Source organism: Balaenoptera ricei, chromosome X (genome assembly GCF_028023285.1).
Source record: "Balaenoptera ricei isolate mBalRic1 chromosome X, mBalRic1.hap2, whole genome shotgun sequence".
Lineage (NCBI taxonomy): Eukaryota > Metazoa > Chordata > Mammalia > Artiodactyla > Balaenopteridae > Balaenoptera > Balaenoptera ricei.
Genome location: NC_082660.1, coordinates 47198753 through 47270841, shown reverse-complemented (window position 1 = coordinate 47270841; position 72089 = coordinate 47198753). Strand labels below are relative to the sequence as shown.

Genomic DNA, 72089 nt, shown 5'->3' with positions numbered 1-72089 from the left:
AGTTTTCTAACCCATGAATGAGGTGTATCTTTCCATTTATTTTGTTCTTTCAGCAATACAGGTGTACAGGTCTTTCTGTCAGATATATTCCTAATTCATATTTTTAGATGTTATTATAGCTGGAATTTTAAAAATTTCTATGTCCAATTGTTCATTGCTATATACAGTTGGTATATACAATTGTTTTGTGTATATTGATCTTGTATCTTGCAACTTGGGGAATTACTTATTAGTTCTAGTAGTTTGTTGTTGTTTGGTAGATTCAGCTGGATTTTCTACACAGTCATGTCATCTTCTATAAAAATATAGTTTTTTATAACTATAAAAAATATAGTTTTACTTCCTCCTTTCCCATCTGGATGGCTTGCCTTTTCTTTTCTTTTCTTGATGTCTTGCCTCTCCTTTTCTTGTCTGACTGCACTGGCAAGAACCTCCGGTACAATGCTGAACAGAAGTGGTGAAAGCAGACATCCCTGTGTTGTCTCTGATGTTGGGGGGGGGGGTGAAACTTTCAGTCTTTCACCACTAAATATAGTGTTAGCTGTGGGTTTTTTGTAAATGCCCTATATCAGGTCGAGAGGTTCCCTTACATTCCTAGTTTACCAAGAGGTTTTCTTTTTAAATCAGGAATGGATATTGGATTTTGTCAAATGTTTTTCTGCATTTATTGCAATAATCATATGGGGTTTGGAGGGGGCTTGTTAACATGGTGAACTGCATTGACTTATTTTCTAATGTTACTCCAACGCTGCATTCCTGAGATAAACTCCACTTGGTTGTGATATCTTTTTAAATATATTGTTGGATTTGATTTGATAAAATCTTGTTTAAAATTTTTGCATCTCTTGAACTTTCACTTTTGACACTTTCCTCAAATAGGCCTCCCCACCAAGCACTTATTTTCAGTATGACTCACTCCTCCTGTTCATATCCTCTAGATTGTGTCTGAGATAGTTACTGAGGCTGGGAATTTTCCCAAACTCAGAGAAGGTCCAGGAGAATTTAGAACAAAGACTGAAAGCATTTCTGATGTGGTCAGTCCTACCTCTGAGAGTGTGAATCAACTCCTGGGAGCAGACTTGCCCCTCAACAGAGTCATGTCCCCAGTCTGAAGAGCCATCACACCCTTTAAAGCCTCTCAGTACCTGACAGGTTAGTTCCAAAGAGAAAAGCATTATTAAATGCTTAGGAAATCCCTTACCCTAGATTAACCCTCACTGTCACTGCTCCCCCATTTGGTATTGTTCTACTCCAATGAGGAAATAGCCAATGTGGGTCACCTCTCAAGAGGGGCCTACCCTTAAACCCTGCTTCCCATTTTCCCACTGAAGAATCCTAACCCATTCTGACTACCTAATGAACTTGATATCCCACAGCCTAAAGTACCCAAATAACTCCTCTAAATTCCCGACTTTGTGTTTTTCGTGAATGGCTTTTATTTCTAAGACATTAGGGGAACACACAGGGCAAGATATACTCTGTGCTTTCCTCATTGCACCATAGAAGCTTTTCTTCTCCCTTCAATTCCCTCAGCACAAAAGTAATAATGGTAATAATAGCAAATGCGTATATATTGCTTACTATCTGCCAGACACTATTCTAAACATGTTTTAGATATATTTACTCATTTAATACCCTCAATAACTCTGTGAAGTAAGTACTATTATTATCCCCGTTTTTACAGAAGATGAAACTAAAGAATATAGAGGTGAAATGACTTGCCCAGGGCCCAGGTATGAAATGGCAGATCTAGGATTTGAACCCAGGCAGTCTGGCTCTAGAGTACCCTGCACTACCATGCTATCAAGCGACGACTGCGGCACTGACCCACGCTTGTACACTAATGGAGCCCCCCTCAATATCATACAAACTCTCTCTAGGGCTTCAGAATAGGTTATGTCTTTGGTATCTGTGATGCCTTTGGCCAAATCTGGTAGCCAGTGAGTGTTTCTCACTGCCACTGCCACCCAAATACACATATTTGGAAACAAAAACTATGCAAGGAAAAGAACACTTTTTTGAAAGACACTATTATTTAATGTCCTCAGAGTGACAAGAAAAAATATTGTATTCATGAAGCAAGATCAGGAAGCTATACAAAGGAATATTCAGAGAACAACAATGATAAAAAGCCCTTAGAATCAAGCAACAATCAAAGAAGGATCTTCAAAGCAGCCAGAGAAAAAGAACACCTGAAAAAAAAAAGACAATTAGACTGACAGCAGACTTTTCAACAGTAACAGTGGAAACCAGAAGACAGTGCCATAATATTTTATAAGTGTTAAGAGAAAAAAAAAGGCAATTCAGAACTGAGTACCTAGCAAACCCATCTTTCAAGAGGAATAAAGTGAAATAAAGGCATTTACAGATAAATACAGATTCAGACAGTTTCCTGTTAAGAAATCTGCCCTAAAGGATCTTCTAAAGTATATATTTCAAGAAAGAAAATTATCCCCAAAAAGGAGGTCTGAGGTTTAAGAAGGAAAGTGAACAAATAAAATAGTAAACAAGTATTTAAACACTGCACAAAATAATAATATTGTTCATGTCCATCTAGTGTATATGTTAATATCTTCCTTAGAAAAGAAAATTATAAAATCCTTGTATTGTTTGGGTGGGGGATTATGATAATGTTTAACTTTAGACTTTAGGTTGACTATGTATGGTAAATTTTCTAGACTAACCGCTAAAAAAATCTCTGGAGGGACTAATCAAGAAAAAAAGGAAAAAGGCACAAATAAATAATATGAACAATATAAAAGATATAGCAGAAATTATAAAATAAGAGGATACGATTAATTTGAAAACTTAGATGAACTGGACCAACTAATTTATTTACTGGATGAGCCCACTAATAACCTTGACCAGACAAACATGGTAGATGACCAAAGGTGCAAAAAATCCTAAACAATTTATTAGCAAACCAAATGAGTAAAAAAAGATTTAACATAAGATGAAAATGTTGGGTTTACTCCAGAAATCTCCCATAACGAGGTAGCCCTATGACACTGAGGGGCTAGCTCAGTCCTCTTTGTTAGCCTTAGAGAGAGGGGGAAGCTAAAGGTAGGTCCCCTGGGGATGGGGGGGGGTCTCTTGAGAGGGCAGGCAGGGGAGGGGTCTGGGGCCTGTGAAGGCTCCCACCTCGCATATATACCCTGCTACAAGAACACACATGATAACTCTGAGGTAGGTACAGTAACTTCATTTTACACATGTTCTAAGGCTAAAAAAGGTTAGGAAACTTGACCAAGGTCCCAATGCTAGTACGTAGTTGAGCTATAATCCAAAATCAGGTTGGTCTGGATCTTCAGCTCATGTTCTTAACCACTAGGCAGGCCACTGTCCCTTTAATATTGATAGTAGTAGGTGTTCAATAAATGGTAGCCAGGTGCCAGGTAACTCACATATGTTCTAACACCCACAACAACTGTCCAAGGTGGGTATTCAACTCATTTTACTGATGAGGAAACTGACACTTAGAGAGGACAGGTGACATGGCTAAGGTCACACAACCAAGACATGAGGGCTCCATACCTTGAAACTGGGCTTACCAGACTCCACAACCAACCTAGATTATTACAGGTATGAATGAATCCCAGAGGACGTGAACCCTAATGTCCGAGGACAAGACAGACAGGCCCTGCCCATTCCCTGAAAGATGAATAGTCTTTATGCCACAGCTGGTATCAGGAGTCAGAAAAACTCCTCTCCACAATGAGATCTCCACACAAGGAGCTGAGGGAGACTCCATAACCTCCAGGACAGTGGGAAATGACTCCAACCCCAGGGGAGGTACAAAGGAAGCAGGTAACATAAACACCATCATCTAGATAAGGAAGCCAGGAACACTGGAAGCTGGTATGAACAAGTTTGTGGACAGTTGTGTCCAACCAACTTTTCATTACCTTTCTGAAGAGTTAACAGATTAGCATGTCAAGGGAGGTCACAAACTCCTCATGTCAGAATTTTGGTATGTGCCAGAGTCTCCTAGAATGATCTCGTAGAAAGAAAGGTGAACAGTGAATGCAGTTAGGTTGGTGTACACCATGCTGCTTCCCATCTTTCGGCCTTTGCCCATGCTGTACCCGTTGCCTGGACTGCCCTCCTCTCCCTTGTTAGTCACCTAGAAGATTCCTACTCATCTTTTTAGAGTCAGTTCATATACCATCTCTTCCAAGAAAACTTCCTCGGTCCCCTGAGCTGGGTCGTGTGTTCCATAGGGGCTCTCACAGTCTCTCGTACCCATCACTATTACTGCATTGACCACACTGCCCTGAAATGATGGTTCTGTGTCTGAGAACACACTTTGTTCATCTCTTGTGTCCTCAGTGCGGAACCGGAGGCCTGATACATAGTAGGTGTTCAGTCAACTTTGCTCAAGTGAACTTATAACTAGCTGGCTGGTTAAACCCAGTGTGATAATGATTAATGAACTGATGTTGGCCCGGTGGGGGGGGGTGTCTCTAGGGGCGTGCCACAGGGACCTGTGTGTATTGATGGCATTCTGATGAAATTAGTGGGCTACAAAAAAACCAGGGGAGTAGGCCACACATTAAACAGAATTAGTATCCAAACAGTCATGGACAAACAGAAACACTGGAGCCATGCTGGCTCCCAAAGGGGTTAGGGAGAAAGTCAGGACTAAAACCTCACAATCTGTTGTAGCCTTTACAATGGAAAAAAGTTTTTCTGAGCTGAAACAACTTCGCTGAAGTGTCCACCATTATGATAGCACTTACTATGTACCAGGCTTTATACCAGCTCCTGTACAATTCCCCCCCAACCCAAGTACCACAGAAAAAGTCTAATGGGGGTGATCCGCTTGGCCTGGGGACCAAGAAACAGTTTCTCACAGGCAGGAGAAAGGAGGATCCTAGCTGGGACCAAAAGGCCTAATGAGAGCTGGGACTTTGGTTTTCACTAAGTAACAGGCAGGCATGACAACACAGCAGTTTGAGGGCTGTTTGAAAAAGAGGCAGGTCCACCTTTAGGAGCCCAGGATACAGAGCGAGTCATACATGGGGCTTTGTTACCACCCTACCAACTCTGAACTTGCTCCTCAAAAGAACCCAGGAGCTATCCTCACTGCTTCTTTACAGCCCTCACCCTTCTGAACAATGACACCCAAGCTCCTTTGCATGGCATGAAAGGCGTTCATGCCTAGCCTAGTTCTCAGTGCATTTCTCCCTCTATCCTCCACATTAATTCATTCATTAATTCATTCAGTTTATTCCACAAATATTTATTGAGTGTCTACTAAATATTACTATGCACTGTTCTTGGCACTAGAGATACAACAGTGAACAAAACAAGAGTCCTTGCTTTGTGGAGCTTACAGTCTATTGTGGAGAGACAAACACTAATCACAATAAATAAATATAGTATATCAGGTGGTGATCAGTGCTCTGTAGGAAAACACAACACATAAAGTAGGATAAGGGGATAGAAAGTGCTGGTGAATGGGGCTATTTTAGATATGTTTGTCAGGGAATGCTTCTCTAGGAAGGTGACATTTGAGCCTACTGGAAGTGGGTGGGCAAGTCATCAGATTATCTGGGAAGAAGAGTGTTCTAGACAGTGAGACTAGCAAGTACAAAGGCTCTGAAGAGGGGGGATACACGACATGTTTAAGGAACAGCAAGGAGGCCAGTGTGGCTGGAGAACAGTGAGTGATGGGGAAAGTGATAGGAGGCAAGGTCAGAGAGATGATGGGGACAAGACTGTGTAAAGACTTTTGGGCCACGGTGAGGGCTTTGGCTTTTATTCTGAGGGAGCTGGGAGCCATGGGAGAATTTTGAGCAAAGGAGTGACATGATCTGATATGGATTTTAAAAAGAATTTCAGAGACTTCCCTGTGGTTAAGACTCCACACTTCCAATGCAGGAGGCACATGTTCGATCCCTGGTTGGGGAACTAAGATCCCACATGCCATGTGGCGCAGCCAAAAAATTAAAAAATTAAAAAAAAAAGAATTTCAGAGAAGAACTAGTAATGGTATTAGAACACCAGGCAAAAGAAAAAAAAAAACCCAGACAATTACTAGGAAAACAAAAAGGTATACAACAGAGGATATGTAATCAGACTGTACTATGTTGTTTGGATGTGAACAATATTTACAATGCCATACTTAGACAAACAGTGATTACTGGCTGAACAAAAATTGTATAACATGTTTAAAGAAATAATAAATGCAACCACAAAGATGAGCAAGCAACAAGAGACTATTAGGGATGACTAGGAAGATTAGAAAGTGAAATATATGAAGTTTGTACAAATGAAAAATACAATTCTTGAAATAAAAAAACTCGGTGGACAGATTAAACAGTAGATCAGACAGAGCTGAAGAGAGAATCAATAAGCTGAAAGATATATCTGAAGAAATTGCCTAGAATGAAGTGCAGGAAGACAAGAAGATAGAAAATATCAATGAAATGTTACGAGATGTGGAAGACAGAATGAGGAGGTCCAAAATATGACCAACTGAATTCTGAGAAAGAAAATACAGAAAGAATGGAAGAAAGGCAATATTTGAGGAGATAATGGCTGAGAATTTTCCAGAAATTATGAAAAACATGAATCCGGAGGCATGAAGCACATTTCCAAAGTAGAATAATAAAAAAGAAATACATACCTAAACATTGATAGAATGAAACTGCAGAACCCCCTGAATATACCCCTCCCCTCCAAAAAAAAGGGAGAGAGAAAAGTAGCCAGAATATAAGAAAACAAAAACACCTACAAAAAACAGCAATTAGACTGATAGTGGACTTCTAATATTACCTATAACAATCTACCTTTTAAGAATGAGAATAAATACATTTACATATAACAAAGACTAGGAGAATTTAACACCAACAGATATGTACTAAAAGAGTATCTAAACATCGTAATCATAATGAAGGAAAATGATCCCAGAATGATGTTCTGAGATGCAAGAATGTATGTATGTAAATCCAAACACATACCACCTATATAAAATAATACTAATGATGATATATTAGTGAGGTCAGGGGAAAAAGGAACAAACTAACACACTCAAAAAAATAACATGTGGTCAAGATAGGAATGACTAGAGTTGAAGGTTTCTAAGGTTCCTGCATTCTTCAAGAGGGAGGTTAAAATACTGTTTAACTTTAAACCTTGTAAGTTAAACATGCATGGTAAAATTTCAAGGATAACCACAGAAAGAAAGGAAAAAGAATAGGTAAATTCCAAACAGTAGGGAGGAAAAAAAAATGATTAAGAAAGCAAACAAACAAATTTCAAAACTAAAAAGCAGGCAAAAAAAGAGAAAAATGAAGCATCGAAAAGGTGGTGGTAGGAAATAGAAATAAGAAAGTATGATGGTAGAAACAAGTCCAAATATATCACAATAAGTGTAAACAGACTAAACTTGACCATTAAAAGACAGAGATCATTATATTAGATGTTTTAAAAGGTGCAGCTATATGCCATTTCCAAGAGATATAATTAAAGCATAAAGGCATGAAAACGTTGAAAAGTAAAAGGATGGAAAATTATATACCACACAAATCCTAAGAAGAAGAAAAGTTTGTGTTGCTATATTAATGTAAGATAAAATAGACTTCAAGGAAAAAAATGCATTATCAGGAATAGAGAGGGTCATTACATGTTTACCAGGAATATGTAACAATTCTCATTTTGAATATTCCTAATAAAATACCCTCAAAATAAGTAAAAGGAAAAAAAAAGAACTACAAGGAGAAATAGACAAATCCACCATCATAATTGCATATTCACATACCTTATAATTATTGGTATATTACGACCAAAAAAATCAGTTTAGATATAGAAAATGTGAACAATACGATTAACAAATTTGATAACAGACTTATGTGGAACTCTGTATTCAACAGTTAGAGAACATACATTCTTATAAATCACATAGGAAACATTCAAAAATATTGATCACCTATTAAGCTATAAAACAAGTCTCAATAAATTTCAGAATTGTTATCACACAGATCACATCCTCTGACCATAATGCAATTAAAGCTAGAGTTCAATAACATAAAGATAAACTTTAAAATCTCCACACATTTAGAAACACACTTCCATATAACTCATAGGTCAAAGAAGTAACCATGATGGAAATGCTGAAATACTTGGAACTGAACAGTAACAAAATATGACATGTCTGAACTTGTAGAAAAGCAGTAGTTAGAGGGAAAGTTACGTCCTTAAATGTGCAAAGTAGAAAACAAGAAAGACTGAAAATTAATAAGGTTGGTGTCCAATTTAAGAAATTAGAAAAATAACAACAAAATAAATCCAAAAAATGTGGAAGGAAGGAGATCAAAAAAAATAAGAGCAGAAATTAAAGAAATAGAAAACAAAGACAAAATAGAGAGGAGCAACAAAGCCAAAAGTTGGTTCTTTGAAAAGACTAGTAAAATAGACAAACCTCTGGTGAGATTGATCAAGAAAAAAAGTGAGAAGGCACAAATAACCAATATCAGCAATGAAAAAGGAGACATAACTACAGATTGTATACAGCAGAGAATAAAAAAATAAGGAAACTTTATGCCAATAAACTTGAGAAAGCAGACAAAATGGACCAATTCCTAGAAAACTATAACTTACCAAAACTGACTCAAGAAGAAAAAGAAATGCTGACTAGTCCTCTAACTACTAAAGGAATTGAAGCAGTAGTTAAAACTCTTCCTACCAAAAAACAAACAAAAAAACAACAGGAGGGAGAATTTTCCAGTTGATATGTGGATGACAGGTAGGTGAAGAAATATTAATCCCCTTAGGCCTGGAAGTGTCCACGTAGGCCTTAAGGCAGTGGAGACCCTAGGCAGGCCACTTCTCTCTATGGGCAGCCTCCTGTGGAGATCCTTAGAGGGTGGCCCTTAGTGAAATGGGGTCTGACAAATCCCTCTGCAGTCCCTGCAGGTGGTGAGCACGAATGAGTAACATCCAGCACTCAGTTACTGCTCTGTGGTAAATGTGCTAAGCAGGGCCGAAGAGGAGCTCTAAGACTTGGACAGCCTCTTCAGTAGCCAGCTTCTGTAGTCTTCTGCTCACTGAGGACAAGGGGCCTGCGGAGCTGCTGGAGGAGTCTGCGTTCCAGTTGCCAAGAAACACCACACGACCCAAGTTGTGACTGGATGGGGTGGGGTTGGGTGCAGGGAGGCCAAGCAGGGGCTTTTGGAGAGTGTAGCTCCAGGCAGAAGCCCTGAAACTCTGTCTTCACGAATATCAGATACTTCTATCCATTTGCAGCTGATGAGCCCTTTCAATGGTGTCCAAGCTAGCTGCAGGGTGATGGTTCTAACAATGATGCATGTTCTGCAAATAAGAGCTTTATCATTATTTTGAAATAGTTAATATGAAAGAGTTCAATTGGATTTGAAATCTAATCATATTATCACAAGACATTTTTAACAATATATTTGTCAGTGAAACAAAAAGAAAAGCTGTTAGATATAATTTCACTTTTTAAACATTTTTAAACAATTTAAAAGTTGGTTTTAAATACTTTACCACCTAATTGTACAAAGAAAGATTTGTATTGATGGTGATCGTTAAGAATTTGAAGAATACATCATTAAAAAGTCTTGATCAGGATTTGTCTGTAGCCATTTTAAGCATAAAACCTGATATAAAATAAACATGTTATGGAAGCAGATTTCAAGTTTCTCATTCAAAATTTTGAAAATATTTTATTTAGAAGTTTAATATTCACTTAATATTAAAAAGAAAAGACCAAGGTGGTTTTACAGGAGAATTCTACCAAACAGATCATTCCAAAGTCATATAGTAGCATCTTCCAGAATATTGTAAATGAGGAAACACTGACTCATTCTATGATACCAGCAGAACTTGATGCCAAAGGCAAATAAGGATAGCATGAGAAAGGAAAATTAAAGACCAATTTATGGACACAGATACAGAAATCCTAAACAAAATATTAGCAAACTGAATCTAGTATTGTAGAAAAAGGAAAAGATCATGACCAAGTTATGTTTATACCAGAAATGCAAAGGTAGTCTAACATAAGGAAAACCTATAAGTGTCATTTACCACATCATCAGATTATTGGAGGGAAAAAACCATAATCATCCTATGAAACAGAAAATGTATCTGATAAAAAATTCAACACCCTTTCATGATTTAAAAACAATAACAAAAACTTCTTAGCATGGAGGAACAGGATGGAACTTGCTTAATCTGATAAAACCTGTAGAAATCTACAGCAAATATCGTTCTTACTAGAGAAAAGTTAGTGGTGTTTCCTCTAAAATATACAACAAGACAAGGATGCCCACTGCATCTTTTCTATTCATCACTGTACTGGAGGTCCTGGCCATCTCAGTAAGACAAGAAAAATAAATTAAAAGCATAAAGATTGGAAAGGAAAAAACAAAACCGTCATTATTAATAGCTGATATGGTTGTCAACATAGAAAACACAAAAGAATATATAGACAACTTAAAAGGAAGCAGGGTTCCTTGAGAAATGGTCGATTCTGGGGTTGGGACTGGGGCAGGAAGATAAAAGATGAGTAGGGAGTATCTTGTAGCACTGACAAGTAAGGAAGTACTTAAAAACAAAAGGATGGGGCCATGTCAACGGGACACAGAAGCCAACCTAAAAGAGCCCCCGGTGGCCAAAGCTGGAACAATTTGAGCCACAAGACAAATAACAGTATTGGATTTATATCTCAAATTATTAAACAAATACGGCATGAGTTCATACTGATATAAACAAGTAACTGAATAAATAAGTAAGTAAATAAAGGAGAAGAAACAAATCTTTTTTACAGAAGAATTCCAAATAATATATGTAATTACATCCCCTTCCAGAGGTGAAGCTTAATTCCTTCCCTTCTTGAGGGTGGGCTAGATTCTTTCAAAGAACAGAGAATGAAAAGGGAAAAAAAATACCAACTTTACAGTGGAGAAACCTGGCAAACACTACCTTAACTAAGTGGTGAAGGTCAACATCACCAGGGATGTGATAGGGATATCACATACCCCTGATATGATGTGATGAAAAGGGCACTTCAACTCTGTGGTATTCTTTCCAAGAACAACCCCAGTCTAATTATGAGGAAAACTTCAGACAAATCCAAATTGAGGGACATTCTATAGTACATCTCAAAACTGTTAAGCTTATAAAAAACAAGGAGACTAAGAAAATGTCATAGACCAGAAGACACTAAAGAGACATGACAACTTAAATGCAATGTGGTATTTGGAATTGGCTCCTAGAACAGAAAAAGGACATTAGTGGGAAAACTGATACATCTATATAAAGTCTGAAGTTTAGTTAATAGTAATATACCAATGTTGTTTTCTTAGTTTTGACAAAAATATCACAGTGAAGAGTATACAGGATCTCTCCATACTGTCTCTATTTACTTTTCTATAACTAAAATTATTCTAAACTTAAAAGTTTGCTTAAAGGTAATGAAAGTTTAGCAAGGTGAATGGCTATAATAACAATATAAAAAATCAACTTCATTTCTATATACCTGCAAAAGAGATAAGACACATTAAATAACAAGATCTCATTCATAATAGCAGTAAAAGCCATAAATACCAAGGAAAAAAATCTAACACAAGATATGCAAGACCTTATACAGAAAATTATAAAGTTCTACCAAAAGACATTCAATAATTTATTTAAAATGAAAGGATACATCATGTGTATAGCTAGGAAGACTCAACATCACAAACATATCAATTCTCTTCAAACTGATCTACAGATTTATTCCAATTCCAATATTTTTGTAGAACACGACAAGCTTATTCTGAAATGTGTTTGAAATAACAAAGGGCCAAGAATATATGATACTCCTGAAGAAAAATAGGATGGGAAGATTTTGCTCTATCAAATATCAAGATTCTTTATGAAGCTAAAGTAATTAAAGGTAGTGTGGTACTGATTCAGGGGCAAAAAGTTGGCCAATAGCAGAGATCCCAGAAACAGACCTACACAGATGTGAAACTTTGATGTATGATAGAAGTGGCACTTCAGATCATTAGGCTATCTGTGGGGAAAATAACACAACTGGCTTCCTATCTCATAACTTACACTACACAAAAATCAATTCCAGTTAGATTAAGGACTTAAAAGTTAAAGGTAAACCTTTAAACTTCTATTAGAAGAAAATAAAGAATATCTTCATGACCATAGGTTAGGGAAGACAACACACAAAAAGTGCTGGCTACAGAGAAAAAACTGAATTGTTGAACTCATTTAAAATTAGGAATTTCTGCTCATGCAAAGACACCATAAAGAAAGAAAAAGGCCACAAACGAGAAGATATTCACATATAACTGACAAATGATGAGTATCCAAATAATTAAATAACTTCTGTAAATCAATAAAAATGATAAAAATATCAATTTTTAAAATGGGCAAAAGATATTAACAGTCATTGCACAGAAGAAGAAACATGTGTGGCCAATAAACATGAAAAGATGCTCAATTATTTAGTAATTTGAAAAATGCTAATTAAGTCCACAAAGACTCACTATAATGACAAAAATTTAAAAGTGGCACAATATCAAGTATTAAAAAGGTGTATGTGAATCAATGGGACCTCTTACAAATTGCTGAAAGGTGTGTAAATTGGTACCAAGAGCTTAAAATACATTTTGGCATAATCCCATCAAGCTGAATGTTTACATGTCTTATTAACCAGCAATTCCATACATAGGTATATACCTTAGAAAAATGAGTGTCCATGTGTACAAGGAGACATGTACAAGAATGTTCATAATAGCACTTTTTATAAGAGCAAAAAGCTAGAAGTGACCCAAATGTCCCTCAACAGGTAGATGGATGAATAATTTAAGGTCACCCAATGAAATATCATATGGCATTGAGAATGAACAAGCTACAGCTACATGCAAAACAGGTGAATCTTGGAAACACGATAATGAATGAAAAAAGTAAGTCACAGAAGACCACATACAGTATGATACTATTTTTTACAGAGCTCACAACCAAGCCAAAACCACAATGTATTGGTTAAGCATCTCCACAAATATGAAAAAAAAATCAAAAAGAGCAAGGGAATGTTAAACACAAGACTTAGGAGAGTGGTAATTTCTGGCAGGAGGGGTGGGAAATGGGACTGAAAATGACACAGGGATAGATGCTATCATTAATGCTGTTCTTGGGCGGGGTTGCAGTTCCTGGGTTTTCATTATTATTATCTCTATAACTTATGTATATAATGTATATATTATTTTATTATATGTGTAAGATATTTTATATGAACAAACAGTGAATGGGAGAAGAGTAGGAAGAAGTGAAGAATGACAACTCTTTTGAAGAGTTTTGTTGTTAGAGGAATAGAGAAATAAAGTCATATTTGCAAGGGGATGTGGGATGAAGAGAGTTTTACATTTTTTAAAGATGGGAGCAACAGGAGATCAATGGAATGGCAGAGTGAGGACTTTGGTGAGCCAGCTATCCCTCTAAGACAATGAAAATAAGGGCAAACCAACTAAAATCAATCAATTCAAAACTCTGGCAATTAACAAAGGCATAGAATGAAGTGAAAATCATTGATCCAAGAGAAACGACTGAATCTTGGCAAGACAGCAGGCTCTGTGCCTTTTTTGTGTGTGACATTTTAACTTGTGGCTATTCCCATCCTCCCTCCCTCTCCAGCTTAGTGGTTCAGTAGCCAAAAGCTGAATAAATTCCAGAAAACAGAGAGATGCCTTGGTCAGGAATTTAAAAGGAAATCCTGGAGAATGAGACAACTATAGAGAACTCTGAAAAGTTCTGACATATTCCTGGGAATCTAAAGGGCTGTGCACAAGAAAGAGCTGGAAAAGGAGAGGGCCCAAGTCATTACTTTTGGCTGACTGTGAGGCCTTGTGCAGGCAGAAAGTGAGAACTCAGGCTGCCCTGTAATCTGGCTGAAGTTTGAAGGCATGCCTTCTCACACAGATCCCCTTGGCAGAGGGTAGAAGACATATAGACAAAGTATTTAAAGACATCTGACCAATCAATGGCTGACCACCAAATTATACTTACCAGGTGTTACCCCTAGGAATCCAGGCTTAAAAATAAAAACAAGATCTTTTTAAAAAAAAAGTTAGCAGAGAACTCAGAGGCCACATAATGCAGGGAATATAGAATCCACAGAATTAGTCAAGAAAAGTTGCCAAACAAATAAATGACAACAAGAAAAATAACAACAACCACACAACATACACACATACACACACACACACACACAAACCAGAATAACAAACCTTGAGGGTGGAAGAGTCTGATACTAGAGTTGTTAGAGTAGAATATCTAAAATGTCCAATTTTTAACAAGAAATTATGAGACATACAAAGAAACAGTAAAGTATGTTACATATACAGGGGAAAAAGCAACCAAAAGAACATGTCCCTGAAGGGGCCAATGTTTGGGACTTAATAGACAAAGACTTTATACTAGCTATTATAAATATTTTTGAAGAACTAAAGGAAACAATATCTAAAGAATTGAAGGAAAGTGTGAGAACAATGTCTCACCAAATAGAGAATATCAATAAAGAGATAGAAATCATTTAAAAAATCAAATAGAAAATCTGGAGTTGAAAGGTATAATAACTGAAATAAAAATTTCACTTAGAAGGGCTCACCAACATATTTGAGCTGGCAGAAGAGAGAAAAGGTAAATTTGATGATAGGTCAAATAGAGATTATCCATTTCTTGAAAGCAGAAAGAAGAAAGAATGAAAAAAAAAAGAAACAGCCACACACACCTGTGGGACACCATCAAATGTACCAACATATACATAATGGGAATCTTGGAAGGACAAGAGGATGAGAAAGGGGCCAAAACGTCACAAATTTGATGAAAGATATTAATCTATACATTCAAGAAGCTCAAGTAGAATAAACTGATGAAAGTCAAAGACAAGAAAATCTTGAATGTAGCAAGAGAAAGATGACTTATTGAATATAAGGGATCCTCAATAAGATTAACAGCTGATTTATCATCAGAAACCATGGGGGCCAGAAGACAGTGTAATGATATCTTCAAAATGTTGAAAGAAAGAGATGGAGACTTCTTTATCCAGCTAAACTGTCCTTCAAACATGAAAGAAAAGTTAATATAAACAAAAACTGAAAGAATTTGTTGCTAGTAGACCTACCCTACAAGAAATACTAATTTCAGGCTGAAATTAAAGGACACTAAATGGTAACTTGAAGGTAACTACACAGGTATTATGAAAGAAAGTACTTTTGCTTGTAACACTTTTATTCTCCTATCTGCTTTAAAAGATAACTACATAAAGCAATAATAATAAAACTGCGTTGGCAGGCTTATAATGTATAAAGAGGTAATTTGTATGATAATAATACTATGAAGGAAGGGAGAGGGAACAGAGATATATTAGAGCAAAGTTTTTATATACTATTGAAATTAAGTTAGAATTAACCCAAAGTAGATTTTCTCAAGTTAAGATGTTAGTTGTAATCCCCAGGGCAACCACTAAGAACGTAGCTCAAAAATATATAGTTGGGGCTTCCCTGGTGGCGCAGTGGTTGAGAATCTGCCTGCTAATGCAGGGGACACGGGTTCGAGCCCTGGTCTGGGAAGATCCCACATGCCGCGGAGCAGCTAGGCCCGTGAGCCACAACTACTGAGCCTGTGCGTCTGGAGCCTGTGCTCCGCAACGGGAGAGGCCGCGACAGTGAGAGGCCCGCGCACCGCGATGAAGAGTGGCCCCCGCTTGCCACAACTGGAGAAAGCCCTTGCACAGAAACGAAGACCCAACATAGCAATAAATCAATCAATCAATAAATAAATCTTTAAAAAAATATATATATATAGTTAACAAGGAAATTAAAAAATTATACTAGAAAATATCTACTTGATATATAAGAAGAGAGGAATCGAAGAACAAAGAAACAGAAAAGACATAAGACATACACAAAGCAAGTATCAATCCTTCACAAACTCTTCCAAAAAATATAGGAGGAAACACTTCCCAATTCATTTTATACAACCTGTATTATCCTGATACCAAAATCAAAGACATCACAAGAAAACTACAGACCAATATCCCTTATGAATATAGATGTAAAAATCCTCAACAAAATACTAGCAAACCAAGTCCAGCAGCATATAAAAAGTATTATATAATATGACCAATTAGGATTTATTTCAGGAATGCAAAGTTAGTTTACTACCTGAAAATTCATCAATGTAATATACCATATTAATAGAACAAACATAAACTCCACATGATCACCTCAGTAGATGCAGAAAAAGCATTTGACAAAATCCAACACCCATTCATAGCAAAAACACTCAGAGAACTAGGAGTAGAAGGGAACCTCCTCAATTTGATAAAGGGTATCTATGTAAAACCCACAGCTAACAACATGCTTAATGGAGAAAGACTCAATATTTTCCCCCTAAGATCAGGAACAAGACAAGGATGTCTGTGCTCGTTACTTCTAGTCAATACTGTAGGTCTAGCCAGGCTAATTGGTCAAGAAAAATAAATACAAGGCATCCAAATTGGAAAATAAAAGTAAAACTATCTCTATTTGTAGATGACATGATTTTATACATAGAAAATCCTAAGGAATCCACTAAAAACTATTTGAACTAATAAACAAGTTCAGAAATGTGACAGGACAGAAACCAATAAACAGAAATCAACTGTATTTCTACACACTAGCACTTAACAATCAGCAAGTGAAAGTAAGAAAACAACTCCATTTATAATAGTAGCAAAAAGAATAAAATACCTAGGAATAAATTTAACAAAATAAGTGCAAGACTTGTACGCTGAAAACTACAAAACACTTCTGAAAGAAAGAAGATCTAAATGGAAAGATTTCCCATGATCATGGATCGGATGACTTAATATTGTTAAATGGCAATACTTCCCCAATTGATATATAGATTCAACACAATCCCTATAAAAATTTCAGCTGATTTTCTGCAGAAATTGACAAGATGATCCTAAAACTCATATGGAAATGCAAAGGATTTAGAACAGTCAAAACAATCTTGAAAAAGAATTACAAAGTTGGAGGAATCCCATTTCCTGATTTCAAAATTTACTACACAGTTAATTTAATCAAGACAGTGTGGTCTGGCATAGTGACAAACATATTGATTAGTGGAATAGAATTGAGAGTCCAAAAATTAACTGTTACATTTATGATTTACGGTCAACTGATTTTTCACAAGGTTATCAAGACAATTCAATGAGGGAAAGAATACTCTTTTCAACAAAAGGTGCTGGGACAACTAGATATCCACAAGCAGAAGACTGAAATTTGGATTCCCTACCTCACAGCATGCACAAAAATTAACTCAAAATGGATCACTGGCCTAAATTTAAGAGCTAAAACCGTGCAATTCCTGGAAGAAAAAGGAATAAATCTTTGTGACCTTGGTTTATGGAATGGTTTCTTGGATACGACACAAAAAGCTCAAATGATAAAAGAAAAAAACAGATAAATTGAACTTCATCAAAATTAAAAACTTTTGTGCATCAAAGGACACCACCAGGAAAGTGAAAAAACAGGGACTTCCCTGGTGGTCCAGTGGTTAAAACTTCGTCTTCCAATGCAGGGGGTGTGGGTTAGATCCCTGGTCGGGGAGCTAAGATCCCACATGCCTCGTGGCCAAAAAACCAACCAAATAAATAAATAAATAAAACAGAAGCAATATTGTAACAAATCCAATAAAGACTTTAAAAATGGTTCACATCAAAAAAAAAAAAAAACCAACTTAAAAAAAAAAAGTGAAAAAATAACCCAGAATGGAAGGAAAGATGTGCAATTCATATATCTGCTAAGAGACTTGTATCTAAAATATATAAAGCATTCTTACAATCTAACAATAAAAAGAAAAATAATCTAATTTTAAAAGGGCTAAGGACAGAAATAGACATTTCTCCAAAAAAGATATACAAATAGCCAATAAACACATGAAAAGATGTTCAACATCATTAATTATTAGGGAAATGCAAATAAAAACCACAATGAGACACCACTTCATACCCATTAGAATGGCTATAATAAAAAAGACAGACAATAAGAAGTGTTGGTGAGGATATGGAGAAATTGAAACCCTCAAACATTGCTGGTGTGAATGTAAAATGGTGAAGCCACTTTTGCAAACAGTTTGGTAGTTCCTCAAAAAGTTAAACACAGAGTTGCCATATGACCAAGCAATCCCACTCCTAGGTATCTACCCAAGAGAAAAGAAAACATACATTCACACAAAAACTTGTACACAAATGTCCTGAGCAACATTATTTAAAATAGCCAAACGTGAAAACGACTGAAATATCTATCAACTGACTAATGAATAAACAAAATGTAGTATATTCACACAATGGAATATTATTTGGCAATAAAAGCAAATGCCACATGCAACAACATGGATGGACCTCAAAACCAGTATGCTAAGTGGAAGAAGCCACTCATAAAGGCCAATATATTGTATGATCCAATTTATATGAGATGTCTAGACTAGACAAATCAATAGAGACAGAAAGTGCGTTAGTGGCTGCCTACGGTTGGGGGGAGGGGAGTCATGGGGAGTAACTGCTAATGAGTATGAAGCTTCTTTTAGGGGGGAATAAAAATGTTCTAAAATTGATTGTGGTGATGGCTGCACAACACTGTGAATATACTAAAGACCACTGAATAGTACCCTTTTAAAGGGTGAATTTTATGGTGTGTGAAATATATCTCAATAAAGCTGTAACAAAAAGATGGAAGCAATAACAGGATGTCTGTGTGCTAATGGGAATGACCTTGTAGAGAGGGGGAAATTGAGGTAGGAGAGAGAGGGGGATATTGCTGAAGCAATGTACTCAAGTAGGTAAGAGGATGGGATCTAGTGCCAAAGTGGAAGGACAGGATTTTGATGACAGCAGGGACAGTTTTTCCATAATAACAGAAAAGAAGGCAGAGTATATGAGTACACATGCTGCTTGGTGGTTGGATGTGGTAGTGGGAATCAGTGGAGGTTTTCTTTTGATGGTTTAAAATTTTCAGTCAAGTATGCAGCCTGAGCCTAGGATGGGAGAGGAGGTGTTGGAGATTTGAGGAGAGAGAAGGTATGAAATAGTTATCTAGAAGGGTAGGACAGTGAATAAGGAAGTACAGTGGAGCTGGCAGAGTTGGATTTAGGCAGGGCTGGGGTTTTGCCTGATAAGTGTGCTAAAGTGACAGAGGGCAAGGGAAGTGAGGATGTATGCAAGGGAATGATTATTATGATGGACCACGGAATCTAAGCTGATTAAAGGAAGGACATGGGAACATGGAGGAAGTAAAGGGTAGTGAAAACGTTCAGTTCCAGTGGCATTGAAGGATTGTTGGAATTGGGGTGCTAGAGGGAGTGAGCTAGAAGGATAAGTACTGGTTGGAGAGCAGGATGCCTGAAACTGAGATTATGGAGGAGATGCAGTCACAGGTACTGATAAGAAGGGTAAGACTATCGGCGTGAGTGGCTGAGGTGGGGCTGAAAGGCAAGAGCACTGTAGAAGAGCAGACAGAACTGAGAGACAAGACCACTGGAAGGGTCATCTACGAGGATATTAAAATCACCAAGAAGTAGGAATGGAGTAGTGTTATAGAGTGACAGTGAGCTAGTAGCTAAATCCTTCTAGGAATGAGGCGTGACCGGGGCAGGCATGTGTGCATGTCTGTACCTGACTATAACACACAGGTAGGTGATGGTATAGTCTGATGATTTGAGATTTAAAACAAAGTGGTTGATATTTATATAATCTTAATGTATCTCTCTACAAATTACTTATTAATTACAAAGAAAAAAGAGTAACTACAATGGAGAAACCTGGAGACACTAACTTAAACAAATAGTCAATGTGAACAAAACCAGTATTGGGATAAACTGACATCATGTGCCTCCTGATATAAAGCACTGAAGACACATCTCTTCTGTGGTATTCTTGCCAAAATTACATAACTTAACTGTAATCACAAGGAAACATCAGACAAACCCAAGTTCTATCAAATAGCTGGCCAGGACTCTTCAGAAGTATCAAAGTCATAAAAGACAAAGAAAGACTAAAGAACTGTCCCAGATGAAAAGTGCCTAAGGAGATATGACAACTAAACACAATGTGGGATCCTGAATTAGATCCTAGAATAGAAAAATTATATTAGTGGAAAAACTGATGAAATTCAAATAGGTTCTGTACTTTCATTAAGAGTATTGTACCAATGTTAATTTCCTAATTTTGATAATTGAACTGTAGTTGTATAATTTCTTAACATTTGGGGAATGTAAGTGAAGGATATATGGGAATTCTTTGTACTATTTTTATAACTTTTTAAAAGTCTGAAATTATTAAAAATAAATTTTAACTCTAAAAAACCAGAGTGTTTAAGAAGGAGGCAGAGAAAATGTCTGGGAAGGACATATAGAGTGAGGACACCTACCCCCATGTCCTGGCCTCCTGGCAGCAGGGGTATGAGGAGGCTGCTGGGGGAGCAGAGCGCTCAGGGGAAAGCCAGATTTCCATTCAAGCAGTGGTTCTCAGTGGGGGATTGAATAGACAGTCAAGGGGTGTTTCAGAGACATTTTTGACTGTCACAATAATTGGAGATTATAGTGACATTTAGTGGGCATTGACCAGGGATGCTCAGCATTCTGCAGTGCACAAGACAGCTCCACACAGCGAAGAATCGTACTGCATCCCATATGACTTTAGAATGTTCCACCAGACAATCATGTAGGTGAAAAACGTGTTCATTCATTCATTCAACAAACACTTATTGAGAGAACCTACTGTGTCCAAGCACTGTTTTAGGTAATAGGGATACATCAAGGCACAAAAAAGACAACCATCTCTGCCCTTCTGGAGTTTACAATCTAGTGGGAGAGCCAAACAATAAACAACAAACATAATAAAGATGTAAGATATATTATGTAAGAGGGTGAGGAGCACTATGGAAAAAACAGATCAGGGTATGTGCTAGGGGAGAGTTGCAATTTTAAACAGGATGGTCAGGGTAGGCCTCATTGAGAAAGTGACATCTGAGTAGAGGCCTGAAGGAGGTGAGGGCATGAGCTTTGTGGATATTGGTGGGGGGAAAGCATTCTAGGTACAAGGGATGGCCTAGTACAAGCCCCTGAAGTGGATGTGTGCCTAATATGTTCAAGTAGCCTAGAGGAGGTCAGGATGGGTGAAAGAGAGGGAGCAAATGGGGAGAGTGGTAGGAGATAAGGTCAGAGAGGTTATGGGAGCCAGATCATGGGTTTTAATATATAATGACTTTTACAGTAATTCAACAACCATATAAATTGAGGGAAGATTGCACTTTGTTTTGTTTAGAACCTCATGAAGAATTGTTCATCATCTAGGAAAATAGCATCACCCTATCCATGGTTTCTGAGTCACAGTGTAGCTGTCACACTCCCAGGTACAAGCATCGTATGTGCAAGACCATTTCATTATGTCTTCTAGTGGAATTATATCCCAGCCTTTACATACTGAAATACATATTGTTTTATTATAAATTATTTTTCCTTTACTACTCCCTTATATTGAATTAGGACATTATATTGGTTTTGGGGGGAATTATGTGTGTAGACAGATTCTATTATCTATGCACTTCAATTCAGAACAGTGAAAGAGATGTTTCAAAACATACATCATAAAAATGGAGTGTTGTGTTCAAAAGGTATGAGAACCACTAAGGCATGGCAAGAAAACAACGGGACTATTCAGAAACCAGGCAGAGAATGAAGGGGATTTTGCTGATGACTGAAGGTGAGTTCCAGAGGCCTGGTCAATTCCAGGGCTGTATGGGAATGTAACTAGGAGACCCCTGGTCTCTGATCTTCTTGTGGAGACTAACATAATACAGGATAAGGGCCAGATCCACTTTTTCATCTAAGCTGCTCCCCACCCTGGGTGGGGGGGGTCTCACCTGTTTAACACAGTAGGGTGGGGAACAAAGAGGGTTGTCTCCTCAATGAGGCCAGAAGCAGCCTAAGGCCAGGCTCCATTTTTTTACCCCCAGAACAGACAAGAACCCCAGACTAAGCTCATAGGCACTCTCAGGCCAAGCTCATTGCTATAAACAATGCACCTCTAACCTGTTTAGGGATGGGAAAGAGGCAGAAAGAGGAAAAGCAATAACAGAGAAAGACAGAAGCATTCAGAAAGAAGAACCAATTGGGGTGGGGGAAGGGTCAGAGACAGACAGGGAGAAAATAAAGCCAAAGGCCAAGAGAGACTATATTCTTTTCAATCATAACTGTCATTATTTATTGAAACTTTTCAAGGGGCCAGGCGCTGGGCAAAGTGATGCACTGTATTGTCTCAGGCGGAGATTATTAGACTCCCATTTGACAGATGGGGAAACTGAGGCCCAGCTGGGTGAGGCTCAAGGTCTTACGGCTAGCTTTAACTGGCTGGGTCAGGATTCAGCCTTATAGGTCTGGGCGGTCTACTATGTCTCAAAGAGGGAGCCAGACAGAAAGATAGAGACAAACAGACAGAAAGATGGAGATAAGGACAGAGGAAGGGGGAGTGGGGTGGGCAGAGAGTGAGAGACAGACGGAGACTTACAGACACGCAAGCAGACGATCACGTGAGCTGCAGACCTGCACAGTACACCGTTTCCCAAGAGACAGGAATGGGGGGAGCGCGGAGGGTGGGCATGGGCGGTGGGCTCCGCAGGGTACTCACCTGGTTGCCGTCTGGGGGCCGCAGGAGCACTCGCCCTCCCCTTGCTACCCGCACGATACTCCGCAACCCGCTGACCTAGGGTTGAGAGGCCGCCCAGGTAAAAGCTCGCCCAGGTCCCACCCCTCACGCGCTCCGGCCCGGCGTCTTTCCCCCCGCGTCCTCCACCCGCCCCCGTCTTTATAGCGTCTCACCGGGAACCTCGGGCCGTCGGTGCAGCCGCTGCCTCGCGCGAATAGACTCCAGGCACCGGCAGCTGGATCTCGCGAATAGGGACGCGTCCCTCCCGGTTGCTGGAGCGCTAGCGGGGTCGCAGGCCTCCACCGCTACCGACGGCTCCAGACTCCCATTGGAGGAGTGCCCTCCTGTCTTCCCTGGGATTGGCTGGAGATGGACACACTTTATTTTTACCCCCCAAGCCAGGATCCAGGCCGACGAAAACCCGCCCCTTTGGGGGTCTTTGATTGGTTTATAAGCCAAGCCCACCCTTTAATAGGATTGGCCAGGAGGAGGAACTTCATCGCTTTTTGCCAGTCCATTCGACAGGTCTTCGGGCGGTTAGTTGGGAGCACGCAGGCGCGAACCCCAAAGTGAGGCCTGGCGCGAGTCACAGGACAGTCGGAGGTGCGCGGCTTCTTGACGTCTTATTCTCCGTAAGCCACCTTGCGTAAGCCACCGCTCCGCTAAGAGACACGACTCTGCCCCCAATTTCCCATAGCTTACCCCCACCTGCAGGGATTTCTGAGCCAGGTTTCTCTCGCTCATAGTGAACGTAGTTCCTAGTTTTATCCCTGGAGGATGAGGTGGTTACAGGGGTCTGGCCAGTCACCCACCAGCCCCTGCTACTTACTGATTAAGACATTGGTCGAGTGACAGCCTCGCTTGGAGCCTCAGTTTAACCATCTGTCAAATGGGAAGATAATTTTTAAAAAAAATCTTTCCTGAAAATGCCATTCATTCAATGGAGGATTCAATGAGAGAACATAAATTAATTGCCTGGAGCATAAACAATTAAGGTCTCCCCTCCCAATTCTTGCCTTTGCCGTTGTTTCAGACTTAGGGAACTATGGCCCAGAGAGGCAAACTGTTTGGCTTGAGGTCACACAGCAATAAGACCCAGCATAAAACCCAGGCTTCTGTCCTCCAAACGAAAGGGGTTTAAGAAGAAAGGAGATACAGGAAGACCCTTCCTATTACCAGGGTTTCTTAATTTGGGTTCACAGATCTCCCTCCAATCCAGTCCAAGGACAGGGTTTAGAGGGGTCCATGAATTTGGATGGGAAAAAAATTACATCTTTGTTTTCACTCTCCTCTAATTGAAATTTAGCATCTTTTCAGTAAAGAATGTAACTCACCATAGTATAATAGTGATAGTACCTGTGACTCTGTCACTAATAGAAATCACAGAGATTTTCATATCATATTATAGATGTTGTACATTTCTTGAAATATCATGTAATCTCATCTCTATCTCAAAATCATGGTTGTCATTAGACTCTCCATTAGATCTCACAAGGAGCATATATATTACTATAACATATTTGCTTTTCCATATTTTAGTAACTATTTTTCAATATAGTCAATATTTTGTGGTTCTAGGTATTTTATTTTATGCATTCAAAAGATATTGTTTTCTGAGAAAAGACGCATAGGCTTCACCAGATCACCAAACAGGTCCATGGCACACAGAAAATGTTAAGAACACTTGTCTTCAACTCTGGGCTCCAGGGGGACAAAGATTTGGTCTATTCATGTTTCCTTGTTGTAGTCCTATCACCGAGTTTCTATCAGGCACAGAGCAGGTGCTCAGTAATGTTTACTGAATGAAAAATAGGATGCTTCCTAATGAAAAACAGGATCCTCCACACCCCCAACTGAGGGAGCCACTGATGGCCTTTTTGATCACCAAAGAAAGAGGGATCTAGTTTCCTGGATCTAGTTTTGTCCCTGCCAATCTGCTTTTATTCACAGAAGTGGGTGGCACTTTTAAGGTCTGGCCCCAGGAAGTCCTTGGAACCTTACCCTCAGGAGCAGGGCCCTCTGCTCCAGGGGAGTTGGGTGAGTTGTGAAGGATACAAAGACAAGTAGCTTCGGCATGGGAAAGGCCCTGGGGCACATTGGGCCTATGACTCCTCATTCTCCTCCTGGTTTCTGTTTGGGGTCCCAGCAAATGGGCCTGTCTTCACTGGTCTTCAGCAAAGACTGTATTTTGGAGTTGGATGTGACCTTAAAGACCTAGAAGAGTCTTCCCTTTTGGAGGACCAGACTAGGCAGGACCTGAAGCCACACCACACACTGAGGAGTGAGGGCGCAGGGAAAAGATGTCACCCTAGGCAAAGAACATCTTCTCCTCCCATGCCTCAGTCCAGGACATGAGCATCCTGGCCAGCTATATTAGAATCACATAATTGGGTCCTAACAGTGTCCCTGAAGTCAGAGGTCCTCTCTAACAGGGTGGGTGAAGAGAGGCCTCAAATGCCAGGATGAGGGGCTAGGGATTTGATTAGAGAAACAGAGAGGAATTAGGTAAGAGCATGATGAAGGCCAGGCTTCAGAGGTCTGCTTCAAGGCTAGACTCCATCTTGGGATCTTAGGCTGGTTGCTTCTCCTGGGCTGATCCCCCAGCATGATTAGCCTATTTGCAGATGGGAAAACTGAGACCCTCTATAGAGGGTGAGGAAGTCACGTTGTGAGCCAGAGTATATTGAGACAAGGATACCCAGGCCGTCTCTCTCTTGAACTGACTGGGATCCTCTTGCCAGGCTGACCTCTTCCTGGCCCACTCCAGGTCCTTTGCCCCTCCTGCTTCCCCTGCCCCTCCACTTCATCACATGCTCATTGGGACTGGCTCCAGATACTGCACATAGGTGTCTCTTCCCTCTGCACAAGATGCCTTGACTCAGCGTCCTGCACTCTCAGCTCTGGCCCTGGGGCAAGATGTTCTCCTTTCTGAGCCAGAGTCTCCTCTATCCACTTCTGACAGTGTGGTCCCAGGTCAGAACCAGAGGCATCCAAGCTTCCATGCTCTCCCCAAAACATTCATCAGAATCTGGAGTATGTCCAAGATCTGGTATTCCAACCATTTCACAGAGGAGGTCCCACAGCAACCTGGCAGTCATACCTGACTTCTCTCAATCCCTCTCTTCCTATACCTAAAGCCTGTTGATTCCAGCATCTTAAAATCACAGAATACACACATTTCTCGTACAGGAGAATTCCAATTAATTTATGTAGATACTTCCCCCTCGAGGAGTTGGGAGGATAACTCCCCACTCCCTAAGCACGGGCTACACTTAGTGGCTTCCTTCCAAAGAGTACAGTATGGAAGGTGGGGGAATGGAGTAATTTTACAGTGGAGAAACCTGACATATACTACCTAAGTCAGGTGATCAAGTTAACATCAACAGTGATAAGGCATATCGATAGCGTGTACCCTTCATAGGATATGAAGAGAATGGTACTTTATTTCTGTGGTCTTCCTTTCCCAAACTCATAACCCCAGTCTAATCATGAGGAAAACATCAGACAAATCCCAGTTGAGGGACATTCTGCAAAATACCTGACTAGTAGTCCTCAAATGTTGATGACTCCAAGTCATCAAAAACAAGAAAAGTGTGAGAAACTGTCACAGCCAAGAGAAGTCTATGGCAACATGATGATTAAATGTAATGTTGTGTCCTGGATGGCATCCTGGAACAGAAAAAGGAAATTTGGTAAAAACTAAGGAAATCTGAACAAAATATGGAATTTAGTTAATAATAATGTATTGATATTTGTTCATCAGTTGTGACAGATGTATCATACTAATGTAAGACGCTAACAATAGGGGAAACTGGCTGTAGGGTATACGGACACTCTCTGTATTATCTTTGCGATAATTCTGTAAATCTAAAACTTCTAAAAGAAAAAATTTATTTAAAAAACCTTCCATATTGCCCCCATCACGCCACTCTCACCTTAGGTATAGCGTCAGCTTCCTCACTGCTCTCCCTCCCTCCAATCCATGCTCCGGGCAGCCAGCAGAGGGCATTCTGTAAAACGCAAATCTGACCGAGTCTGAAGACTTCCAGCAAAGTAAGGGCGTTGGATGGAAAGTTTGGGAGGTATATTACAGAAGACATACCCAGATGTCTGTGTAAATTATCGTTATGATCCAGAAAGAATCTGAGAGGTTTTTCTGGTGTCCGTGGAAATAAAGTTACTGTATCCAAAATTTAAAGCCACTGGGCCTTTCAGACGCCCAACTCCCGACCACCCCCCCACCCCCGGTCACACAGCTACATAGTAATTTTCCTTTGCTTTTCTTTTATCTCTATGCAAACTCCCCAGCCTGGGCTGTCTTTTCTTGCCTTCTCTCCCAGGTCCAGCTCCAAGGATCCTGCACTCTCTTCCTAAGACGAGAGAGCACTCCGGCATTATTGGATTGTGAAGTCCCGACCGATATCATTTTTATTTTACTACATGCGGACAAGAAAAATGGATTCCTCTGGCTCCCCCACACTCAGCTCATACTAGGCCCGAGGAAAGGTTTGACGCACGATAAATAAAAAGATGAATCACTGAATAAATGGATGTTCTAGGGCCCAGGGCGTTCCTGTGCGCCTGCGCGGAGGGGAAGGCGTGGGATGCTGTTTGCTACCTGCCTGGGTCTGCTGCGGCCGCCCGGAGAGGGAGGGGCTTCCTCGGCCTCGCCCTGCCATTGGCCAGGATGGTCCGCATTGGCCTGACGCAACATTTCTGCGGTCCCGCGGAGCTCGCCCCCAGCCAGCCACCCCCACCCCCAGCAACTACCATCTTGCAGGCCACTGCGTAGACGAGGCGGCTGCTTGCGGGCCTGTGGGAAGGGAGACTGGCTGCTGGGGACCGCGCACCGGGTGGGACAAAAGACTCGAAGCAGCACTTTGAATTTGCTCAGAATTTTATTAGGATTACCAGGGTTCACAGGGAACGAGGCGGGACTTCTGGGGGAGGGGGACCAGAATACCGCAATGGCGAAGCGGCCTTGCATAGACACCGAGGCGGGCTAGCGGGCACAGCGGGGAAGGGCGAGGGATGGAGGGAAAGAGAGAGACGGGAGAACAGGGTGGCGGCAGAGACCCCCAAGGCCACAGCGGCCCTCCCCGCTTTGGGATCAAGGGTGTCCACTCCACACAGCACGAGGAGGGGGATAGAGGGGCCCTGACCAAGGCATCACAATAAATACGTTTAGCAGCACACAGAAGCCTGCGGGAGAGGAGGGCCAAAAGGAAGGGGGAATCCCCCTTTCCCTCCCCCCAAAATAAGAACTCTGCAATTACTAAACCATAAAAATAAACTTTAAACCCGTGTACGAAGTCAGTCATCCCCCAGAAGTGTAATATGGGGCCGCTCGGCCCTAGCTGATAGGGAGGGCAAATGGGGCAGGGGGAGAGGGATATAGAGAGGCAGCCCCCGCAAGGGTAAGACATTTATCCCGTTTTGCCCCTCTTCCCTGGGTTGGCCCAAGGGTTTGGGACCTGAAGCACCTCCTCCATGTCAGAGTCTTCTGAGTCTTCCCCTCCTTCTGAGTCTTCTTCGATTCCTTCCTCCTCCTCACTTCCTTCTTCATCATCACTGTCCTCACCTTCTTGCTCACTGCCTGTACAGGGGAGAGAGAAGTAAGGAGGGGAAAATGGAGGAGGATGGTTAGGTGGACAGGTAGATGTCACTCTTAATAGGGAACAGAGCCCACAGTCAGGGCTTCTGAGGGGCGGGACCATTCACCAAAAGCCTCTGCTTGGAACAAGCAGCCAAGTCTGTGTGAACTCAAGTCCAGAAAGTAAGGGCGAGTGGGAGGGAAGCAGGAAGGCAGAGTGGGATGCCTCTGTCCTATCAAAATTGATACATCTCTGAAAGTAGCTTTTTCACCCCCTGTATACAATGTGTGTCTCTTCCTGAGCTCTGACCTCAGCTGAATAAAACTTCTGTTCATCCAGAGGCAGCTCCCTCTCTCTTTCTCCCCAGTCTGATCCCAATAGGCCTCAGTCTGTCTTCTTCAGCCCAATTCCCCACCCCGGCTCCCACCCTAGGGTTGTACAAATAATTCTGCCTCCCCTTCTCTGAAAGAAGAGATGCCACCGAGTAGGAGGGGATGGGGCCGGCAATTCCCTCTGTTTCCCTACCTAGAAATATGTCTAGATTGTGTCTACTCGCTTATTCAATTCCTCCTTCCTCAGTGCCCTCAATGGAAGTTTGCCAGGGATCCCATGGTCAAAACCCCCAGGAGTGGTTGGTCTTCCTGCACCTTCCACCTACCCCAGGGGGCTGCCTCTCCTCCATCTGCCTGCCTACAGCCAGGCTCAAACATATCCCTTGTGTGCCTTCTGCCATCCCCTTCCTAGCCAAGGTTTGACTCTACTGCCTTAACCCCTGTTCATTCCCTCCCCATTCCTACTGTGGTCTGGCTCTACCCCCACCAATCCACTGAACCTACTCTTTCCAAGGTCACAGATGATCTATTCAGCCCCCAATCCGATGGACACATCCCAGTCCTCATTTTACTTGACCTTTCAGGAGCACTGAACACCAGTGACAATCCCCTCCTTCTTAGAATGTTCCACGACCTAGTGCTCCTCCTAAGTCTACCCTCTCAGAGCCTCAGTTTCCCCATCTATAAAAGGAGGATTAGTAGTACCTACCTCATAAGAGTTGCTGTGAGGATTAAATTAGTCAAAGCAAGAAAACCATTTAGAATAGTGCCTGGCACATAGTAAATACTTCATTAATGTTAATTGGACCCAGTTAACGTTAACCGGCCCCAGAATCCAGAGGTAGGATTCTGCTCTGGCTTATCTCCTTTCTTTACAATTTCTGACTTCCCAGGCATATCACCAACCACCTGCCTCTAAGCCACCCATACCTTATGTCCAACAAGCCCTTCCAACTCCATGTTCCTCCCTGCATCCCATCAATCCCACCACCATGCCCTTCCCCATCCCAGGAAATGGTGCCTCCTTTGGAGAGTCATCCAGGCCAGAACCAAACCTAGCAGTCACCTTAAATACCGCCTTCTCCCTCAACCCCCCATATGCAACCCTTCTTCAGCATTTCCCAAAATGTATTCTTTGGTGGACAGTGAACAATGGCCTTTGTGATCAAGATGTTTGGGAAATGCTGACTTCCACAATGTTTAAATAGGTTTCTTAGAGCAGGACTTAATCAGAGCCTTTAAGGTGCCAATGTACATGTGACTCTACATAAGGATATTATTGTATGCAGTATTTCCGCAACATATTTGACCACTGAACCTTTTTGTGAGCAGCTTTTGGAACCAGTGAAGGGTCCTCAGATGACAATTTGGGAAACCCTGCCCAACATACCATGCATTTTCACCCTTCCAGGTTCTTTTTCATGTGATCCCTTCCACCAAGAATGCCCCATAATGCCCCTTAATGTGAAGGCAGCCTCCAATTCAAATGTCACTTCTTTTCTCTAGTTCTCTCCTTCTTGATTCTGGAGATAGAATTAGCTCCTCCCTCCTCTGGACTCACTCAGCACACTGTTCACTTCACCCCCAGCTCCCCAAACAAGCCTGGGAGTTCCCAGAAGGCCAGGGCTGGGTACAGAGTGTGCTGAATTGCAATATGTTTGCCATTTTTTTCCCTCTTTCTGTGTGAGAACCTGTCTTACTTAGTATACCACCCACTGCCTCCTATCTCTTCTCTCTGCTTCATTTGTCTTGTGCTCTGTTACAACTTATCTACCCATCACCAAGAATTGAAATTTGTTTTGGTTTTGTTACATTTGTGAGCTAAATGTTCCCTGACCTTGCTCTGTTTAAAAACTTACTCAGAATGCTTTTTTTTTTTTTCTCTACAAGAGCAGATTGTGCTCATGCTTTGATACTCTGACCATGGGCAGATTTTCTCTGAGAGAAGAGAAAGGAGGTAAGACAAGAGGTGAGGGTCTAGCTCACCTTCCTCACTGCCCTCCTCCTCTTCTTCCTCCACTGATGATTCTTCTACGGAGATGTTCTCTACCTCGTCCTCATAGTCATCCTGGTTGGTGCTGTTATGGTGATCCTTGTCAGAGTCTTCAAGGTCATTCTCATAGTCTTCAATGTCTCTGTCATCATCATCGCTGCCTTCATTGTCACCTTCATTGCCATCATCATCACTACCTTCATTGTCACCTTCGTTGCCATCATTATCTTCAATGTCACTGCCGTCATTGTCTCCATTGTCACTGTCGCTGCTGTCCTGGTTGCTGCCGTTGCTGCTGTGGTTGCCACCTTTGGGGTTCTCATCATCACCATTGGGGTTCTCGTCACCATCAGTGTTCTCATCGTTATCATCAGTGTTCTCTTCGTTGTCATCAGGGTTCTCTTCATTGTCATCAGTGTTGTTGTCTTCAGGGTTCTCACTGTTGTCATCGGGGTTCTCATTGTTGTCATCAGGATTCTCATTGTTGTCATCGGTACTCTCATTGTTGTCAGTGGTCTCGTTGTCATCAGCACTCTCATTGTTATCAGTGGTTTCGTTGTCATCGGGGCTCTCGTTGTTAGTGGTCTCACTGTCAATGCTCTCATTGTGGTCAGGGCACTCGCTGTCACAGAGGCTCTCGCTGATGTCAGTTATCTCGTTGTCAGTGGTCTCGAAGCAGTCAGTGGTCTCCATGAAGTCAGAGATCTTGATGTCATGAATGGTCTCATTGTCGGTGATACCATCACTGTCTGAGGTCTCTCCAATAATGTCTTCCATGATGTGATAGTCATCAGAGTCTTCCACGATCACCACCTCATATTCATCACTGTTTTTACTGTGGGGAAGCCTGGGGTTGAGTATAGGGTTGGTGGGAGGTGGTGTACCCAGAGCAGACACTGAAAGGTGGTAAGTAACTGGGGAGGCAGTAGGCTACAGGGGTTCCCAGGGACGAGGCTAGGTGGGGAGAGTCCCATTTCTGCCCCTGACTACATAACCTCAGGCCGATCACACCCCATTTCTGGGCATCACTCCCCACTTGTAAAACATAGTGGACTGGATTATCTCAAAGGTCCCTTTTGGCTCTACAAATACTGTGTGACACTAGCCTAGTCTTTGCCCCACCCCTAACAAACCACCTCTCAGCCACCAACCCCCACCATCACCTTTCTTCCTTTTCTTGCTTCTTTCTTCTTGCCCTGTAGCCCCCTTCTCCCATCATGTAGTAACGCACAGGGTTAACCCACAGGTCATTCTTGATAATCTGTTGAAAGAGACGGGGGAAGGGAGAACAGAGTTATGAGTACAAGCCACAGAGCCTACTCCCAATACTCCACGCACCCAGGGGCAAGCTAGCAAGGCCTTCCCTGGCAATGCCAGGAGGGGCCTCACTTCAGCAATCCTGTCGGCCTCTGGGAGGCTATGGTTTGAGAACCAGCTGAAGAAGCTGTGGCTGGCATCCTGGTTCCTGTGCCTGTGGGCCTGAGGTTCCTGGCCCCGGTGCCAGCGAATTGGGGTGGAGTGAGACACCAGCCGGCCTGGGGGGAAAGGAGGCTATGGAGAGGGTGCTGGACAAGGAGAGATGGGGTGGGGGGCATGAATTTGCTCTGGGACTGCCTCTTACCCGAGCGATTGCGCTGGAACTCCTTGACGATCACCATATTTGTGAAGTAGGGGTTTGTCTGGAAGTACAGCTTCATTTTGTAGCCCATGGAGATATGTCTGAGATCCTGTACCTGCTCAGGGTGGGGGTAATGGTGGAATTCCCACCACACCGTGACCCCTCCCACCCAACCCCCCCTCACCTCCAAGGACCAGATTCCTTGCCCGATCCTGGTAGAAAAGATAACTCTTTGGCCTGACCTGCAGATTGGTCAAGTAGCGGAAAATGTCTTCATCGCGTTGGTTGATCAAGATTGAAATTTTGGGGTGGTTGAGGAACTGATGGAGGGAGCAGTTTAGGTCAAGGAGTGACTGTTCAATGAGAAGGAGGGAAGGAAGGCCAGTCAGGGCTAGGCAGGGCAGAACAAAAGAGAGGCTGGAGCAGGAGAATTCCTTTTGTGGTCAATGGGACATGACCCATACTTTTATTCCCATGATACTGTCTGTGTGGTAAGAGCCTATGTTTATAAAATGTCAAACCTCTGTATTAAGTGGCCTTGCCATGGTTCATAATTGCTGTGTGTTTGGGTGCTGGGAGTCTATGTCCAAGTGATGTTGTGTCTCTGGGTGCTGAGGGCTTGTGTTCACAAGACATTGTGTGTCTGGGGGCTGAAGGCCCATGTGCAAATGATGCTATATCTGGTTGCTGAGGGCCTGTCATCACACAATGTTATATATATTTGGGTGTTATGGGTCTGTGTCCACATGATGTTGTGTATCTGGGTCTGAGGTTTGTGTCCAGGTGATGCTATGGTCTGTGTACTGAGGACCTGTGGCCACATAATACTGTACCTGGGTGCTGAGGGCCTGTGATCATGTGATACTTTGCATGAGAGTGCCAAGGGTCTGTGTCCATATAATTCTATTAGGATGTTAAATCCATGTGTTCCTAACATGTTGCATGGTCCCCTAGAGATAAACTTATCACCAATAGTGAATTCTTGTTATTTTGCCCTTTCCTTCATTTAACTCCTTTCTCTCCATTCCTAGGTACTCCTTCTCCTGATCCTTCAGGGCTCCAGCCCCTTTCTAGCCCCCTCCTCTCCAGCCAGGATTGGGGTCTCCCTAGTATCTAAGCAGAGACCTAGGCTTGCACAGCCATGTGTGACTTGGGCACCCTTTCTGGGCCATTTCTCTGCTGTGTGCCCTTCTCCTCCCTCTTCACTGTCTCTGAGTCAGTTTATCTTCTGTGTGACCCTCCCCTCCTCCTTTCACCATCTCTGGTCCAATTTTTCTGCTGTGTGCCCCTCTACTATCCTCCCCCTTTCACCGTCTGTGATCCATTTTCTTTTATGCTATGCTCCTCCTCTTCCCCTTTCCCATCTGTGGTCCAATTTTTATGCTGTGTGCCCCCCTCCCCCCTTCACCATCTCTAGTCCAGCTTCTCTGATGTTTTGCCACACTCCTTCCATCCCTCCTCCACCAGACCTCGTCATTCTTCCAATAGGGGCCCGCCCCCACACCCTTTCACCCAGCCTGTCCCTCCCCCCACCGCCCCCCATTTCTGGTCATGGGCTCCTGGCCCATGAATATAGATGACAAGGATACTGCTTTGACCCAGAAGCCTGGGATATGCTGGATGATGAGATCTCTGCGCTCCAGGAAGGGTCTTCGCATCTGGATGAACTTGCGCTTGAGACGGAGGAAGGCCTTGCCCGCCTTGATATTCACCGCCTCCAGGTCCAGCTGAATGTTTTCCAGCGCCTGCAGGATGCACTCTATCTTCTCGGCATTCTTCTCTCGGCTTTCCCTCTTCACCTTCCTGGGCTTCCTCTTCCTCCTCCTCCTCCTCTTCCTCACACTTTCCTTTTCATCCTCGTCGTCGTCTTCCACGATGATGACGGTCTCTTCCCTCCCCCTTGGACCGGCTAACCTCTGGTACCCCCGCCCCCCTGCGCTACAGGTTTCTAGGGCCTTCTCTCCTGCAAAGCTGCTGGGCTCCGTCACCTGGAAGTCAATCTCCAGGCTTCCCCCAGAAACCTCCGAGGGAGAAAGCGTTTCCAGGCTCTCCGTGGGAGGGGGCGCCCCCCCGTACCCTGACTCGATCGCGGGCTCCCAGCCGGGACCCCCAGCCCCCAGGGTGAAGTACGCGCGGATCCCCCCCTCCTCCAGAATGACATAGGGCGGCGGCGGGGGCAGAGCGGGGCCCAGTCCCACCCCCCTCATGTCAGCCAGCACCTGTGCCGCCTCGGTTTCCTCCCGGAGCCTCGGGCGCTGCTGAGGTGGAGGCAGGGGCAGGCGCAAGAGAGGTGGCGGAGGCGGTGGCGGCGGCGGCGGCGGCGGCAGCTCGCTCTGAGGGGACTCGGAGCTACTGAGGCGGCGGGCCTTGGCCGGAGGCCCCTCATCCGGGCCGTCCATGGTGACCGCGTTCGCACAGCTCAGGGGCTCGCGCTCGCCCCTTCGCTCTCAGTCAGGCCGCCGCTGCCTGTCACACCTGAGGCAGAGCCGCGCCTCACGCGACCAGCTCTGCTCTCAGCCTCGCTCTGGCGCTCCCTCCCACAGCGCCTGCCCTACTCCCTCGGCGCCAAGCGCCAGACCCCGCCCCCTCGCTGACGCCAGGGGCCATCCCGCCTCTCCATTGGCTGCCAGCCGCCGCGGCTGCGCTCGCGGCCCCCCGCCCCCTGCCCGCTCGCACGCAATCCGCTTGCCAACACCGCACCTCATCACTTTCCCATTGGCTCCCCTCGGGCCCGCCAATCACCGGGCCACCTCCCTCAGCGACCTTAGAGACGGTGCAGGACGATTGGCCTCGGGGAGAGCTGAAGGGAAGAAGACCCTCTACCTCACCCTGCCGACGTCTTATCCAATGGGAGAAGTACCAGTGGTTCTGAAGACCCAAACGCAAAACAAAAAACAAGCGCAAGCAGTGAGCGGGATGTGCTCAGATAGACTCAAGAGCCTCGCTGTCGTTCTCCCCCTCCTCTCCCCTCCCCGTCAGCAACTACGCACTTCTTAAATCTGCCCCTGCCCCAGCCCTGGCTTTCGCCCCTGCGGCGGCGAACTCGGAGGCGGCTCCTCGGGGCTCGGGTGGCACTCAAGGAACCTGGGGTTTAGAAATCGAGGGTCTTTGGTTTGGGGCCAGGTTTTGACGTGGCGTTTCCCATTTCTGCAAAATAGCTCTAGCAATAATAATTGCACCAAAAAAAGTAACTTCTTTCTGCGTCATGAAAATGATTGTGATTCAGTTCATCTGCTAGATCTTTCTAGGACTTTCTATCTCTTCATCGACTCCATACTTCTCCTTCCCATCCTTTCCTTTCCATTTCCTCAGTGTACGCTGTTTTAAATTCTATTTTAGATTTTGGGGAGCCAGCTGGATGGTCTCTCGTGAGGCACGGTGGTGGGGTTCTGGCTTAGGTGTGGGATTCGCGTCAAGGATCTGCTCCTCACTTAAACCCTGACCAAATCACTGCCTCTCTCTGAGCTTGTTTCCTCTCCTCTAAATAAGGAGTCCCTAAAAAGACATGTAGGAAACTGCCCATTGCAGGCTTGTTGTGGTAGCAGAGGATTGGAGGCAACCTAGAGACCCATCACCCAGGGGAATGAATAAGAAAAATGTGATACATGTATAAGATGGACCACTAGAATGAATTAGGTCTACATACGGCAACATGGCTGGATCTCTCAAAAACAGAATGTTGAGTGAAGAAAGAAACAGAACAAGATTTATAGTACAATACTGTTTATGTAAATTAAAACACATAACAATACCATACATTTTTCACAGATACACATATATGTAAATAAACACATGAACGGTGGATTGGAAGGACGTACGTTAAATACACGAGAGTGGGTGCCTATGTGGAAGGGGGCATGGGATCAGGGATGGGTGATGAAAGGGACAAAACAAAACAAAATAAAAAATATAAGGGCCTCATATGGACCAATGATGATATAGTGTGCCAAGAACTGAGGAGTATGGTCAACTCAATTCTGTGCATCTGAGAGAGTAAAGTAATTGAGTGCCCAGGGAACAGGCTGGCTGGGGAGACTCCCAGGCTTTTTTTTTTTTTCCCCCTGTGACATCCCTCCCTCTGAATTTAATCAAAGCTTACCAAAATCCGAGCTGTATACAGTGGACCCTTCCGAAGGGCTCCTATCCCAGACTGAGCAGTCCCTCCAGAAGCCATTATTTTGTGTGTGGGGGGGGGGCGGGCATTACCTAACCCCAATAGTTCCCCCCAAGTTTGATCCCCAATTCCCAGTCCCCATTCTCCATGGTGGTCCACTTTCAGGAACACCTTATCTGGCTTTTTGAGAGGAGACTGATACAGGAGTTGGGAGTGGTACCTGGGGGCTCCAGGCTTTGGAAAGAGTTGGGGTACTCAAGTATCCTGTCCCCCATGTTCAGAGCCTGGGCCAAGGGAGGAAAATCTTATGAGATGGGAGTCTACCCTCTTGCTACATACATACGTACCGTTTTCAAGTTCCATCTCTCCGACCACTCTACTTCTTGCTGCAGGCACATACTCTATTTTGTCCCCTCTCAATTAGGTGCATATGTGTACATGTGTGCACATGTGCACTGTATATGTCTCCACATACAGGCATTTGCTCACATGTGTGCCCCAGGCAGGAGTGCCCCCCAACAAAGTCACGCAGACACACTGTCTCACTTGACCATACCTCCCCATGTGTAGTCACACAGACAGGACACACACACACACACACACACACACACACACACACACACACACAGAAAGAGAAAACATCCAATATAGCATTGTTCATTTCAGTTTTCCATTTACAAAATCCAATGGTGAATCCACGCAGTTAGAAAAAGGAAATGGAGGAAAATCCTCCTGAATGTACCCTATCTACCCCCACCCCTGTGGTGCCCCCACCCCACCCCCTGAAAGGCACCCCCATCACTATCACTGAGAGAACAGGTACCCCCCACCCCCAGCCTCTCAGCCACTCTGGCCTGCCTTTCCAGGGCCACTCCATAGCCAGGCTCATTCATGTCTCTCCTGCCTAGAGTACCTTCTCCACCCCTCTTGGGTCAAGGCTTGCCCAGTTCTGGAGCTGTCTTGGAGTAGGGAGGGAGTGTAGGACAAGGGCTTCTGTAGGGAAGGGAAAGGGGGTGGATAAATACAGATCTCCCTCTCTCCCAGGAGATGAGAGGGGGACAGAGAACTTGGGCAAGACCAGGCAAAGAATGCCAGTTTGGCTCACCAGTCCATAAGACTTGATGGGAGCCCAGAGTGGACTCTGCCCTGGGAAGGAGGCTTGGGATCTCCCACCTGGGGAATCTGGCTGCAGTCTGCTCCACTTGGGGTGGAAGTAATGGTGGAGGGAGGAAGAGAGGAAGGGCTGTTCAGCGCAAGGAAGTTGGGGGCTGAGGGCCCAGAAGGCCAAGGGTTACCACAGAGGGGCTTGAGGCTCCTGAGGCTTGAGGGGGACAAAAAGAGGTCAGAGAGGAATGGACTCAAGTCCACAGTGCCTTGGAGTTCATACCACTATGACTTACCAAGGCCCTCAAAGAATTTTCATCTTCAGGAGAGTATCATGAACTCAGGAGACAATTCTGGGGTTGAATTCCACTCTGACCCCAGCCTTTGGGATCCAGCCATTCTGGAGAGTTTGACTTTCTCCCTACACTTCCATGGGTGGGGGGCTGCTCCTGCCTGTATGGCACCCACATCAACCCCGGTGGGGTTGGAGTGGATTTCCATCCTCAAGAAGAAGAGTTGGGGGACGGGGATCCAGGAAGCAGCCTGAGAGAATGCAGCCAAGCTGGGGTCTCTTCAGCTCAAGGCATGTACTCACATCCTGCTCTTCACCTAACCTGGGCCCATCCCAGAAGCCCTTCTCCCTCCCCTCCTGGCTTCTCAAACAGATGCTCAAGAAACACTTGGGAGGTCTGGACATGGTGGGGACAGAGAAAAGACCGGGCTTGGGACCAGGGTTAGCCTAAAACAACATTGCACACAACGTAGCAATTAAACATTCCTTGCTCCCTGGGAACCCAGCACGCCCTTCGGTCCCTCTTGTCAGCAGATCAATTTCTCCCTAAACATCCAGGCCTTGCTAAAGGACTTGGAAGGGGAGGGTACGTGGGAGCAGAGGGGACAATAAGGGCTCTGGAAGTCTATTTTACAGGACAAATTTCCCCCTTCTGGACAATGTCAGAGGAGAGACATTAAAGCAAGAAAGCCTGTCTCCTCAGCTGTGAGTAGAAAACCCTGCATTTTCAGGTTTTTTTTTTTCTGAATTGTCACTTCTGTGTGTGTGTGAGAGAGAGAGGTGGGGGGGGGGGGAGAGAGAGAGAGATTGTAGAAGTGGAGAAGGAGGTGGCGGAGACGGGCCCCACAGAACTAGAAATGCCTCTTTCCTAGTCCCCCACCCAGTCCCCAACCCTGGGGAGGTGCTGGCAAAGGTGCCTAGATTCCAGGTGGTTCGAGGGGCTGGGGCTGGAGCTCAGAAAGAAAGGCTCCTGTATGGAGCCCCACCTCTCCCCTTCTGTTGGCCCCATCATGGTGGCCCTGACTTTCTCCCTGCCTGTCTGCCTACCAGCCTGCTTCACATGACACAGTAGGGTTCTCTAGGAGCCGGGGCACCTCCTGTGCCCCAGCAGGGGGCGTGAGTCCTCAGGCACTTCTTGAGGTCCTTGTTGAGCAGGAAGCAGACGATCGGGTTGACGGCAGCCTGGGCGAAGCTCATCCAAACAGCGGTGGCCAGGTAACGGTGGGGCACGGCACAGGCTTTCACAAACACTCGCCAGTAGCAGGCCACAATGTAGGGTGACCAGAGGAGCAGGAAGAGCAGTGTGATCGCGTAGAACATACGGCCCAGCTGCTTTTCACCCTTGACCTCGTCCATGCCCAGCAGCCGCCGGCTGGCTGCATGCCCATTCTGCCGGATACCCAGCAGGGTTGGTGGCATGGGCCCACGGCCAAAGCCAGCGATCCAGTTGGCAGCAGCCTGGCCGGTGGCCCCAGGGCCATGGAATGTCCAGTTCTGGCTGATGGCTGGTACCATCTGCACGGGCTTCATCTTGCGGTGTCGATACTCGAAGAGGAGCAGCTTGCCATAGACAGCATGTGTGGCTGCCATGAGCACAGCCAACATAAGCATGAAGCCCAGCGTGTCATTGGCCTTGAAGTAGCGATGCTCAAAGATGCACTGGTCCTCCTCACGGATGAACTTGTAGGTGCCCACGTCGAAGACAGGTGGGAAGGCCATGGCCACAGACAGGGTCCAGGCCATGCAGATGACAGCTGCGCATGTCCAGAGTGTCATGCGCTTGGCGTAGAAGCGGTGGTGGGCGATGGCCATGTAGCGTGTGACGCTGATGCAGAACAGCATGAAGGCCGCATGGAAGCAAAAGAGCACGGCCATAAAGGCCACAATCTTGCAGCTGAGCGCACTGAAGGTCCATGAGGAGCCGTGGCGCACAGAAGCCAGCACAAAGGGGAAGCAGACGGCAGAGCGTATGCCATCAGCCAGGCACAGGTCCAGCAGAAAGTAGTAAGGAGCCTTGTGCAGGGCACGCTCCTTGAGCACCAGCAGGGACAAGATGGCATTGCCCGCCAGGCTCACGCACATGATCAGTCCCAGCAGCACCAGCTTCACGTAAGCCGATGCTGATGGCGGAGACAGTGCGCCACTCACCTCCTCGGGCTCTCCAGTGGTGTTGGCCATACTGAGGGGCAGGGGCTGCTCCCAACCCTATGGGGTCAGCCAGTCCGGTACTCGATGGGCCCCGGGGGACTCCATCAGTTGTCCTGCTGGGCTGCACCTGCAAATGAGGACACAGACACAGAGAGACAGAGATATGAGGGCAGGAAAGAGACAGAGAGAAAACACACACACAGGGGCACAGAGACAGAGTGAGAAAGGACAGAACAAAGAGATAGAAAATGGACACAAATTGAGACAGAAATGGAGGGGATGAGAAAGAGAAGAGATAGGGAGAGAGACAGAACCAGAGAGACAGGAAGTGGGGGAAAGAAGGAGGGCGTAGGGAGGGAGGGAGAGAAACACAAGAAAAACAGACAGTGAGAAACAGGTGGAAAGGAAAGGTGAGGAAGAAACAGAAAGGGCAGTGTTAGTATGTCTAGGTGGCCTCCCCACTTATTCCCCGGCTGGTGTCAGGCCCTGCCCCTGGCCCACTGCTGCTCCTCCTCCCTCCTTGATGGGTGAGGAGGTGCTTCGTCTCTCTGGATGTCCTCGGTTACCTGTTTCCCCCATTGGTGGGTCTGTGGGATGGGGATGTTGGTGCGGCTCTTCTCTCCCTTTGCAAAGCCCAAAGTTTGTGTTCTTCAAACTTTTTAAACTGCCACCCATAGTAAGAAATACATTTTACATCACAGCCTGGTACACATACAAGCATGTGTACATAGAGCTGAACCAAAAGTTTCACAAAACAGTACGGATCCTATGTATAATGTACCTAGTTTCTATTCTGTTTCACAGTTTTTTTGGTTAATGCTGGTAGCCACTCATTAAATAGGTTTCTTTATTCATAACCAAGCATGTGCTTAGCATGCTCGTGGAACAATGGGAAGACCAGTGTGGTTGGAACAGAGTGGCAAGAGAGACAGTGGAAGGTGAATTCACAGAGGGGTCTGGGGCCAGATCGTGCAGGGCTGTGGGCCATGACAAGGACTTGGGTTTTTACTTTAAGTGAGGTGGAGAGTATATGTGAATATAAAGACGTAGGTATGCTTGTGTGTATTCATTTGTTGAAAAACTATTTATTGAGCACCTACTGCATGCCAGGCACTGGTGATACAGCTGTGAAATAAACCGACAAAGATCCCTGCCCTTGTGAAGCTGATATTCTAGACAATAAAGAAGATACACAGGTGAAGTATACTAGGTCAAATGATGATAGGTTCCTAAAAATAAAAATAAAGGAGGGAAGGGGGATAGGAAGTGCTAAGGGTGGGAGAAGTGCAGTTTTAGATGAGGTGGACAGGGAAGGCTTCATGGAGGAGGTGTCATCTGAGCAAAGACATGAAGGAGGTGAGAGAGTCAGCCATGTGGACATCTGGGGGAAGAGAAGTCCAGGCAGAGAGAACAGCCAGAGCAAAGGCCCTGAGGTGAGACTGCATGTGGTGCATTTGAGGAAGAGCAAGGAAGAGGGTAGAACAGAGTGAGTGAGGGGAAGTGGTAAGAGGTGAGGTCAGAAAGGTGGTTAGGCCAGATCACATAGGCCATGGTGAGGACTGTGACTTTTACTCTGAGTGAGATGGGAGCTGTGGGACGGTTTTGAACAGAGGCGAGATGTGATATGACTCAGGATTGAATGGGATCCTGCTTGCTGCGGTGAGGAGCACAGATCATGTGAGGCAAAGGTGGAAGTAGGGAGACTCCTGAGGAGGCTCTTGCAGTAATCCAGGTGAGGAATAACAGCACCCCCGTGCCTCTTGCCCTGCTTTGCTTCTCTTCCTAGAATTTCTCTCTTCTAATGTACTATATAATTTACTTTTTAAATAGTTGTTTTAATTAATTAATTAATATTGATATATAGTTCATGTACGGTATTATATAAGTTACAGATGGACAACACAGTGATTCACAATTTTAAAGGTTATACTCCATTTATAGTTATTATAAAATATTTACTTTAAAATTTTGGTTTATTGCCTGCCTCTCCCTATTAGAAGGAAAGCTCCACAGGGTAGGGATTATCAACTCACACACTCTCCTCTAGAAGAGCAGTGCACAGCACATGGTAGGCCCTCAGTCAAAAGCTGTCAAATCAATTGGTTGAGGGACTAGAGGGGCTGGTGGCTCAGGGAGGGCTGCCTGGAGGCGTCCAGGTAGGATTTGCTGAGAGAGCTGTCTGGGCAGTGAGTGAATGGGACAGCACAGGCAAAACTTGGGGGGAAGCAGGAGAGCTCCTAGTGTGTGCGGGCTGGGTGTGGGGTGTGACAAGGTAGCAGGGCAGTTCCCTGAGGAGAGGCAGCAAGGCAGAAGCTGGAGAAGCTCAGAACTCCTGCGGGGACTGGGATGGGCTTGAAGTTGGGGGAGGTGGGGCTTGAGTGGATGTCTTTCTACCTCCTCCCTCCCAGGAAAACGGCTCCCCTCTGCACTGTTTCCCAGCTCAATCCAACCTGGCCTGCCACAGCCATCTGGGGCCAGACTTTGATGGCACCCCAAAGTCTCAGAGCTGGTGCCAGTGGGCCAAGGGAAGGTGCTAGGGCAGGGGCTTGAGAGAAGCGGAGTTGGTGGGCCCCTTCAGCCCCTCAAGGCCTCATAGCTCCCACACAACTGTGGACCAGCCGATAGCTGGGTGAGTGTAAATATGCACACACACACATACACACACAAACTCCTTAGCCTTGAGGAGAGGCAGGGAGGAAGTGATAGAGACAGAGAGTGAATGTAAGACAGAGTCAGAGAGACACACGAGTGACAAAGAAGGAGAGAGGAGCAGAGAGAGAGAGAAAGAGAGACAGACAGATGGAGACATAGGAGGGAGGGAGGGAAGGGGTGGGAGAAATACACAGAGAAAGGAGAGAGCCTTACACAGAGAAGAGGAGATAGAAACAGAGACAGAAAGAGGAAGAAGAGATAAAGTGAGAAAAAAGACACACACATACACACACACACACACACACACACACACAGAGAAAGTGCAAGAGATAGACAAGGGAGAGAAATAGAGACAGAAAGAGAGAAAAAATAGAGACAGAAAAAATAAAGACAGAGGGACAGAGGGAAGGAGGGAGGGAGACAGAGACAGAGAGATAGAAGGAGAGGGATAATGCCAGGAAATAAAGAGAGAATGATATAGAGAAATAGACAGGGACGGGGAGTGAGAGACAGATAAAGAGGGGACAGAGACAGAGGCAGAGACAGAGACAGAGAGAGGCAGAAATAAAGATGGAGACAGAGAGAGGGAGACACAGAGACACACACTAAGACCGAGAAGGTGGATAATGTGTAGCCCAGAGTCTCAGTGAAAACAAAAACAAACACTAAAACAAAACAAAAAACCATAAAACAATAGAAGCAAACAAACAAAACTCTGGTGTTGCCTGGAAAGCTGGGGTGATTATATAAAAAGTGAGGAGAGTGTTCTTCTAAGCATAGACTGGCAGCCACAGCCCAGGACCATCCGAGACTAAGGGTGTGTGTGCATACACATAACACGTACACACCTGCTCGTGCTCAGATGCCCTTAGAGATACACAGACACCTACACACACACTCACAAACACATAGGCTACTCCTATAGAGACCCATGGACAGCAACCAGCTCACACACAGGGGCACTGGTGTGCACACACGGCACACACACACACACACACACACACACACACACACACACGGTATATCGTGTATGCCGCCTCATTCACACAGGCACAGTGTACCCTGCTTAAACACCAGTGCTTTGTCCTCAACAAAGGCATTACTGCCCCCTAGGGGACATTTTGGAAATTTATAGGAGCATTTTTGGTTGCCACAGTGCTGGGTGTGTCCTTCCAACATTTGGGGTTCTGGGCGAGGATGCTGGCCATCCAGTGACCTGCAGGGCAGTCTTACACAGCCAACATATGTCCCTCATCCCATAGGATTTTGGACTTGGAATGAACTGAACCTAGAATCTAACTCTATTTCACAGTTAAACACAGTTGTTCCTTTGATTTAATATACCCTGAATTATCCAGGAATGTGGCTGTCATGTAAGTCTAGAGACTGTACTTTGTTTTGTGGAGCACTTTCCTTGAGTTGTTCAGTATTTCGGAAACTCTCACCCCTAGGCCTTTGCCTGTCATTTGCCTGCACTTCGTACAAGGGGCAGCTTCTGATTTTTCCCTTCTCCTAAATCCACATTTACTCGTTATAAGATGTTACAAGCTTCTAATTCACTGAATCTCCTGGGGAGTGTCATGCCCAAGCATTTCCATATTGAAATGCAAATTATTTTCTTATAAGCCACTTTTATTTCTTATTTATTTATATTAGAGTTAATATAATGTGGCTATTGTATAAAATACTATATGAATTTTCTTTTGAAATTATATATGCAGAGAGATTGTATTATTTAAGAACTTCATGTCCAGATAGTAAAGGGGTGTTACAAAATATGTTACATAAAAGAGGGTGTTGGGTATGAGAGGGCTGAGAATTGCTCATATGCACAGACACACACACACGTGCAGTGGCCCACAAACCCACAATTATAACTCCCCTAACATACACACAAACTTTCAAATCGTGACAGATACACACACACAAACCTACTCATTGTCACTCACACGTAGACTCATATATACCCTTTGTCCCAGTGTACCTGATTATTCAAATCCTCTCATGTATTTAAACTCTTGCAACACAGCTGCAAGAAAACAGTGGCATACCTATATCATCACATATACAAATATGGTTACACACGTTAACACTCAGTCACTTACATACGCCAGCATGCTCACATGCACTTGAACCCTGCCACACATATGTATACACAGACTGCCCCTCAGATACCCACAGAAAAAACAGACAAGTAAAAAACTGCTCACATATACACACATGTACATACGCTAACACACTCTAACATACAGAGACCAACTGATCCAAAACCTCTCACATAGATTATGCACACTCACCAACACAGATGTGTACACCCTAGCACAGGTATACACAGATGCCCATTCATGTACACGCTCACTCATGCAGAGAAGTAGACCAGCTCCAACACAGACACAGACACACACACACACCCCTTAGCAATATGCAAGCACAAGCAAACACAAAGAAAAAAGCCAGATATAGTGTATACAGATACACTCTCACACACAGACGTCTATACACACACAAACTTGCTCACAAGCCAGATACTTACTTGACATATACAGCCTGCAACAGGTATACACCCAGAGACAAACCCGTGCAAGTGCACAGAGCAGCCAACTCCAGAACACACAGGTGGAAACATTAGCAGAGCTGTCTGGGGCTGGAGCAAGAGAGGGCTCGAGGGGACCATGTGAGAAGGGAGGTTGTAAATGTCTGGAATGCTTCCTGTCGAAACATCCCAGAGAGTCAGATTATTACTTTGGTTGCCACTGGTTGTTCATCATCAGTGAGGTTTTTTGGCTTTGCCCATACATGTACAATGTTTGTTTTTCTTTTAATTTGATCTCATTCTTATTTTTCCACAATTTTTTCTACGAAAATAGAAGGGCTGTATGATTGTAGCTGTTATTACTATTATATAGAATTAGGTGTTCCTAAAGAGAATATAACAATTTTGTTAATTTCCTTGATTGTTGCTTCTTTATTAAAAAAATGTTTTCTTCTAGAACATTTCAAACAAAAATGTAGAAAGAATCCTGTAATGAACCTCAGGGCATCCATCACCCAGACTCACTAACGATCAACTCATAGGGTCTTGTTTCACCTGTAACCTCACCCACTTCCCCCACTTCCAGAGTATTCTGAAGCATATCTATTATGCCATTTCATCCATAAGAATTTCAGTAAGTATTTCTAAAAGATAAGAACTCTCGGGCTTCCCTGGTGGCGCAGTGGTTAAGAATCCACCTGCCAATGCAGGGGACACGGGTTCGATCCCTGGTCCGGGAAGATCCCACATGCCACAGAGCAGCTAAGCCCGTGCGCCACAACTACTGAGCCCGCACACCACAACTACTAAAGCCCGCGTGCCTAGAGCCCGTGCTCCACAACAAGAGAAGCCACGACAATAAGCTCACGCACTGCAACAAAGAGTAGCCCCCGCTCACCACAACTAGAGAAAGCCCACGTGCAGTAACGAAGACCCAACGCAGCCAAAAATAAATAAATCAAATAATTTTTTTTAATTAAAAAAAAGATAAGAACTCTTTTTAAAACATTACATTTTTATTATTTCTTTGCTTATTTATTGATTTACTTGCTACTGGCTTTTAATATTTAAAATTTGGCAAATCTGATTCTTGGTGGGATTTCATAATTAATTTCATAATTAATTATTATCTTTTGTTTTTAGGTAAAAATATTTGTCAGTAAATGAGTGCAGCCTGACTATAGTTGAATTGAATTGATTCATTAAAGGGAACTCTAGGCCTTTCTGGGTTTGTCTCAGAGTGCTGCTTAAAAATGCAGAAGACCTAAAACTTGATTTTTGGAAAAAATCAGTTTTCAGAAGTCACAAAGGGTCACACAAAGGGTCAGTCTGCTGACCCCTTCAATACTTTATATTCACGTAGATTTAATTTTTAAGATATTTCTTTCCCCATCAAATTGGACTTTTTGATTAAAGCTGGAAAATCAAGAGACTCATAAGACAAACACAGTAGTCTCCCCTCCAAAATAACCCAGGATGTTCCTAATTTAAGCAATTTAATGAGGATTGTCTCAAATTTGAGTTCAGCTGCCCAGTTAGCCCTCTTTTCCTCAGCCTAAATGTCCAATCTGTGTGGAAAACTTATCAACAGAAACCTTCACAGTAGGCTATGTTGGTCAACTGACCACAAAACACTCTATCACACAGAGAAAGATTTGGAGTTTTTGAAGCATCTGGAAGAGCAAATTAAGAAACTGGGCTCTTTTTTGAGATGAGTTAGAACATTCTTAGATGGAGTTCAACCAGCTAGTAACAGGGTTATACAATTAACAAGTAAAGCTAAGATGCCCACCCAGTAGAATCTCATATGTTAGCAGTCTGCCAGGAAATTATCCACACTATATTTGAGACCAACAAGGTAGAAGAAATAGGACAGGGGCCACTTTCAATTATTTCTGTTAGGAGATACGCTGGTGACAGGTCAAAGGACATCGAGATAACACTAACCCAGAAGATTGCTGAATCAAAGGGGTTTTCATTTTATATTGATGTATCTCAGGATGTTGATTAACTGTGCTTGGTTTATAGTACTAGTCAGAAAGCCTGAAGAGAAATGCCAGAAGCACCAAAATAAACTAAGGTTGAAATATTCAAAGTGATACATAAATATTTTGAAATATTGTGGAAACTCTGCATAAATCTGTGGACTGGCGCTGCTGTTGTGATGGCAGGAAGTTTACAGCTGGAATTTGTTCTGAAAATGCTGAGAGTCATCCACTGAGGAGCCTTAACCTATAAAAGTTTGCCTGAAGGTCTAACTTCCAGAGTAAATGATGCCAGGTGAATTTAATTAGATCCAAGGCACTACCCACCCACTTGTCAGCTTTCTGTGAAGCACTGGAATCAGTACACCCTTCTCTATTGTTTTAAGCCTAAGTGTGTAAAGATTTTATAATGGATTTATGAGCTAAAAGAAAAATTTCAGCATTCCTCTGTGAATGATTCTCACTTCGCAGATTTGATGCTTACTGGCTTCAACACACGGCTCTTTGAGCACATGAATAAAATTACATCAAAAATTTTCGACACTCAAAGATACATGAAAGTATACCGACAAGGTTTATGGATTTGAAGCCAAACTTCAACTTAGAAGAAATCAGGTCAAGTATGGTTCCTTGGGTGATGTTTAGTTAGCACTATAAGTTAAACACTAAAGAAGACTTACTAGGATGAATAGAACAAGGTCTACTTAGGGGAAAACTTCATCATTATTTTTAAATACTCAAAATGAAAATTTTCTGTTGGATTCAAAATTCATGAGCATTTATTACAAGAAATTTCAACATCACATTTGACTGAAAGAAAAGAAAGAGGTGTTAGATTTAAAGAAGGATCTCACCTTTGAAGTACAAAATTCAAAGACTAAGAATTACAGATTATTGATGAGAGAAGAGTTTTAATCAATTAAAAAATACCCTTTGACCATTTGCTGCCACTTAGGCAAAGGGTTTCCTGTTGATGGTGACTACCAAGAGACAGAAGAGATTATGTAGCTATTCTGAGCATAAAACCTGGGTCTCTGCCTGGGCAGAGCAAGAACAAGTGAGTTATAAAAGGGAGGTGAAAAAGGGAGGCACGAACAAGCAGTTGTTCCATTTGTTAAGAAAGGTTGGTATGATGTGAAAGCACCAGCCATATTCAACACAAGAAACTGCACCTGATGCTTCAGAGAAACCAAAATGATACCTGATGACCCCAAAGCTCATGCTTTTGAGGTGAGTTTTGCTGACCTACACAACCATGCTGCTACATTTCATACATTCAAGCTAATTATGAGGACATTAGGGCCTAAACAACCTCCATGGAATGGGTATTACCTTCAACAACATGCCTTCCAAGATCAAGAAGAGGCAGGCCACAATGGAAGTTTATATCCGTGTCAAAAGTACCAATGGTTATTTGCTTCATTTGTTTTGTTTGGGATTTTACCAAGAAACACAACAACTTGGCATAAGGGATCTACGCTCAGCACCAAGTGATTTACCAAATCATGATGAAAATGACCATAAAACAAATCAAGACAGTCATGACCAAAGATGCAGAACAAGTGGGCACGAATGTTGACCACTACAGATTTGCACCAGTGAATTAAAAAGTTATGTTTACAGAAGTGAGCTCAAGTGTACTATGAAAAAATTTGGAAAAGATTTCATTTGAAAGTTGCATACAAATTCAATATTAAATAATTCTCCTAAAACTTGGCATTTTAATTTTTCTTACCACAATTTTTATAATATAAAGAAAATGTAAGGAATTTCTTTTCACCAAACCCCAGTACCCCTAAATCCTCTTAAGTTTACTACAGTGTGCCATACAAATATTTCACCTTCTCTGTGTGCCTGACACATTCACAGCTAGTCGTATTGCGTGGACACTTGCACACGTGAACAGATACACAGCACACAGGCATAGGTGTACATGGAGATTCAAATTTACACACACATCCAGACTTACCCCAGCTGATAGGTGCAGTCAGATGCTCACACACACACCTCTTCTACACAGAAAGAGGCATGTGTGTAGGTGCCCACTTACCAGCAAATCATGCAAAGATTTATATAACACACACACACATATATAACCACCCTTCTATAGAAATACAGGCCTAGGCACCGATACATTTGCCATTCACATGGGCACGTGCACACACATACACCTACAGACCAAATCGTACGGACCTATATGCTTTCAGACACAGTCATGTATGCACAGATATAAGAACTTGACATTCAGTCGCAGGGCAAGTGCTGCTCACATCCTACAGATCCAGGCCCTTCCCCACCCCAGGCTCTTACACTAAGAGATTAAAACCTACCATCTTATATGAACCCTGCCCTGGCACACATACATATACACACAGTACAGACTTGCTCGCCCATACAGACACATGGCTCAGGCTCACTGCTACACACAGAGGCAGGCAGGCAGGTGAAGCAATGCAGACTCACACATACACACCCACATAGCCACTGCTGCTTATAAACACAGACAGACACACTCATTCACACCTACACGTACATTCACATGACACAGATACACACATCCTAGTACATGGCCATATAGGCATAAATCCTCTACACACACACGCATCCACCTACATCATCACATATAAACCTGAATACCAACCTTCTTACATTTACAGACACTCACAACATGCACACATTTACATCCTGACCACTATAAACCCGTTTACATATTCAGATAAAAACGCACTGTGCACTACCACAGATACAGGTATATGCACTCATACACTCAGATGTGTGTATGCTGGGAAGCATACACACAGGGCCAAACCTCTTCCATCAACCTCCTAGACCCACACTTCCATCCTCATACACCCATGGTTTTATATACACACTGGGACACATATAAGTACAAACCCACTTTTATGTATAAACACACCCTCACATACACCCACGATCTGCTCATTCTCTCACACATACATGTGGATACTGATAATGTGGCAAATATACACATAGAAACTACCCCGTTCACACTTGCAGATAGACACATACTGTCACCTACACATAGGCGCATGTGACAATTATAGTACTGGGTAACACCTTATATGGCACAGAGGACTCATTATGTGCCAGGCACAGTCCAAAGCACTTTTTGAATATTAACTCATCCAATTCTCACTCTATGAGATAGGTAGTATTATTACCCCTACTTTATAAATGAGAAACTAGGGCTTAGTTGAGGTTAGGTGACTTGTCCAAAGCCACACAGCTAATAAAGGCAGAATTAGGATGTAAACCCAGAGCCTGGCTCAAGACCTTACAGATCCAACTTACTCACATGTAGAAACACACTCACCTCATACACATATACAGATACACACTACTTTAGCACAAGCACATGCACACACAAGCCATGTACTGACAGGCTCAGGTACAGTTACACACATACACATACACAAACATGGACATGCTCACATTTACAGACACTCCAGCAGAGGTATATCTTGCCCCAGGAAAGATATACACATTCATACAACGCCCACAATCATGCACCCCACCAAAACACACCCACACTACTAAACACACAAAACACCCACATATACCACCTACACACCATCTAAATATATCCACACTCACATACAGATGCACCCACTTTCTCAGATACTCTCCCCACCCAGATATACCCAAATGCTCTCACACACACTACCCACATATATTCACATGCACACACATCACCCAGATATACCCTATCTCCCTCCCATACACCATCCTGAGAGAACCGCACACATCCTACTTAGATATACCCACTCCCACACGCCCCAGCCCAGGTGGCTACACATTCTCTTTCTCACACACTATTCAGATGCACCCACTCTCACACACACACCCAATACTGATACACACTCTCTCACACACATCCCATCTAGACACACCCATCCTCATACACACATACCTCAAATACACCTACACTCACAGGCACTCCACCCAGATACAGCCACACTTTAAGCAAACTTCCAACTCAGTACACCCGCACTCTCACATACAACATTCAGATACACCCAAACTGACACACACTCCCAACCCAGAGCCCTCATACCCAACCCAGGCAAACCTACAGTCTCTTTCACATGTGGTATCAAGATACACCTACAATGACACACACACCATTCAAACACACTACACTTACACCCCACCCAGATACTCACACTCACCCAATTCAAATACATCCACATGCACAGATACCCACCTACACATAATCCAGAGACACCCACTCACAAACAAATCCTATCCATACATGCCCACACTTCTCATGTTCTTTCTTTGTCTCTCTGTCTCTGCCTCTTCCACACATACACACACAAACAGAGCCCACTCACACAGCCCCAGCCAGATACATCCACACTCTCATACATACACACAACATCCAGATTCATCCCATGTGGACCACTGAGATACATTCACACCCATATGCATCATCTAGATACACTCCACTACCATCTAGATACACTTGCAAATTCACACACACACATCCCATCTAGATAATCCAACTTTCATACATGCCATCCAGGTGCACTTCCCCAGACACTCCACTGCCCAAATACATCCAATGTTCTCATCCTCTCCACACCACCCAGATGCCCCCACATTCCAAACTCACACTTCCCACCCAGTAATGTCCCCCAAACTCTCTTTCACACACCTCATCCAGTTATACACACACTCACACACATACCCAAGTACACATATACCCAGTTATGCAACCGAAGCTCTAACAACACACCATCCAGATATACCCTAATACATACCCCACCACCCAAATACACCTGTGCTCTCACCCAGCCACCATCCAGATGCACTCACATTCAAACAAACTCCACCCAAAATGCACCCACACACTGTCTCACAAACAGCCCAGATGTACCACACTCTCTCACACATCATCCAGATACACCCAGCCACATACCAAAACACTCACATTCACTCCCTGACCCAATCAAACCCAAACACTTCTACCCCATCCAGATACACCTACACACTTCTCCCACTGGATACATTCATGCTCTCACACTCCCACCACACTCAGAAACACCTATGCACTCTCTTATACATACACACAATCCAGCTCCCCCCCTCCCTTAATCACCATCATCCAGAATACCCACACTCCACGCACACCATGCAGGTATACCCATGCTCTCTCACACACCACACACACCTCACTCACATATAGCCCCCACAGCATCCACAGATACTCCCAATTATATACACACTCACATACACCCCACCCTCACCCAGATGTGCCCAAATTCTCTCTCTTACACACACACACACACAGACACACACACCATCTAGATAAACTCCATCACACACTTATATTGCCTAGATACACTTGTGCTCTCACCCACCTACACACCATCCAGATATACCCACACTTGAATGCCCCCACCCCAATAGACCATACGCCTTCATACGCTCACTCTACCCAGAAACACCCACACTCCCTCTTACACACGTAACATAGATAGGTCCACACTGTAAAACATACATCATCTAGATAACCCCCGACTCTCTCTTGCGCCATCCAGATACACCCATACTACATACCCCTCAAATATATATATTCTCACACATATTCCCACACAGCCACACCCAAAGTGTTACTTATACCATCCTCCACCGAAATAGGCCAATGGTCTCATAGTGCCTCACAAATGCACTATTCACACACACCCACATCCACACTCATCCCTCTCAAATACACCCAAATGTCTCACACTCAAACCTTACCCAGAAACACCCAGGCTCTCTCTTACATACACGCAACCCAGATCCCTTCTCTCTCTCTCCCTCTCTCTCTCTCTCTCTCTCATCAAATATAGCACCCACTCCACACACACACCCCACTTCACCTGGATATACCTTCACTTTTCACTTATACATACACATTTAGATCCAGATTTCTCCCTGGATAGCACAACTTGGGTGCTGTGTGTGAAAACCATTTACCAACCCTTGATACCATACAATGCCATTTTGTCCTGGGCCTTTGATGGTGGGGGGAGGATGGGAAAGGAGGTCTTTGTGTTTCAAGAAATCCTTTTCTAAAGAGGTCACAGGCCCCCTTCCCTAGTAGGATATCAGTCATTTTTGGTTCTTACTTCTTGAGTGTGAATGATGACAGGAATTCTCCTGAGATCCTCACAGAAGCCCAGCACATGGTCAAGGCCAGAGAAATCCCAGAAGGGGGTCATGGATTGCTCAAGTGTTTTGGCTTCCATCATCTAGGATGTCTACACAATTAGAGCCAGACATGGTCTAGCAGGGTACCTGACTTTCAGATAGGCACATAAATACACGCTGGGGTAAACATAGCATCACGCAGACTCATAAGTACCCTCCCTTATCACCCTCTCAATGATAAGGCCTATCTGCACAAGCCCAAGGCCAAATCTTTCTCCCTCTCTCACATACATACCATGAGACAGGCACATGCACAAATACCTACACTCATCCCTACAATAGGCACACCCACAGCAGTGCACACTCACACTGCACTTGGTCCCACATATGCACATCCATTTATTCTCAAACACAGACATATATGCATAGCATATACTCACATGACATAATGCCCACGAAGGGCATACTTTCACTCACAAACACAGGTGTACACACAGGCATATTTACATATGTCCACAGACAGGCAGACTCTGTATCACACCCAGTGAGACAATGAACAAACATGACACACAGAGGTGAGCTCCCAAATGTATACACATACAGCCCCAGACACGACCACATAAGCATATTCACACATACTCACACCAGGATGTACTCACACACACAAACACCCAGATGTGCACATGCTTGTCAATTAGATGGTGTACTCATACATGGACATTCTAACACACATAGACTTATACACACAACTGGGCATGTACACCTATAAGCGTATTCACATGAACTTAGGCTTGTACATCATTCATTCCTGCAGGCACAGAATCAGACATGGAGACACAAATGTACTTACAAAACACACTCACACAATTACACACACCATTTATGTTGACACATGTTCATACACCCATATGAGAAAATATGCAAACAAAAGAAGACTCATGCACACATGGAAGAATAGTCACATATTCTCACACACTTGTACATCTGCACAAGAAGAATTGCTAACACTCATCACAGACAAACACATGCAAAGACAACCTCACACACAGACACGCACACACTCAAATGCATTTATAGGCCAAGAGTGGTGTGTACGTACATTCACTTACACTGTTCTACAACATATGCTCCAGAACAAACAATGGTAGATAAACACAAATACACATATGCAAATAATTAGAACTATACAAATTGGTGCAGTTCAGACACCACCTATGCATTCAGACAGACACACACCCTGGCATATTTACACACACATACACTTAGATGTGTGTGAATACACAGGCAAATATACAGACATGTTCACTCAAGTGCACACACAGCTAGATGTTCACACATACCAGCATATACACACACATTCACTCAGTCACTCACAGGCATTTCCACACACACATTCACACTCACTCAGAAATTCAAACAAAATACATAATGAGACAGGTGCATCCAAGTATTATGAGTTGTAGTTACTCATGCTCACCACACTCAGAGATGCACTCACACACAACAGTGTACCCACAAACACAACTAGACATATACATGAATGCAGCCATTTACCTATGCACACAGCCTTTTGTGCATATATTTAAAGGTGTACACCCCCCCAGCCATACCCATATATATAATCAAATGTGCACACATAGGCAAACCCACAAGGCATACTTTCATGCACAAAACATGTGCATTCACACACTCTCCCCTACCCACACAATTAGTTCTCCTTATACTAGTGTGACCATCTACACTAACATTTCCCTAATCAGATGTAGACCCATGGGTCTGTCTACAGACAATATGTATTCAAACATGCACACAAAGACGTAGACATAATTCAAAATGCTGGAGAATCCACAAAGACATTCACACACAGGCCTACTCATACATATACATGACAGGCACACCCACGCAGAAGCATGTGTACCCACACTTACCCTCCCATACATGCATGGACACACACACATACACATGCCCTTACACTTACAAACACACCATTTAGATGCACTTGTATTCATATGCACACAGGGGCATACACAATTATACACAATCAGATATATCTGGGCAATCACCTAATAGGACATGTACACCCAGGCATTCTGAAACCCTCACACTCATACACATACAATCAGACATGTACACTCAAAGACAAATGTATACCACATACATATATTTAGCGAGACATTCAACAGGCCTATTGGCTCAGAGAAACACACCCTCACTCAGGCTCAGGATCCAACATGCCCATTTGCTCACCCAGACAGACATGCAAAGTCATACCCACTCCCTTGTACACACACCATCCTACCCAGACACCCACACACTTTCACACTGTCATGTGACCTGCTAACACACACAGACTCATACACATTCATAGTGCCCATGAACAGACAGACACACACAGCCATATGTTTTCAGTTGCATATATACACCCACGCTCAGGCCTAGATGCCTCTGGACCACAGGTGGGGTTCTCTCCCTTCTGCACCAAATGCTTCTTCAGAGAAGTCTACTCTATAAGCCTACTCTATATATTCCACCCCTCCCTGCTCCCACAGAGGAGGTCTGCTGGGCCTCAGTGTTTCCCCTCTTCCTAATGCTCCCCTGGCCTTGAGGACTCTCCTCCAGCCACTGACCCCTCACTCAGTGTTCCACCACATCTCCACACCCAGAAACCAGCCAGCAGACCCAACTGTCCCTCCAGCCCAGGCTCTATGTTAGCAAGTCCCTGGGACCCGTCCCCCACAGCTCTGGCTGCTGCATGGGCCACACCCGAAGCCCTGTGATCTCAGAAGCTTCAGCCCTGTCCCCACGCCCTGCCAACCACTGACCACAGGCCAAACTCTTGCCAAGTCTCCCCTCAACAGGGAGATGCATACATCACCAGAGTCAGCAATGCTGCAGGCTGCAAGCCAGGCCTCTGCTAGCTCACGGGGGCTAGAGCCTCTGTGTGTGTGTGTGCACAGACAGGGGCAAGTGCAGGAAAGGAGCCTGGAAGAGGGTGGGGGCAGGAGGCTCTGCTCACAGCCACCACTTATTCCTCCTTACAAATGAGGAGTAACAACACAGAGTTGCTCCTGCCTCCTCCTCCCCTCCCCTCCCCCATTTACCTACCTGCTGCCCTCCCCAGATCTCAGCCAAGACCCTGGAGAAGAGGGGCCAGTCCTTCCCCCAAATAACTAATGACAATATTAATCATGAACACTCAGCAACAATATTGACCATGAGCTTTGCTGACATTGCTTCAGGGCCACTTCTATACACATCCTTTACTTACATGCACCAACTCATTTAGTCACTACACACAGCCATGAAGGAAGGGTTACCAGTCTCTTTGACAGATGAGAAAACCAAGGTTCAATAAGTAGCACACTTTCACTAAAGTTGCAGAGCCAGTAGTTGAGGGAGGTGTCCCTGGAGAATCCATGTTCTCCATGTACCAGGCTTTCCTGCTGCTTCAGACAGAGGGACCACAAGGCCATAATATCTGGGGAATCCCATACACAACATGGGAGTCCGAAACAGAGATTGAGAGCCTTGGATGAAGGCTGGGGCCCACACTGTGGGGACAACCATGTTGCGTCTGGCCCCTGCAGGGTGTTGTGTGGCATGGTCCTTGCCTCCACCAAGGCATCAGGCAGTCTAGGGCCTGGAAGTGCTCCCCACCCCCACCTCACCTTCCTTTTAGCCCTACAGTGGCTTCCTCCCCCTAGCTGGAAATCACAGCGGTATCTTCCCTGGTGAGTGAGCAAAAGTCTGTGCTACTTGTGGGGAGAGACAGGGGAAGGAAGGAAGGAAAGAAGGAAAGAAGGAAGGAAGGAAACAAGGAAACAAGGAGTGGGGGGTGGTCTGGGCTGGGAGCAGCTTCTCTGTCACGTCTACTCACCTGCCAGCTCACACACTCAGGCAGACACACACACACCCTGCATGCTGGCCAAGGAAGCTGGCGGAGAGTGGAGGAGGAGGGAGAGGGAGAGGAGGCAGCTGCAGGAGGCTGAGCCTGCCCAGGGTGCAGGCATCGTGAGGGGAGCACAGCCGGGCTCCAGGCATGCCTTCCACAGATAGCACACAAGGAAATATTAACACAGCCTCGTGCTCAAATGCGACCATAATGATAAAAACAGACCTTGTATGGGGAAACAGGTGGTGGTTCCCTTCCTCATGGGACATTTGGGATTGAGGAAGATGGGGATGGCTAGAGGACTCTCCAGGCTTGAGTGCCCAAGTAGCCCTTGTGATGGAGCAGAAAGAGAGAGAGACTAACAGAATCAGAGAGAGACAGAGAGCATGGCAGTGATGGAGACTCTGGAATATGTGTGGGGAGACAGAAGTCCCAGCCCCCCATCCTCGGTGGAGCGATGCTGACTACTTACCTAGGCTCTCTCAGCAGGGCTGTCTTGGAATCGAGGGAGGGGGCTCAAGCTGTCTCACTCAGGATAAATCACAGCCCAGGCCACATTGTGGGACCCTTCGTGATCTGGCAGCCAGTGACACTCCTGCTTCTGTTGCCGTGGATACAGCCGGGCTGGTCTAAATCGCAGACATCAGGGGAAGCAGGCACTGGAGGAGTGCACTGGGCAGGGCTGGGGGTGTTGGGGAACACCAGGTGGGCAGCACACAGCCTTGGGGTGCCCAGCTAGCTGGCAGGTGGGGGTCCAGGCAGGTGCTTCCCCAACTACACACTCCCACCCCCATCTTCACGCCACCGCCAAGCTGAGAGGGGGGCCAGCACTGACCCCTGCTACCCGTCTGCCCACCTGGCTGCCGGTCCCCCCTTCCCCCTCCCTGTCTGCCCGCTGGCCGCCGCCTTTTGTCCTCAGAAGACACGGTCCCCGCGGGGCCTCTGCCAAGCCTCCAGCAGATGCTCAGGGTCTGGGGCTCCTCCCTGGGAGCACTGGGGCCATGGCCTGGGAGAGCCCCAGGTTGTGGGAGCTCTCATCCAGGCTCACCCCGCTCCCCAGGCCTGTCGGGGATGGGGAAGAGGTGCAGGTCCACAGCCAGAGGCAGCAGCAGAGGTGGAGTTGGGGAGGGGATGGACGCCAGAAAGAGGGGGTGGGGTGGAGAGAGAGGCTGGCCCGATAGCTGTGTCCCGGGTTTTAGATCCGGGTTGAGGAGGGTGGCTCAGAGCATCCGAGGGGGGGGTCCTGATGCAAAACGGGGGCACCGTGGGCCTGCCGGAGGGACCCTCCAGGCCTGGGAAGCACCCCAGCTTACACAAATTTAGGTCCCAAGATGCTGGGGACACCCAGCCTGGATAAGGCATCGGCGGGGAGCCCAGGGCACTAAGCTGGACCCCATCCGGGCTGTCCGTCCCCCCTCTCCTCGATTTGCACGGTCCCTGCCTCAGGGGCGGGCGGAGGAGGGAGGGAGGCAGGGAGGGAGAGGGAGGGAAGGAGGGGGGCTGAGCAGGCAGGGAGACTCCCAGCCGCCAGCCTGGTCCTCCCTGGGGCGGGGCGGGGCGGGGCGGGGGGGCTGGTGAGGCCGGGGAGCAGCCGGCTGGCTGGCTGGCCGACTGGGTGGGGATGCTGGCGTGGCGGCTGTGCTGCCAGGACAATAGCTGCCTGGGGAATTCAGATTCCGGCCTTTCTGAGATGCTGGAGAGAGGCATGCGTGGAGGTGGGGAGAGGTGCGAGGGCTACAAGTGCAGAGGAGGCAGGGGTGGGGGGATCTGCGGTTGGGGTCAGAGCAGAAAGGTCCTGTGGAAGTTTCTCAAAAGCTTTCGCTTGGGAGGGATCCTTAAAGCTCTGAGAGGTAGGATAGACAACCTTATTTAGAATGGGTTCTATGGGCATTTTCCCAGCAAGGCCTGTGGGTGAGCGGGGGTGGGGGCGGGGGCGGGGGCGGGGGCGTGGCAGGGAGCACTGCCCATCTCTGAACAGCCCTTCTCAGGACGTCATCTCCCGTGCCACCCCTACTTTCTCTGGGCCAGTAGACAGATACGCACCCATACTTATGGCCACGTTCCAGGACAGCAGAATGGGCCAGGGGAGGAGGAAGCCTTGTAGGCAGAGGTTCGAAGGCAAGGAAGAAATACTTCTGTCCTGAATAGATTAAATTGGGACCAAATGATGCCATAGTAGTTCCCCTAATTTATAGCATTTAAGAATTCCAGTTCTCTTGATATAAGCAATTTTCTTCTATTTTCTTTCTTCCCTCATTCATTAGTTCACTCATTTATTAAGCATGGCTGTATGCTAGGTCCAGTGGTGGGCACTGGCAAGGTAGGTGAATCAGACTTGCTCTCTGCCCTTAGGAAACCCTTGCTCCATTACCAAGCTGTGGTCCTGCAATCCACCTGCATCTGAACCCCCATAGAGTTTGTGAAATGTGGATCCCCAGACCTACCTCCCAGAAATAATAATTTAGGAGGTTTGAGATGAAGCTCCAAAACCTGTATTTTGACAAGGCCCTCAGGTGGTTATTGTTATGTTTGGGCATCATGCTTTGGAGAGGGAGGAAAACCCATGAGTCAAATATAAATTCACAATGGAAATTAGAAAATATTTTGAACTGAGTGATAATGAAAATATTATATCTGAAATTCTGTTGGATGCTGCTAAGGCTATGCTTAGAGAGAAATTATAGCCTTAAACATATATTATTCTTTAAAAAGGCTGAAAATCCATCTCAAGAAGTTAGACAAAGCAAATTAAAGAAAGTAGACGGAGAGAAATAACAGAGATAAGAGCAGAAATCAATGAAATAGAAAACAGAACCACAACAGAGGATTGACAAAGCTAAAAGTTGGTTCTTTGAAAAAAAAATTGAAAAATGATAAATCCCTGAGACTGATCCAGAAAAAAAAAAAAAAGAAGGCACATAACTAGTATCACGAACAAAAGGGGGCACTACAATATGGGTCGGATATACATTAAAAAATATAATAAGGCAGTATTATGAAGAACTTTATACCAATAAATTTGAAAATTTTGATAAGATGGGGACATTCCTAGAAAAATACAATTTACTAAAACTTGCACAAGAAAAAATTTTTATCTGAATAATCCTATAACTATTAAATCATTGAATTTATAATTTAAAAAGCTTTCCACGAAGAAACCTCCAGACCCAGAAACTGCCAATGGTGAATTTTACAAAATAAGGAAAGAAACCCCACCACTTTTCTAATTTTACACAGAATTTTCCGGGGAATTGAAGAAAAATTATATGATCATTTCAATAGATGAAAAAAAAAAGCATCATGACAAAAAACTTAGCAAACTTAAGTTTGCTAAGAATATAAGGGAAGTTCCTTAATTTAATGTACATTATCTACAAAAAATCTATAGCAAATATCATACCTAATGCGGAAATGTTGAATGCTTTCCCTCTAACATTGGGAATGAGGCAAAGATGCCCACTATAACCACTTCTATTCAAATTGTACTGGAGGTCCTGGCCAGTGCACTAAAGCAAGAAAATAAATAAAAGACATAAAGATTAGAAAGGAAGATATAAACATATAAGGTCATTTAGTAGTCAAGAAAATATGAAATAAAACCACACTCACTAGAATGACTAAAAAGAAAAAGATAATACTGAATGTGAGAATGTGGAGTGACTGAAATTCTCATACAATCCTGACGAGATATAACTGATATAATCACTTTGGAACCTGGTTAGCAATATTTACTAAGGGTGACCATATACACACCCCATAACCCAGTGATCCTACTCCTAGGTATATGCCCAACACAAATGCTAATATATGTTTACAAAAAGACATATACAGTAATGTTCATTTCATAAAAGCTATTTGTAATAGCTTTTTGTAATAAATAGCTACAACTATTTGTAATAGTTCAAACTGGAAACAACCCAAATGTCATTAACAGAAGAATCATAAATTGTAGTATATTCATAGGATTCGATACTACACATCGATGAGAAGAAATGCCTCACAACCGCATACAACAATATGGATGGATTCTGCAAACATTATGCTGAGGAGAATAAACCAGACACAAAAGAGCACATACTGTTTTGGTTCCATTTAGATAAAGGTCTAAAACAGGTGAAACTAATCTATGGTGATAGAAGTCAGAATCTTGATTGCCTTTGGGCCCTGAGTAGGAGGCCCAAGGAGACTTTCTCAGGTGCTGGGAATGTTCTGTTTCTTGATTTCCGTGCTGATTACATGGGTGGTTACTTAGTAACAATTCATTGAGAGCTGTACATTTATGCCTATTGTACTTTTCTTTATATGTGTTATGCTTCAAATTTTAAAAGTTTTTAAAAATGAAAAAGTAAAACAAGCAGTCAGAATGTTTCATCATAATGGGAGGCAAAAGTGAGATTTGGGAGCTGTGGGAGCTGGAAGATGTCAAGGCCAGTGTGGGGAGAGGTGGTGATACCCAGGATAAGTGTGGAAGAAGTGGAAGTGAGTTGGAAGAAGTTTAAGAGGCAACATAGTATGGTGGCTAAGAGCACTGACTTTGGCTCCAGGCTGCTGGGGTTTGAATCTGTGTCTCTTACCTTCCTTGCACCTCAAGTTCCTTATCTGTTAAATGAGGTAGTAATAGTGCTTACAACATAGGGTTGTGAAGATAAATGAGGTAATATTTGTAAAGTGTTCATAATAAAGTCAAGACATAAAATTAATACCACGCACATCTTGATTAAATAAAAAATGGTGCCTAGGTAAGTGAAACAGCCTGTACAAAGGCTTGAAGGTCCCAGAAGGCAAGATGCATTTGGAGCATGGCAGAAGCAATTTGTTGTGGCCTGGGTGAAGGATACTCCTTCGACATGGGCCAGACCCTGAATGCCAGGCTAAGGCTCTCAGACTTTCTCTTGAACACAGAGATATTGACCTGGGCTCCTGCTATCTTGATTTGCCCTTAGTTGGCCTCCAACTCATGTCCTTCTAAGGCCCTCGGGAGAAAGGATTGTTCTGTTGAGGTCGTTGGAGATGGCAGGGAACCGCGATGAGGAAAGAAGGGCTTGCAAAAGAGGGTAGGAGACGCCAGCTGGACTCAAGCCCTCCACCCTACCCTCCACCCTGAAGTAACCTTCCTCCCTTAGCAGGGGAAAGGAAGAGCTCTCCAAAAAAGGCATGTCTCTATGAGATAAGCACATAGCATCCAACAGGCAGAGCTGTAGGGGGAGAAGACAGGGGAAGCTGCGTAATACACCTCTAGTCACAGTCCCCCATTTTAAATCAACTCCAACATTCCAGGAATGGGAGAACCCTGGTTCCCTTCTGCCTGTACCATTCTGTTTACATCCCCTGAGCAGGTGAGGAGATAAGCACAGTTTAGAGGGTTTTAAAAGTTCCTTATTTCCTCCCGTTTCTTTCTCTGAAATAACAGTACTCTACCACCAGGTGGGCAAAAGCACCTTAGTGGGTTCCTGTGGTCTGCTTAACAAGTCCAGGCTGCATTGGATTGGGAGAAAGAGTGCCATGTTTTACCATTCAATTATGATTTGAAAAATTTAACATTTTAAAGTGTGAAATGTAATATACAGATAGAAATGTGCATGAGATGTATACATACAGACTAACAAATAGTTATAAAGTGAACACCCATGTAACTAACCACTGCTCAGCTCAAGAAATAGAATATTAACAGTATCCAGAAGCCCCTAGCATTAATGAGTCTTTTGTTTTAAAAAACAAAAAACACATACTTATGATAAAGAATGTTCTACTTGGTGTCTAAACAGTTGGGAGTGGTTTGGTACATTTCTCACCCATGTTTTTTTTTGTTTTTTTAAAAAATAAATTTATTTATTTATTTTTGGCTGTGTTGGGTCTTCGTTTCTGTGCGAGGGCTTTCTCCAGCTGTGGAGAGTGGGGGCCACTCTTCATCGCGGTGCGCGGGCCTCTCACTGTCGCGGCCTCTCCCGTTGCGGAGCACAGGCTCCAGACGCGCAGGCTCAGTAGTTGTGGCTCACGGGCTTAGTTGCTCCGCGGCATGTGGGATCTTCCCAGACCAGGGCTCGAACCCGTGTCCCCTGCATTGGCAGGCAGATTCTTAACCACTGTGCCACCAGGGAAGCCCTCACCCATGTTTAACTGTCCTAGTTACTGAATCTAAACAAGGTTTTTAACCCAGGCTTGAATAAAAATGCTTCTTTCCAACTTATTCTGGAATTTTTCTTAGTTGGGGCCCCCTTTCATTCTCTCGACAAACTTTAACTTTTTTATTATGAACATTTCAAACATACAAACAGAGAGTAGTATCATAAATACAGACACACACAACCACGATTGGATAATGAATAAGATTCTGCCATATTTGTTTAATCTATTCCATTTTTTCTTTCATTGAAGTACTTAAAAGCAAATCTCAGACACTGAATCATACCCATATATACTTCAGTATGCATTTCTAAAAAAGGACATAATTTAATAAAACCACTATTCCATTATTACACTTAATTCCTTGGTAATGTCTAATAATAAATAAGCAAGTCCATAATTACCCAATTGTTTTCATAATCAAATGACTTTTTACAGTGGGTTTGTTCTAATCAGAACACACTGCATTGTTTGACATGTCTCTTGATGGTCCCTTAATCTAGAGCAGGTCCTCTCTTCACACTTTTTGTGTCATGCCCTTGACTTATTGCAGTTGTGCTGTAGAAGGACTCATCTTCTGAATTTGTCTGTTTGCTCCCTTGTGGTGTCATTTAACATGTTCTCTACTCCCCACTTTTCCTGGAGATAGAAGTTAGCTCTGAGAACTCTATTGCATCCGGGTTATTATTATTATTACTAAGAACACTTCATAGGCGGTGCTGTGAGATTCCTATTTCATCATACCAGGAGTCATATAATATCTGGTGGTCCTGCTTTTAATGATGTTAAGATTCATCAGTGGGTTAAGGTGGTAATAGCCTGATACCCCCATGGAAAATTTCCCCATCAACCTTTCATTTAATGATTTCGTCTATTGATGATAGTTGCCTGGATCAGTTATTTTATTAGGACTTGCAGAGTGGTCATTTTTCTAAAATTCTATCACTTTTCTACATTTATTAACTGGCATTTTATATAAGTAAAAACTTTCCTTCATCAACTCAGGCTATTGGGTTACCCAAAATACAGTTAATACAGGAAAAACAAGATATAGATGTAATTCTGTCATTATAAATGCCAATTTTAGAGCAAGGAATTGATGCCCTATGGTTCTAGTGGTCCAAATGAGGTTTTTGTTTAAACTTCTTTTTTGTTTCTTCTTATTTTTAGTGTCATTATGAACTCATGGGTTTGTTGTTGTTGTTTTATTTTGGCTGCTCCAGATCTTAGTTGCGGCATGTGGGATCTTTGTTGCAGGATCTTTAGTTGTGGCATGTGGACTTCTTAGTTGCGGCATGCGAACTCTTAGTTGTGGCATGCATGTGCGATCTAGTTCCCCGACCAGGGATCGAACCCGGGCCCCCTGCATTGGGAGCGCGTAGTCTTACCCACTGGACCACCAGGGAAGTCCCAAACACATGGTTTTTGTTTTTTAAAAGTGTATTTAGTGTTTCGATCCATTGCAATTATTATTCTATTTGATGTTCAAATTGTCCCTCATTTGGCCAGTGGGAACCCCTTCAAGTTTGCTCCTGTACCTTTTTGACATGAGACTAGTAAAACTTTGATAGTTTTCATGATTTCTAGTATGAAAAGATGTTCCAGGCTCATAGTAGACATTTACTGCTCCAGATCTAAAATCAGCCATTTCTCCAAGGCATCCTGGTTCTTTTTAGTTGGGATGTATTTGGACAAGATAAGGGTGCTAGGTGTGTGCATTGATAGTGGGTGTCACTGCTTCTTGGTATTTTCAATGAACAGAGCAAGAAAATTTTTTCTTTGAGAGAAACAAAAAAGTCACTGGATCATATTGATATTTCCAATTCGAAATGAATATTCCAAGTTGTTTATGCAATTTTAAAATTTTATATTTCAAAAGTGGCACTTTTATATGGAAAATCTTGGTTCCTAACAGCATTTATATAATGGCTTCTTTGCAGTAAAGTAACAAAACCAATATTTCTACCAGCAATTAGACTCCTGAAAGAAGTCTAAGATTTCTTAGCAGCTCTATTTGTCCTTGGAATATATTCCATTAAGGGCATGCGTTCAAAACACGGTGCTCTAAAGTTGCTGGAAATAATATTTTATCTTTGGAAGCTATGTCATGAATGTGATATAGTTAGGTTTTTTCAGTCCCATTTGTTTGCAATTTTTAGGGATTGTTTTTAAAATTTTTAATCGAATTTTTGAATATGTAAAACGTTTTTATGTTTTCAGTATATAGGCTAAACTATATAACTTCCACCCTGTCCTTACACCCTGTTACGCTCTCTCTGTCATAGGTCACTTTTTAAAAATGAGGTGTTTTTTTTTTAACATCTTTATTGGAGTATAATTGCTTTACAATGGTGTGTTAGTTTCTGCTTTATAGCAAAGTGAATCAGTTATACATATACATATGTTCCCATATCTCTTCCCTCTTGCATCTCCCTCCCCCCCGCCCTCCCTATCCCACACCTCTAGGTGGTCACAAAGCACAGAGCTGATCTCCCTGTGCTATGCGGTTGCTTCCCACTAGCTATCTGTTTTACATTTGGTAGTGTATATATGTCCATGCCACTCTCTCACTTTGTCACATCTTACCCTTCCCCCTCCCCATATCCTCAAGTCCATTCTCTAGTAGGTCTGCGTCTTTATTCCTGTCTTGCTCCTAGGTTCTTCATGACCTTTTTTTTGTTTTGTTTTTGAGATTCCATATATATGTGTTAGCATACGGTATTTGTTTTTCTCTTTCTGACTTACTTCACTCTCTATGACAGACTCTAGGTCCACCCATCTGACTACAAATAAGTCAATTTTGTTTCTTTTTATGGCTGAGTAATATTCCATTGTATATATATGCCACATCTTCTTTATCTATTCATCTGTCGATGGACACTTAGGTTGCTTCCATATCCTGGCTATTGTAAATACAGCTGCAATGAACATTGTGGTACATGACTCTTTTTGAATTATGGTTTTCTCAGGGTATATGCCCAGTAGTGGGATTACTGGGTCGTATGGTAGTTCTATTTGTAGTTTTTTATAAAAATGAGTTTTTGGTTTATCCTTCCAGTGTTGCTCTTTGAAACTATAAGTATCTACCTATATGCTTATATGTGTATATCTATATATACTCATATATCATACTTATACTTTGCATTCCCCTCTTTCTTATGCAAAGGTAGAGACTGGATATACTGTTTTACACCTTATGCAAGTTTCTACTGAGTGCTTATTATGTTCCCAGCACTGTGCTGAGGTACTTAGGCAAGAGTGATCCCACTTATCACCATGTTCTAGTGTATTTTTTCGGTATTGCAGTTAATTAGAGCTGCTGCTCTTATCTCTGTCTCTCAGGAGACAGTGCTCCTGGGTACCACCTCAGTGCGACTTATTTATCTCCCACTATCTTGCAGCAAGCACTGACAGTGACAAACACTTGTCCCTCAGCATGTCAAAAGAATAAACATATTTTTAATTACACAAGTGATGCAACATGCACACTGTGAGATGCTGAAACTACACAGAAGTGTATGGAATAACAAGCCATGGTTTGCCCTCACTCTCTCCCCATCCCACTGCACTTGGCTGAAACAATTATTCCTATGGTGGTTGCCAAATGGTGATTTTCTAATCCTATTATTCCTTCTACATTTATTAGTTCACATTCTACTATAAGGAAGAGTTCTCTCTCTTTTCCTTCCTTCCTTCATTTATTCATTCATTTAGTTTTGTCATATGGATTTGTGGATTCTTATTTTATCCAATGAGTTATAAACTGCTACATTCATTATTTATTTTGTTGCCCAAATTGTCCCAGAATTTGACAAGGGGAGTCCTTTCAAGCTTGCTTTTTTGTCCTTTTGATATGTCCATAGTCCTTTGAGCATTCCTTTACTTTCTGGAACATCAAGGTGTTCCAGGCTCATCTTGTACTTTTCCTGCCCCAGCTCTGGAATCAGCCATTTCTCCAAGAATCCAGCCTTGGTTCCTTTTGGTAGAGATACCGAAATAGAGGCACGAAGTGTGCTCACTGCTGCAATTAGGAGTCATTGAATTATAGTCCATCTCAGTGGACAGAGCTGGTGTGTATGTATATATTCCTAAGCACATACACACACATTGTCTATCTATCTATCTATCTATCTATCTATCTATCTATCTACCTATCTATCCATCTATCTATCATCTATCATCTATCAACCATCTATCTATATCTATCTATCTATGAAATCTCTGTATCGCCTTAAAATCATGAATTCATACTGGTACTCCAACTCTAATCTCAAACCACAGGATTAATTCTAGCCTTCCCCCCTTTCCATATTTCTAACTCCCTTATCTGACAGTGAGAAATCTGGTTCTCATTATCCACAATATACTTACTTATTTGTTCAATCCTAGGATACGCATATAGTTGTTTCAGAACTGCCAACCCACTACTGTGAAAAATAAAGCTACTAACTAGGGTTTAATATTTGTTTACAGTTTTTATTTTGTTTTTCCCCTTCAGTGTAGTTGTTATTCATTTGAAATAGACTCATTTGTTTCCATTTGTATTTCATTTTGTTTCTCCCCCATCCTTTTTGATTGATTGACTATGTAGAACATTAATATGATTTTAAAAAATTGAAGTATAGTCAGTTTACAATGTTGTGTTAGTTTCAGGTGTACAGCAAAGTGATTCAGTTATACATATATACATACACCTATTCTTTTTCAGATTCTTTTTTATTATAGGTTATTACAAGATCCTGAATATAGTTCCCTGTGCTATACAGTAGGTCCTTGTTGTTTATCTATTTTATATACAGTAGTGTGTATCTGTTAATCCCAAACTCCCAATCAACCCCTCCCCCATTCCCCATTTGGTAACCATAAATTTGTTTTCTCTGTCTGTGACTCTATTTCTGTTTTGTAAATAAGTTCATTTGTAGCATTTTATAGATTCCACATATAAGTGATACCACATGATATTTGTTTTTCTCTTTCTGACTTACTTCACTTAGTATGATAATCTTTAGGTCCATCCATGTTGCTGCAAATGGCATTATTTCATTCTTTTTTATGGCTGAGTAATATTCTGCTGTATATATATCACATCTTCTTTATCCATTCATCTGTCGATGGACATTTAGGTTGCTTCCATGTCTTAGCTATTGTGAATAGTGCTGCTATGAACACTGGGGTGCATTTTCAAATTAGAGTTTTCATCTCTTCCGGATATATGCCCAGGTGTGGGATTGTTGGATCATATGGTAGCTCTATTTTTAGTTTTTTAAGGAACCTCCATACTGTTCTCCATAGTGGCTGCACCAGTTTACAGTCCCATCAACAGTGTAGAAGGGTAACATGATTTTAAAAGTCAAAGCCATACAAAGTATTATACCCAGAGAAGTGTCACTCCCCTATGCCCTGTACCCCGTTCCCATCCTCCCATCCTTTTCACCCTATTCCTGCTCATCCCCTATAGGTAATAAATCCCACTAGTTTCTGATTTACACTTAGTGTATTTCTTTTTGCACAAATGAACAATACATTTTTTTCATTTCTACTTCTTTCTTACATAAAAGATAGCATACTATTGATACTCTATTGCACTTTGGTTTTCTTTTGAACTATTTGCTTTACAAAATATATCCTGAAAATGTATGTACTTATAAAAACATTTTAACGGTAAAGTATAATATACATACAGAAAAGTTCAGAAAACATATATCCACTTTTTAAGAATAATTATAATTCAAACACCTGTATAAACACCACACAGGTTAAGAAACAGAACATTGCTAACACCCTAGAAGTCTTCTGGGTGACTTTTGCCAATCATAGCTCCCCCTCTCTCACCCTGAATTTTATGCTATTTACTTCCTTGCTTTTCTTTATGGTTAATCATCACCTTAGTTTAGTTTTGCTTTTATTCAAGTATAACACATATACCAAAGTGCACAAAAATTATGGACAACTTGATGAGTTTTCACAAACCAAACATACCAGATTCAAGAAACAGATCATGACCAGTACCCCAGAAGGCCCACCTGTGCCCCCTCCTAATCACTTTCTACCTCAGGGTAGCCACTATTTTGATTTCTAAGGGTGTGGTTTGGTTTTGCACTTTATATAAATGGAAAACTAATAGAGTATATGCTTCTTTTATTTAATTATGCTTGTGCAATTTCTCCACTCTGTTGACTGAAGAGATAGTTCATTTTTATGGCCGAATGGCATCCTATTGTATGAATATGTCACAATTTCAAAAATCTGTTTCACTGGCACTGTTGGAAACTTGAGTTGTATACACATAGCTTGTAAAAGAGGGAAAAAAATAACCTGAAGATCATAGCCCTGCAGGTGAGACAGACAGATGAGGCAGAGAGTTGTAGCATAAGCTCTCCATGAGAGTTATACATGTGGGGTTATGGATAGATGGACTTTGAGATGTTGAGGAAAGTTCTGAAGGACGAGAAGATATAATGTCCTTAAGAGGATATAGGGAGAGAGAGGGGGGAGGGAGGGAAAGAGAGAGAGAGAGATTCAAGGCAGGGGAGATGTAGGAACTGGTACCATTTTGGGAAGGCTGGGTCAGAGGGCACTGCATTTAGAGGTGGAGGGGAGAAATGAGGTTGTAGGGTAGATTGGTGAGGCAAAGAACATGTCACAAAAATCCTAGGGTGCTGGATTAAGAACATGAGACTTTATTCCTTACGGGATTGGGATGCTACTGAAAAATTTTTTCTCCTCCTCCTTAATTTCCTCCTTTATTTTTTAAGCAGGGGCATTATATGGCCTATTTTGCAGTTTAGAAGGATTCAACCAGCAGTGGGCAGGGAAGATGGATTGGAGGGTTAAGAGCAGGAGGCAGGGAGACCTGTGAGGAAGCCATAGCAACATTCATATTGGTGGTTATGCCTGAAAGTCCTGGAGTCAGGCTTCCAAATTTTCTCCAGCCCAGTTCTCTCTTTTGATTTCCAGTCTCTCATATCCAGCTTTCTACTCAATATCCCCGCTTGAATGTCTAATAGGCATTCTCAAACTCAACACAACCAAAACTGAACTCCTGACCTTACCCCTAAAACCAGCTCCTCCTGCAGTCTTTCTCTTATCATGTTCCATCCTTCTGGTTGCTCAGGCCTCATTCTTCGAGTTTTTCTTCACTCCTCCCTCTCTTTCACACCCCACATCCTGAAGTCTACTAATCTATTTGTTTGCACTTCCTATATTTCATATAAATAGAATCATACAATATGTTTTCATTTTTTGTCCGGCTTCTTTCACTCAGCATAATTAGTTTGAGATTCGTCCTTGCGGTTGTGTGTGTCAATAGATCATTCCTTTTACTGCTGAGTAGTATTCCGTTGTATTTATATACCATAATTTCTTGATCCATTCACCCGTTGATGGGTATTTGGTTTGTTTCCAGTTTTTTGTCTATTATAAATAAAGCTGCTATGAACATTTATGCACACATTTTTGTATGGACATATGCTTTCATTTCTCTTGGGTAACTACATAGGAGTGGGAAGTCTAGATCGTATAGTAGGTGTATGTTTAACTTTGTAAGAAACTGCTAAACTGTTTTCCAAAGTAGCTGTACCATTTCATTCCCACCAGCAGTGTGTGAGAGTTCCAGTTCCTTCACATCCTTGACAAAACTTGATATGGTCAGTCTTTTAATAAGTGTGCAGTAGTACCTAATCATGGTTTTAATTTGCATTTCCCTAATGACCAATGATATTGAACATGTTTTCATGTGCTTATTTGTCATCTGTATATTTTCTTTAGTGAAGTGTCTGCTCAGATCTTTTGCCCATTTAAAAAAATTGGGTTGTTTGATTTCTTATTATTGAGTTTACAGAGTTCTTTACATATTCTGGATACAAGTCCTTTATTAGATACATATTTTGCAAAAATTTTCCTTCCAGTTTGTGGCTTGCCTTTTTATTTTCACAGTAGTCTCTTTTTGAAGAAAATATTTCTGGTTTTGATAAAGTCCATGTTATCAATGCTTTTTTTTTTACATTACATAATTTTAATTTTATCTTTCCAATAAATTTGTAAGGTGGTTGGTTATGGTCTTAAGTAAGTCACTTCTGTGAACTTCAGAATGCTCACCTTTAAAATGGAGATAATATTTCACAGGGTTGTTGTGAGGCTAGAACAAAGTAACATGTAAAGTACTTTGTACAGAGTACTCAATAAATGGTAGCCAGTTTTTACTATTATTATTATTGTTATTACAAATAGAGGAAACAATTGCTTAGGGAAAGTAACCAGCCCAAGGACATTCGGTGAATAGACTTTATTGAGTACCTGCATAGGGCTGTGAATATAAAAATGCATAAGATCCCATCTCTGCCTTCTATCTAGGAACTCACACTCACTCTTAGTAAGAAAGCAAACAAAATCTAGAACCAAATGCTCTTTTCACTCCATTCTGATGCAAATCTGGAAAGGAAGAGGTAAAATGAGAACCATGTCAACTATTTCTTAGATGAAAAACCTTCTTCATATGCACTAAATTTCTTTCACTGTGCTTAAGGGTACTCTAACTCAGTGTACCCTCCCCAACCTGCATCCCCTCCATAATCAGGAAATCCTTATATACAAACTACTATACTATATATAAGATAGACAACTAATAAGGATACTGTATAGCACAGGGAACTCTATGACCTATAGGGGGAAAGACTCTAAAAAAAAAAGTGGATATATGTATATGTATAACTGATTCACTTTTCTGTACACCTGAAACTAGCACAACATTGTAAATCAACTATATTCCAATTAAAAAAAAAAGACAAAAAAGAAATAAGACCATTTCAACTCCCCTCATTTTAGAGATAAGAAAGGAAAA

At 43.3% G+C, this 72089-nt stretch overlaps 2 protein-coding genes across 4 annotated transcripts; both read right to left on the bottom strand.

Annotated features, from left to right (window-relative positions):
* Positions 1 to 27590: 27590 nt before the first annotated feature.
* TSPYL2 (TSPY like 2) lies at positions 27591 to 34794 on the bottom strand. Of its 2 annotated transcripts, none has more exons than XM_059911071.1 (7): positions 33838 to 34794; positions 32491 to 32568; positions 32252 to 32363; positions 32020 to 32165; positions 31794 to 31891; positions 30624 to 31477; positions 27591 to 28307 (listed from the first exon to the last, which is right to left on the bottom strand). In XM_059911071.1, the coding sequence occupies exons 1-7, from the start codon at positions 34645 to 34647 to the stop codon at positions 28138 to 28140; spliced, it is 2268 nt and encodes a 755-aa protein (XP_059767054.1). In that variant the 5' UTR covers positions 34648 to 34794; the 3' UTR covers positions 27591 to 28137. The 2 variants fall into 2 exon arrangements, with proteins under 2 accessions (XP_059767054.1, XP_059767055.1); XM_059911072.1 differs by having other exon boundaries at positions 30624 to 31465.
* A 2394-nt stretch (positions 34795 to 37188) lies between these two features.
* GPR173 (G protein-coupled receptor 173) lies at positions 37189 to 58290 on the bottom strand. 2 transcript variants are annotated; one of them, XM_059910253.1, is made up of 3 exons: positions 57984 to 58290; positions 57600 to 57756; positions 37189 to 40033 (listed from the first exon to the last, which is right to left on the bottom strand). In XM_059910253.1, the coding sequence occupies exon 3, from the start codon at positions 39934 to 39936 to the stop codon at positions 38815 to 38817; it is 1122 nt and encodes a 373-aa protein (XP_059766236.1). In that variant the 5' UTR covers positions 39937 to 40033; positions 57600 to 57756; positions 57984 to 58290; the 3' UTR covers positions 37189 to 38814. The 2 variants fall into 2 exon arrangements, with proteins under 2 accessions (XP_059766236.1, XP_059766235.1); XM_059910252.1 differs by having other exon boundaries at positions 57600 to 58290.
* Positions 58291 to 72089: the final 13799 nt, after the last annotated feature.

Excerpts from the sequence above, each read along its gene's own strand:
- TSPYL2 (XM_059911071.1), bottom strand. The coding sequence starts at position 34,647 with ATGGACGGCCCGGATGAGGGGCCTCCGGCCAAGGCCCGCCGCCTCAGT. Across the intron at positions 32,569-33,837 it reads CAGGCTTCTGGGTCAAAGCA|TTCCTCAACCACCCCAAAAT; the intron begins GTATCCTTGTCA and ends TCCCTCCATCAG. Across the intron at positions 32,166-32,251 it reads GTTCCAGCGCAATCGCTCGG|GCCGGCTGGTGTCTCACTCC; the intron begins GTAAGAGGCAGT and ends CTTTCCCCCCAG.
- GPR173 (XM_059910252.1), bottom strand. The coding sequence starts at position 39,936 with ATGGCCAACACCACTGGAGAGCCCGAGGAGGTGAGTGGCGCACTGTCT.